Source organism: Chrysemys picta, chromosome 12 (genome assembly GCF_011386835.1).
Source record: "Chrysemys picta bellii isolate R12L10 chromosome 12, ASM1138683v2, whole genome shotgun sequence".
NCBI classification, from domain to species: domain Eukaryota; kingdom Metazoa; phylum Chordata; order Testudines; family Emydidae; genus Chrysemys; species Chrysemys picta.
In genome coordinates, this window is record NC_088802.1 from 31,720,419 (window position 1) to 31,790,749 (window position 70,331).

The window sequence follows — 70,331 nt, forward strand, 5'->3', positions numbered from 1 at the left end:
ACAGAACACAAAGACACTCCCTGTCCCAAAGAGCTCAGAAACTCGAAGTCCAAGACAACAGAAAAAGTCTACAGACCAATCAGCTAGGAAACAAAGAGACAGCACTGGGCAGCACGCTGAGCAGTTGGCACAGGACACCAGTCTCCTGACTGTCGTCAGGTTTTTGCATGCATCCGAAGAAGTGGGTATTCACCCACGAAAGCTCATGCTCCTATACGTCTGTTAGTCTATAAGGTGCCACAGGACTCTTTGCAGCTTTTACAGGTTTTTGTAGGCATTGCATGACAAAGGATCAGCTGTGCAAGTAGGGTGGCACGGTATGGTACACTGTACCAGTAAGATATTTATAGATGGTATGGCGTACCGGAAAGAGGAGCAGCAGAATGTGGGGCCACTGGGTGGCCCCATGCCAACAGCTCCTCCAGCCTAGCCGTACCGCCCCCAGCCCTTCCACACAGGGTCTCCTCCATCTGTACAGCAGCCCCGCCAGAGAACAGGGCTGGGGGCAGTACAGCTGCCAGAGAAGCTGCAGGCATGGGACCGCCCGGTGGCCCCATGTTCTGCTCCTTTCCCTGCTGCGGTTCCAGGTCTCTCCCTCCCCCTCCATGGATGCTCCTGGATGCACTGCCTTGGTGTTGGTTGCTGGGTCTGTCAGCAGGGGTTGGGCCCTGCCCCACTCTGGACATACCTGGGGCACAACACTAGAGGAGCAGCTGGTGAGCTCCCCCTTCCCAGGAGCAGTGGGACTCAGGCTTTGGGGTTCAGGCTCTGGCCGTGAGGCTTAAGGGTCCAGCCCTGGGCTTTGGCTGCACAGCGGCAGGCCCCAGGCTCCAGCTGCCTGGCTTCAGGCTCTGTCCCCCGGCCATGGGGCTTTGGGCTCTGGCCCCCACTGCCTCCCCCAGCCCCCCATCTAGGGCTTAATTTGTCTCCAAACTTGCCAGGGCTGAATAAGTCTGCTGTGAAAAGTGCTACTTGTATGTTTGTTAATATCACTTTTCACAACAGACTTACTGGCTGGCAATAAATAAATGACAATGATTTGCACTTGTATATGTGCATATTTATTTGTTTTTCCTAAAGCTAATTAAGTATTTTAGGAAAAAGTGTGAGAGCAGCCACCAGTAGGAGTTTGTGGCCACACTCTGAGGCCACACCTGCCCTTGAGCCTAGTGCTGATGCTCTAAATGTCAACACTAACTGCTTTTCTGCTGCTTGTTTAGCAGATGGGCTAGAGAAAGGAATGGAAGGGAAGCCCATGGGGGTGGAGGGGAATGGGGAAGGAAAAGGGAGGGGAGAGAAAGAAGGAGACACACAAAGACAAGGCAGAGAAGAGAAACAGAAAAAGGAGATTGGGGAAGGAGGAGGCACACAGGTCAGAAATAGCAGCAGTCCAAGGAGAAATATTCCCCTAATGGAAGATGGAGAACACAGAGTTCATCCTGGAGGCACTGGGCATGACCGAGATCACCCCACCTGCAGATCATGTTGCAGAGCCTTCACCAGCCTCAACAGCAGCAAACCCGCTACCAAAAGGAAGCAAAAAGTGGGGAGGAGCAGCTGTCGCTTTTGTTCCCTCTCCAACCCAGAGAAGAGCAGGGAACCATCCCAGCAACCCCAGGAGAGGAGGCAGAAATGCCACCCGCCTTGTGGACCCTCAATCTAGTTTGAGGGGTGCCTAGAAGATGCTAGATTGATAGCAATGATAAGGGACTTAAGCAGTAACCCAGGCAAACCCACTGATCTATGGGGGGAACCCACTGTACAGAGTGGTATTGGCCCTAAACTTGTATCTGGGCCATGGAGCAGAATTCAGCTCTCATTGCACCGTGACTTTAAGAGCCCGGCTCCACCCCCAGCTCGGTGCTCACCACAGTGCAGTCTGAGCACCCAAACGAGTCACGTGGGCCCGCCCCATGGCTCCATCCCTGTTTTTGCTTCCCCAGACTTTTCCCTGGCTCTTCTCCCAGAGCTGTGATGTGTGAGTGGGGCTGGCTGGCTGGCTATGGACATGGGCTGGCCAAGGTGCTGAGCATACCATGTGGCCCATGACCAGAATGGAAGCAACCCAGCTCTGCCCTATTTTGAGCTGCTGTGGGGCAGGTGCACATGCAGCATTTCCACCTGCTGGAGTTCTCAGTTCAAGAAAGCAGCTTGGAAGCTGGGAACTAGATGAAGGGAATGAAGCCTGAATTGCCCTGGTCTAAATCTAGGCAACGGTCTCCATACAGCCCTGCAAAAGCCAGCAACATGGTGGGGACTCTAGAAGGTGAAAATTCCAGGACAGAACGAAGTGCATGGCCAGGAGCAAGCGAACACGGGGAGCCCTGGGAAACAGGCAGCTCACGGTTGCTGCTCTGTCATGCTGCCAGCCTCAGCATCTTCACTCACAGGCATTGAAAGCCCCACTCCCCAGCAAGCTTTGGGACTCTCAGACAAGACTCTTTGGCAGCCCAGGAAGTAGCATGTACATTAGGGACAAAGGCAGCTCCCTCTCCCTGGATGTGAATGGTCTCAGAACCTCACCAGCCCCTCCCTCGAGAGACCACACACAGGATAGTGTGGTTAATCAGTCTGGAAAGGAGAGCCTTGCTGGGGCAGCAGTCAGGGGGAACATTAGGGCCTGAAGCACAATGGGAAGAAAGAATAGGTATGAAATAAGCTGTGTGTCAGAACCTGTCTCTGCATCAAACATCACCTGTATCAATGTCACCTGCAGCCCACTTCAGATTGCTTCTCCTGTCTTGTCCCGTGGAAACCCACTAGCAGTCTCCTGAGCTCTTTCGGCATGTGCCAGGACAAGACTGTATGGATACACAACTTTAAGGCAAACTGTGGGATAAGAGAGGAGAGAAACCTCAGGCTCTGCCTATTCTAGTGTTGGGAAGCAGTGGCAACAAGCTTATGGCAGCAGCTGCAGACAGGGTGACCTTGTGCCCTGAAACGTCCATAAGCAATAAAGCCCAGCACCTGCTGGGAATTAGAACTCATCAAAATACCAGCCATGCTCAGTACAATTAATGAGCTGGCCCTGGTTCCCCAGCTCTAGCGGAAGGGGTTGGAAGCACATCGAGCAGCGCTGGCCAGTTTGTTCACATGCAGATCACTCTCTCCCCTCATGCCCTGCTCAGTATAAGCCAAGGTTTTCTTCTTACACTTGTTAATTAACTAACTGTTCATCTTATAGGAAACAAAATGTTTTCTCCTGCACTCGGTGGACAGGAGATCAAATTGCTCCATAGAAGAGAAGGCTGACAAGCAGTGCAAATGAGACCATGGGTAATCAGAGAAAACAGAGCTTCAATTGGCAGCAGTTCTTTCCACTGTGCTGTTTATCAGTCATGCAGCAGCAAGTTTAGAACATAGACAACCTAGTACAGTCTGTTTGATCAAAAACGAGCTGACTTTTCCCCACAAATGTATTAGAGAAGTAACAGTGACACCTGAAAGTCCCTGGCAGGATTACTAGTACTGTCCATTCATTTTTCACTTGCTGAAGCACCCTCTATAAATTCATTGGCAAGAGTTTCGTAGTCAGAGCTGCTTTCTCTTACCATCTCATTGTATCTCGACATCAAGCTGTCACCAATCGATAAAGACTCCCTAGAGGGCACAAGGCAGATCATGATCACAGTGCAGAAAATTGGTGGCGCAGTGGGGCTAAGACAGGCTCCCAGCCTGCCCTGGCTCCGAGCTGCTCCAGGAAACGGCTGGCACGTCCCTGCAGACTTGGGGGGAAAGGGGGAAGTTGTCTCCGCGCGCTGTCCCCGCCTCGAACGCTGACTCCACAGCTCCCATTGGCTGGTCCTGGTCCCCCTGCCTAGGAGCTGATGTGCTGGTCGCTTTTGGGAGCCACCTGAGGCAAGCGCTGCCCGGCTGGAGCCCGCACCCCCCTCCTGCATCCCAACCCCCTGTGCCAGCCCAGTGAAAGTGAGTCAGGGTGGGGGAGAGCGAGTGATGGAGGGAGGGGGATGTAGTGAGCGGGGTGCAGGAAGAGGTGGGGTGGGGGTACAGCCTTTGGGGAAAGGGTGGAGTGGGGGGCACAGCCTGGGGCTGAGCAGGAGGGTTTGGGGGGGTCCCTGAAAAATTTTACATCGAAATGGGGGTCCTCAGGTTGCTAAAATTTGAGCACCGCTGTGCTAGAGGAATGGGTGCAGAGAAGTGGATTGGGAACTTCTTCAGTCCGTACATGAAGGCAGGGTTTGAATCCTTAACAAATCCTTAAAGAGCTTTTCTCCCCAGTGTTTCTCAGGCATTTGAGTTAAATAGGTGATAAAAAAAAGAAAGACTTAAACAGCCCAACTAAAAAATCCTTCCCTGAGTGCTCACGTCTCAGTTCCCTACCACTTGTGATGCCTTAATCCCACTTGTTCTCCTGTCATACATAGAGACCTCTAGGAAAGGCCGGGTAGACACGACCTGAATCTCTAATATAAAACACCAGGAGGAAAAAATTTTTAAATAAAAGACCTTCAGCCCCTTCTTGATTCACCTCTCCTATCCTCTCTCTCTCTCTCACATATACTCACCCCCCCCCAAAGGCACTAACTATTTGTCCCCTAGGCAGAGCACTAGCTTCGGGGGACTTTAACAACTAACTTGAGGGAGGCTGACAACCTACCTGGTAACCTTACCAATGCAGTCTCCACCACCACAGGACCAGTAGTCCCCACTAACTGTTATTAGTCAGGAAGTAAGGGATGCGTTTGGAGCTTGCAGGGCAAAGCTCCCACAGAGCATCCTGAGTTTCAGGGAATACAAACCATGAAAAGAAACTGGTGAAGACACTATTTTGAAATAGATTTGCTCCTGCTACTCACTCCGCTCCTCCTGCATCCAGAGCTCCATCTATGATCCCGCAATCACCTTCAAAGCAACTACTTCTGATGACAGGAGTTCAAGCAAGGCTTAAGCTGATACTTTCCTGCTAAAGGCCCTAGTAAGAAAAATGGAAGTACAACAGAGGCCAAACAATTTCTGACTATAATGCTGAGAAATATCAGCAGGTTGCACTGGGTCCCTAATGGAGCAAAATGTTTAATGCCTACAATGTGTTCTACACTGTACAGAACACAAAAATAAGGACAGGCCCTGTCCCAAAGAGACTACAGTCTAAAGGACTATGACATGCAGAATGAGGACTTGAGGGTTTGGATTTTCTTTTAAATCTTTCTCATAATTATTTACAACCTCAGGGCTTGTGGGCAAAAAAACATTAAATGGGGGATAAGGGCTTTGAGAAACATCATAGTGGCACTTGCACCTTTAAGGAAGCTGTGTGGCATCCTTTAAAATGATATCTAGTCTGTTTTCGTGTTATGGTTACAGGCAGCAGGGAATGGAGAGTCCTCAACATAACGACAAGATTCTCAACAGAGCTAGTAAGGAATATTTCGACTTTTGGGGGAGGGGGGGACGAATGGGTTTCAATGAAACTTTCATTGAGGTTCTCAGGTCCAGCAAAAGAGATCCCAGAATAGCCAGATGGATAGGATATCTAGGCAGTAGGATAGCCAGCTTCAAGTCCCTGCTCTGTCCTAACCACTGGGCAATAGGGTCAGTCTTGCTCTGGGCCAGTGAATAATGTATACAAAGTGGAACAGCTTCACCAGGAGAGAGAGAGAGAGGCAGAATAGCCAGTAGTCAGAGCAGCCTTATTTGTCAGAGCAGGAACTTGAACTTGCTTCTCCTGTATCCCAGGTGAGCACCCTGACTACATAGAATCATAGAATCATAGAATATCAGAGTTGGAAGGGACCTCAAGAGGTCATCTAGTCCAACCCCCTGCTCAAAGCTGGGAATTGGTCCTGCTTTGAGCAGGGGGTTGGACTAGATGACCTCTTGAGGTCCCTTCCAACTCTGATATTCTATGATTCTATGATTCTATGTAGTCAGGGTGCTCACCTGGGATACAGGAGAAGCAAGTTCAAGTTCCTGCTCTGACAAATAAGGCTAGTCTGGAGTTGTTCTTTCTTTCTCCCACCCCTTTAAATAAAAACATTTAGAAGGTCTTGAATTCATCCCAAAGCAGAATGGAAAAATTTTTGAAATCTCAAATTTCCATTAAATAGAAAAACTGTTTCCTGCCCAGTTTGAATTATGAATAATAGTCTGGATTTGACAGTCAGTGTCTACAAACAGATCCTATGACAGATACAAGATTTAAACAGGAGACTTCCTTTGGAAATCACTTCTCCTGGAACATTACACATGACAGCCACTACTGGACTGCCACCATAAGGAATAACCCTCAACAGCTGAGAATGAAGGTTAAATTCTACCAAGACACAAACACACAGTGCAAACTGATCCAAGGAAATTCTTGGTGAGAACTTAAAACAGAAAAAAACTTCTTTAATCTATCCAGCATTTCAGAGGTAGGAAAGATATCTTAGTTCCACAAGAATCTTCTTACATTAGAATGCACCCCTTGACAAAGATCTGTTGAAGCACATTCCAACTAATACTCCTTTCTGACATGCAACTTGTTCTAAACAAAGTAACTGTTTCACTTCCCCAAACCCTCTGCAGGAAAGAGGGGCCTAAGATGCACTGCCATTTCCCAAAGCTTTGTAATGGCATGTCTATTTTCTAAGCTTAGTTTTCATCCAGTTATTCAGGTTTTTTGAAAGATGAAAAAAATACATATTAGACACAGCACTTCTTCGTGAATCAGAAAATTGGCCATCTACTCTTCGTCCTAGGACCAGTACAAGACTGCTCCTGATTGTACGTAAAATCATAGAAAGGTAGGGCTGGAAGAGACCTCAAGAAATCAAGTCTAGTCCCCTATGTTCAGGCAGGACCAAGTATACCTCTAGACCATCCCAGAGAGGTGTCTATAAAACCTGTTCTTAAAAACCTCCAATTATGATGTTAGGGTTTCCTCCCCATGCTAAACTCTGGGATACAGATGTGGGGACCCGCATGAAAGACCCCCTAAGCTTATAAGTACCAGCTCAGGTTAAAAACTTCCCCAAGGCGCAAATTCTTTCCTTGTCCTTGGATGGTATTGCTGCCACCACCAAGTGATTTAGACAAAGATTCAGGAAAAAGACCACTTGGAGTCCCTATTTCCCCAAAATATCCGTGCAAGCCGCTTCACCCCCTTTCCTGGGGAAGCTTGAGAATAATATACTAACCAGTAGGTTAACAAAGTGAGCACAGACCAAACCCTTTGGTTTTTAGGACACTAAAAATCAATCAGGTTTTTAAAAGAACTTTATTATAAAGAAAAAAGTAAAAGAATCACACCTGCAAAATCAGGATGGAAGGCAACTTTACAGGGTAATACAAGATTTAAAACACAGAGGAGTCCCCTCTGGACTCAACTTCACAGTTACAATAAACAGGAATAAAACTACCTCTTAGCATAGGGAAAATTCACAAGCTAAAACAAAAGATAATCTAATGCATTTCCTTGCCTTTGCTTACAATTTTTGTAATTTTAGATGCATCATTTCAGCTATCTTTTTAGGAGCTGGTTTACCTGCTTGATCTCTCTCTCTGACCTGAGAGGGAACAAAAAGAGAGCACAAACAAAACCTCCCCCCCCCCCAGATTTGAAAGTATCTTCTTTCCCCATTGGTCCTTCTGGTCAAGGGCCAACTAGATTAATTGAACTGATTAACCCTTACAGGTAAAGATTCAGTACATCTGGCCAGGAGGGATTTTATGTTACTGCATACATAAAGGTTGTTACTCTTCCCTTTATATTTATGAGAGATGGGAATTCCACAACCTCCCTAGGAAGCCTATTGCAGGGCTTAACTACCCATATAGTTAGAAAGTTTTTCCTAATATCTAACCTAAATCTCCCTTGCCAAAGATTAAGCCCATTACTTCTTGTCCTACCTTCAGTGGACATGGAGAACAATTGATCGCTGTCCTCATTAGAGCAGCCTTCAAGTATAGTGCTGTTATCAGGTCTCCCTTCAGTCTTCTTTTCACAACACTAAACATACCAAGTTTTTTTTAACCTTTCTTCATAGGTCAGTTTTTCTAAATCTTTAATAATTTTTGTTGCTGTCCTCTAGACTCTCACCAATTGGTCCACATCCTTCCTAAAGCGTGGTGCCCAGAACTGGACACAGTACTCCAGCTGAGGCCTCAGCAGTGCCAAGTAGAGTGAGACAATTACCTCCCATGTCTTACATACAACACTTCCGTTAATACTCCCCAGAATATTAGCTTTTTATTTTTTTTGCAACTGCATCACAGTTGGCTCATATTCAATTTGTGATCCACTATAATCACCAGATCCTTTTCAGAAGTACTACCAGCTAGTCAGTTATTTCCCATGTGATATTTGTGCATCTGATTTTTCCTTTCTAAGCATAATACTTTGTACTTGTCTTTATTGAATTTAATCTTGTTGATTCTAAACCAATTCTCCAGTGTGTCAAGGTGATTTTTCATTCTAAAGTGCCTGCAACCCCTTGCTGTCATCCACATATTTTATAAGCACATTCTCCACTCTATTATCCAAGTTATTAATGAAAATATTGACTAGTACTGGACCCAAGACTGACCCGTTAGACCTCACTAGATACGTCCTCCCACTCTGACAGAAACCATTGCTAGCTACTCTTTAAGTACAGCCTTTCAACCAGTTGCACACCCACTGTATAGTAATTTCATCTAGACTGCACTTCTCTAGTTTATGAGAATGTCATGTGGAACTGTGTCATATGTTACTAGAATCAAGATACATCATGTCTACTGCTTCTCCCTTTTCCACTAGGTCAGTAACCCTATCAAAAAAGAAAATCAGGTTGGTTTGGCATGATTTGTACTTGACAAATCCATGTTGGTCATTCCTCATAATCCTATCATCAGCTAAATAATTACAAATTAATAATTTCTTGCAGTATCTTTCCAGGTATTGAAGTTAGGCTTGGTAAAGTTTTTTTGTTGAAGATTAAAAAAAGATTTGTTGAACAAAAAAAAAAACCCTTAAAAAACAGCCTTCAACGAGAAACTGCAGAACTGGAATTAATGTGCAAACTTAACACCATCAAATTAGGCCTGAATAAAGACTGGGAGTGGCTGGGTCACTACAAAAAGTAATTTCCCCTCTATTGATATTCACCCCTTCTTGTCTACTGTTGGAAATAGGCCACATCTACCCTAATTGAATTGGCCTCGTTAGCACTGACCCCCCACACACACACTTGGTAAGGTAACTCCCATCTTTTCATGTGCTGTGTATTTATACCTGCCTCCTGTATTTTCCACTCCATGCATCTGAGGAAGTGGGTTATAGCCCACAAAAGCTTATGTCCAAATAAATTTGTTAGTCTCTAAGGTACCACAAGGATTCCTCATTGTTTTTTCTGATACAGACTAACATGGCTACCCCTCTGAAACCTGTCATCATGCAAGGACTGTATGAGGCCACCATTAAGGCCCTGTGGAGTGCTGAAGAGTGTTATTGACAACATTGTAGGGGATGTCAAAGTAGCAAGGAATACAGGAGACTCTTCCCTTAACTTCAGAGGGGTTGCCGTGTTAGTCTGGATCTGTAAAAGCAGCGAAGAGTCCTGTGGCACCTTATAGACTAACAGACGTATTGGAGCATGAGCTTTCGTGGGATGCAGCTGACGAAGTCGGTATTCACCCACGAAAGCTCATGCTTCAATATGTCTGTTAGTTTATAAGGTGCCACAGGACTCTTTGCCGCTTCCCTTAACTTCTGATTTAAGGCCTGAAGAATCTTTAATTGTCATTGATAAAGTTTTAGTTTGTGTTATTTTGCTAAGGATTGAAGCTCTCCTCAGAGCAGTTGGCTGGATCATACACAAATCTTGATAAGGCTTGGCAAATAGTTCTCAGGTTCTTTAAAACACAGTAACTGTACAAGACAGCTTTAGACTGCCACGCTGAGAAGCCTCTCTGCTGTGAATGTGCCAGTGACAAGGAACACATTGCCACTCTACTACCCATAAGGCTACACTGTGCACTTCTGACCAGGACTGTTCACATTCCCATTTAAATATGGATTTTAGCCTATTCAAGGCAACTGTCAAAGCACGGTGAGAAGTCGTTGCATTCTCTGTGCTCAGTGTGCTGCACTGGATATATGCAACACTCACACTGCTCCCTTTGAAGGTGGTATTCAGATTTGATAGCCGCTGTGAGGTCCACAAAAATCAACTGCATGCAACATAAGAGTCATTCCTTTATTTTACAATCAGAGCATTGCACACATTTTACCTGATCAATAGCCTTGGGCACATATACCAATCGCTGATCATTCCTCCACTCCATTATTCAGTGCTTCATAACTGTCAGACTAAAAAGCTGCAGGCGGCTGGTTACACCAGAAGAAAGTCCATCCCCAACTCATAACCTATTTCATTACTAGTAAGAGTAACACCATTCTACATTAGGACATTGGAAACCTTGCCTGGAAGTGATGCTGCATCCCTGGGCTTGAGCCCAAAGATACTCAGTCATTGTACAGGGCTCATCCCACAAGTGGAAGAGGATGTGCCTTGAGTGCTCTCCAGTAAGCCACAGGGTAGGAGTGCTATTAAGGCTCATTACTGTAGACAGAACATTACACGTGTCTGTACAAGAGCGAAAGGCACTGCAGGAAAGGGGTGGGGGGGAGAGAGAGCCCTTTGGGATGCCAAAGTCTCCGCAACTCACATCAGAGAACAGCCTTTCCTGCAGAGAGTAGTTCTCACTTATCTCTTCCCAAAAGTGAGCGCATAACTGATGTAGAGGTACCTTCACCAACAAAAATAGTTTTGTAAAAATTTTAAATTCTTTGCTCCCATGTTCCATAAGCGTCTCAAACGAGTTCCTTATTCTGCAGTATGGTTATTGCTGCCAAATACACCCAATGGGAAAGGTTATGTACAAATTTCTGATAAGCAGCTACATTTCACAGAAATAAACACAATGTACCTTTCTTATATGGAGAGGAAATATGTGAAATAAGGACACAGTCTTATAAGTTCAGTGCAGTTGAAAGCAAAGACATGTCAGTCCTATTGGAGCCTGCCTTACAGTTTGACTTTGCACCGTTCTTTGCAGATCTTGTATTTTAGCTGGGCTTATACTGTCTCATGTGTGCAGCAATAGAAGTGGCAATCTCAGAATTCTTCTTGTTCTGGCCATAGTAGTCCACAAAGCCTCCATCTGGCCCAATGAGGTACATGATAATTGTGTGATCCACCTGTAAGACAGCAGAGAGCAAATTTGTGCTGCAGGTCCTGAGCGTCACTCAGAGGGCAGTAAGGGTTAGTGCCCTGATTAGCCTTTCAATCCGATTATCTCTGACTGGAGATTTACCAAGAAGAACAGACTCTAGTTACAGACTAGAAATGGGCCAAGCAGGAGGAAATTCGAGAACAAGCTGTAAACAGATAGGGTGAAGAAGCACTGCAAGTAGGAGAGCCTTGCAGGAGCTGTAGGCAGCTTCCCCCGTTCCAGTCTTCAAGCAGGGTAAGTACAGAGGACAAGATGGAATGAGAAAATGAGGCTTGACCTGTTTTCCCCCTAACTTTTCCCTCCTCCCAGCTCTTCTGATGCCCGGATTAAGAGAAGTTCTTCCTGCTCCTGCCGGCCTAACATCTCAGAGCTCAATGTTTGCGAGACCCTCTCACTCCTTGCTGTCCTACAACCCCGGCTCCTGCAGTGAGACAGGCACTCGGATCCAGACCTTCGCCTGATGTAAAAGAAAGGGATATGGTGTGGGGACGCTGCAATAAACCAAATTCACTCTCAGAGCAGATATTGCTCTCACTAACATTACTGAGAAAAGTGAGCTATGGAGAGAAGGCCTTGTGTGTACTGGGAAAGGCATAAGTACCCAGCTATGGGGCTCCCTCTGCTGGCTACACTGTGCTAGCATTCAAAGAAGCTTCAGCTGCCTTTCAAGCAGGGTGGAAAGGTTTAAATCAAGGCAATATAAAATGTTTTTTTTTTGTTGTTGTTTTTTAAAGTTCACTCATGTAAATCAGACTGAGATTTTACAAAAAAAGTCTTTTTAAAATATGTGCTATTGCAATTTAAAACTTAAATGTATAATTAACTCAGTTATAAATGTTTAAATAGCACTCTCCTGGTAGGGTCTCTTCTCTGAGCTTTACAAGATTGCTATGGGCAAAAGTAGAATTGAAAACTAAGGCCGTGATCCTGCAAACACTTACGAGGGTACCTAATTTGATTTACATGAACAACTCCACTGACTTCAGTGGGGCTACTCATGTGCTTGAAGTTAGACGTGCACATAAGTGTTAGCAGCATCACAGACAAATTGTATTTTTATTAAAAACTTCTCATAGCTGCATAAAATCTTTGAAACTTCAAAACAAAACTGCTTCAGTGTTAACAATGAAAAGTGTACGCAGTGTTGGAGCCATGTTAATTGCAGGATATTAGAGACAGAAGGTGTGTGATGCAGTATCTTTTATTGGACCAACTTCTGTTGGTGGAAGTTGCAAGCTTCTGAGCTTCACTGAGCTCTTTGAGTCTGGGGAAGGAAGAAGAGTATCTGAGCTACACACAAGTTGGGACAGATTGTTAAGCAGGAGGCCACGTAACTTGAAATGAAGTGGATAATTGGGGGTTAGGCTGTTATGCATGAAGGGTTTGAAGTGTGGGTGAAACCAGCCAATCATTACACTCTAGAATGAACTTACACAAAAAAAAGCTATAAGACAAAACCACCACATCACCCATGGGCAGACACTTTTCACAAAGTGATTACTCCATATTGGATCTTTCAGTACCTTCAAAAGATGAGCCTGGGAACTTAAATTCATGACAATTCCATGGGACAACTTCCTTAGCCCTCTCTATCCCAACAATCTGCAATCCACTCTATTGAAAACGGAAGCCACTGACCCTTTGCAAAGGGCAGCAGCTCAGGGGAGCATCAACCCATTTTCTTCCGATCACCGATCTGCAAGCACACTATCATGAGAGCTTCCTGGGTTTGCAATGGAGAGCAAACTGATCAAGCTTTTTGCAAAACAAGCTGCTTCAAACTACCTGTAACTTGCAAGGCAGGCAGTAAAGTTTTCCCAGTCCTGGGGCTAGAGCAGCCACATTTGAGCAGGGTCGTGGGGAGAGAATGGTGCTTCTAGGGACTCGTATATGGTTACTTTGACTTGGGTCTGCACGCTGCAGTGTGGACTCCAGAGCCATAGGTTCGAGCATGGGTTAGAAAACAATCTTCAGGTAGGGTTAAAAAAAATGTAGATGCTCAAGTCCAGGGTTTCCTAACACAGGTCAGCTGACTCAATTTCTACTAACCCTGGGCTTACACTGCAGTGCAGACATCCCTCTGCTACCTTACAGACCTGAAGAAGAGCTCTTTAAAATTGCTCTCGCCCAGGTATCTAGCATATGTCCACACAGAATGTAAGCCTAGGCTTTAGCCTAAGCTCAAGCCTAATGCCCCTTGCGTCCACACACCAATTGTGTTAACCCAGGGCTCAAACCTGAGGTCCCAGGACTTTGCAGAACTGCAGGGTCCAAGCCAGTGTTAAGCTGGGATCTAGGGTCCGAGCCTTATTGCTTTTCTGTGTGCACACAGCCCCAGAAGTCTTCCAGATGTATCCCAGAGTTCCTTGGGGCAACTTCCTTAGTCCTCTCTATGCCCACAATCTGTGGTGCTGTCTATTGCACTCTATTGCAAACAGAAGCCACATCTCCTTTTGCAAACAGCTTGCACCCAGCAGCTCAGATCAGTGTTAACCCATTGTCTGCTGACCACCACCAGTCTGCACACACACTACCAGAGATCTTGCAGAGTTTTCAATGGAAACTGATCAAAACAAGCTTTTTGCAAAGAGAGCTGCTTCCTGGTGACAAGAGCAGAGCCAGATTTTGGTGCACACTGCCCGGGCACCCCTGCACATGCAGCCCCAGGGCAGGGAGGGGCAGAGAGCAGAAAGGGGACTAAGCAGCTGCCGTGCAGGGAGGGGGAGCAGCAGGGCTCCTGGCTCAGCATGGTGATAGAAGGGATGACCTCTAACACCTCAACTGCTCCTGCTCCCTGCAGGGCAGCCGCTTGGTCCCGCTCTGCTCTCTGTCTCTTGCTCCCGGGCCCTCCTGCCCTCACGTGGGCTGCGTGTTCAGAGAAGCCTAGCCAGTGTGCACTGTAAGGTGGTGAGTGGGAGCCAACCCCAAAACTTCCCCACAGCCTCCCAGGGATCCCTTATCCCTGCCTCCCGGGGGTACGGCTGGGGCAGGGATAAGCGATTCCTGGGGAGTGCTGGAGCACAGTACACCCCAAGTCCTGGGGATACCCTTCATAGCCAACTAACCAAAAACACTTTCATTGAACAGCCCATTTTAAAAATTAAAAGTTGCAAAGTTTCATTTTAATAGTTTGGCAGCCCTGGAGACTGATGTCCTAATTATCCTCAGAACAGGTGCACATGGGCATTTTCCTGCCAATGTGACTCAGCGTAGAGGGAGAGAGCCCAATTCTCAAATTAGATGGTAGAGTTCAGTATAAAGCTTTCTACTGACACAGCCACCAAAGGAACTAATTATGCAGTTTATGTACTCCTTATTGACCCAAGTCCCATCAACAGCACCGTCAGTTAGGAAAAAGGGTGGGCACTAATGTTTTCCCACTGTGCAACACATGCTCAAGTGCCGACCGGGGGGGGGGGGGGGGGGGGGTAGGAGGGGGCAGATGCTAAGCACTCTGGGTTAGGGTTACTTTGACTCAGGTCTGTGCACTGCAGTGTGGATTCCAGAGCCCTAGGTTTGAACACAGGCTGGAAAATCCTTAACCTAGGGTTAAAATGCAGTGTAGATGCTCAAGCCCAGGGTTCCCTGACACAGTTCAGCTGACTCAAGTCCCACTAACCCAGTGGTTCTTAAATTATGCATCAGGCACCCAAAGTGGGCTGCAACCCTGTTTTAATGGGGTCACTAGGGTTGGTGTCAGATTTGCTGGGGCCCAGGACCAAAGCCATCCCGGGGTCATGTAGTAGCTTTTGTTGTCAGAAGGGGGTTGCGGTGCAATGAGGTTTGAGAACCCCTGCATAGCCTTGCATTGCTGTGTAGACATACCCCTAGTGACTTCATCCTGGTCAGGTCTCGCGGCTACTACTCCCTCCTCCTCTTGGCTACTGACAACACTTCCTATTTCTTGAAATCCAGCTCTGCACTCGCACCATCTTCTCATGGTTTCCCTCCTACTTCTCTGATCACTCCTTCAGTATCTCATTCAGTGCATCCCCTCACCCCCAGTCATTGTACTTGGCCCACTCTTCTCTCACTGCCTCTTCATCAGGGGTGAGCAAACTTTTCGGCCTGGGGGCGACATCAAGGTCTGAAACTGGGCAGGAGGGATAGTTCAGTGGTTTGAGTATTGGCCTGCTAAACCCAGGGTTGTGAGTTCAATCCTTGAGGGGGCCACTTAGGGATCTGGGGCAAAATCAGTACTTGATCCTGCTAGTGAAGGCAGGGGGCTGGACCTTTCAAGGTCCCTTCCAGTTCTAGGAGATAAGATATCTCCATTAATTTATTTAGAATTTAAACTGTATGGAGGGCCGGGGTGTAGTGTATTAAATTGCTCCCCATAGGAATATGCTACTTATGGTATACTACTTACGGCTGCCAGTCCTGGTGCTCCATAAGTAGCACATTCCTATGGGGAGCAATTTAATGCACTACACCCGGCAGCTCTCACAGCTGCACTGCCCCGCACCAGCTCGCAGCCCCATCCCCCACAGCGCTGGCGGCACGGTGAGCTGAGGCTGCGGGGGAGGGGCCGGGGGCTAGCCTCCCCAGCCAGAGGCTCAAGGGCCGGGCAGGACAGTCCCACAGGCCAGATGTGGTCTGCGGGCAGTAGTTTGCCCACCTCTGCTCTACATGCTCTTATCTGCAAGCACAACCTTAAATCATCTACCTCTCGGTGGGGAAGCTCTCCGCCTCCTTTCAATCCCATATCTCAGTACAACTGAGGACAACACCACCTTCCTCCAAGTTACTCAGGCCTATAACCTGGGTGTCGTCTTTGACTTCTCTGTATTCAGGCCATCTCTAAAGCTTGCTTATTCTTCCCATACATCCCTTAGATCCACCCTTCTCCCTTTGCCAATATTGATGAAACTCATCCAAGCCCTTATTTAGTATCTTGACTACTATAATCTCCTCTTCTCTGGTCTTGACTACTGTAATCTCACATGCCTCAAATCCATTCAAAACACTTTTGCAAAACTCTTCTTCCTGGCTCATCACTTGAACTACCTCACCCCTTGCTGAGTCCAACATTGGTTCCCCATACTTCCACAAACACAAGAATTTTGTCTTCACCTCTAAGATCTTTCACAGTACTACCCTGCCCCACCTACCTAATTTAGTCACTTGTGGTGTTAATCCTCCCCTTCACAATGCCAACGATCCCAGGCTTTACTGTGCACCGATCCTTAAACAGCTCCACATTTTCTGCATGTGTAAATTGCAGCATGGGAGAAAGTCTCCTATTGACTGTAGACACTGATTTATCTTCCTTCAAATCCCACCTCCATCTACAAAACCCTGCCAGTTGATCATAGCTAGGCAGTGATGAGCTGACCATCCCTCTTCCTACTCCTTTAATTCCCAATTCCTGCCATTCCCCCTCACCCTACCTCCACTTCCACTTAAAAGCGAGACCAAAACAATACAACTTGGAATAAAATTCATGTAAATTCATAACCATGAGTTGTATGTTATTCCCCATGCCCACCGTTTGTGTGCCTCCTTTAGAACATGAGCTCACTGGAGCAGAAAATGCCTCTTTGGGTAAGTCTACACAGCAAAGAAAAAAACACAGCTGGCCCGTGCCAGCTGACTCAGATTCATGGGACTTAGGCTGCAGGGCTGTTTCACTGCTGTGCAGACTTCCAGGCTTGGGCTCTCTGAGACCCACCCACCCTGCAGGGTCCTAATCTACACAGCAATGAAATAGCCCTGCAGCCCAAGCCCTGCAAGCCTGAGTTGGCTGGCATGGGCCAGCCGTGGGTTTTTCTTTGCTGTGTATACATACCCATTATCTGTGTTTGTACCATATCCAGCATAATGGTGCCTTGGTCCCAGTTTAGGTCTTTGGGGTTAATTCCCCTAATGTAAAGATTTAGTAGTAGTGATAAATATAAATAGGCATTTGTTATGCAGGATCTTAGATTAGATTATCAGAATGATCTCTTCTGGCTTTAAAATCAGTGAATGAATCTGTGAATAATAGAGCACTCGGGCACAGGCCCTGCTTTTACTTACTATGTAGTCATTGTCTTCATCCTTGGGGCCGGAGCTGTAATACACACGATAGGCTCTGGACACCTGCTCAATCTGCTCTTTGGTACCAGTCAGTCCAATCAGTTTGGGAGAAAACTCTAAACAGAAATGCAACACATTAGCCATGCTAAGGTTCCTGCCACCCAGAACCAGCTTTGGTAGAGCCCAGCCATCATTTTAATCACAAAAGAAAGCAACGAGTACAGAACAGCTACACAGTGCAAGGAAGAGAAAGGCAAATGGTACCTTTAACGTATCTGGCAACGGCTTCTCCAGTGTCCCTCTCTGGGTCGATGGTAATGAAGAGTGGGGTCACATTTGGCAGAGATGGGATCTTGTCTGTCACCACAAAGATTAACAGTTAATATTGGTCTCAGCAGGCCCAATGCCACAGCTCATCTCCCACATAAGGAGGCTATAGCCAAACTCATAATACACCGTGAGTATAAGGGGCCCTTTTTGGCACAGACTGAAATGATGACCACTTTGGAATGATATTGGGCAGGTTAAATAACATCTAATGAACTTTTTTAAAGGCCAGGGAGCAAGTGCAATGAGATAAAATGGAGTTCTCCAAACCCTTGTGTCTGCCCTGGGGGTCCCTTCTCAGGTGGCGATCCTACCTCTATTTACCAGGGCTGATAGGCCAATTGAGGTGCAAGGAATGCAGATTATAACCAAGATCAGGCAGCTTGAGAAATAATAACCACTTCTCCCTGTTGAAAGGAGATGGTATTTTCCATTTCACCATCTATCCTGCTACCGCCTCCTTCCGAGGGAGCAATGCCACATCACTGAGACATGAGGGAAGGCTCCTCCTGCAGCAGTAGTACAAGTAGCAGCAAAAGCTACTTGCTGCTGCAACATTGCACATTCCTAGAGGGGAAAGGGTTATCTGCTTCTCCTTAACATATTAGGTTTGCTTCTGGAGAAGCTTACAGAACCCATCGTCAACAGAACCTACAACCCACCTGGCCCAGAGGCCATCTTTCAGCCATCCCCATTGTCACAACAGAGCTGGACTCACCTTTCTGCCCGCCTCCTTCCCTCACCCCTTTGACCAGAGCACATTAGTTTCTTTCCTGCTAGGAAAGGCTCCATCCTGCCAGTAGTTACTATCCATGCTTTTCCTCCTTTATTCAAGGTGCTGCTGGAGGGCCCAAATCTCCCTCCTCAAGAAGCAGATGTGGACCTCGCTCAGCCTGCCATCTACAATCACACCCTATCAAGTGGCTCAACTTCATTGGTGCTGGGAGTGCCACACAGGGGCAAGTAGCTAGGATTTTAAACATTCTGCTAGACTTCTTCTGTACCCAAGAAATATTAAAGACTGTAAAAAAGAGAGCATCCATCGCAGAACCTTTTTGTCTGAAAGGAAGTTTTGAGCATGCAGAGTATTGGAAATAATCCCTGTCCTGCAGAGCGAAAATCTTTGCCACAGGACCTTTCACCTATTGACAGTACCTCCTCTTAAATGAATGTTATTGGTAAAATTGTAACAGGAATATTTGTGAGAGTCATGAGAGTTCTATAGGGGCCACCTCACCCGAACAATGGGGGCTGCAGCACCATACAGGCATGTGTACAGCCAATTCAGGGGCTCCCGGATATTGCCCCATAAGATGTTGGGGTAAGTTACACTGATTGCTGCTTCCCCGGCATTTTTGCACGTGGATATAAGGTGTTTTTCAACAGAATGATAGGGATGAATGGGAAGATTTTTCTAATGTGGACAAAGCTCTATCTTGAGAGAGATCTGTTCTCCAGATTAGATCCAGCCTTTCTTTAATCAAGAAGCTGCTCTTGGTTAGCAGTCACTACTGTATTTCATTAACCAAGAAAACCCTCTTCTAGCAGGACAATACCACATCCCAAAGGGTAGTGCCAAGTACAAAAAACTATAGGAACCCAACACTGACTCAGAGCATGCCTTATATGAGGCTTCTCCCAAGATCAAAGCATGAGGCCCAGTTTGACCTTGTTTTCTATAACTTTGCATCTAATGTGAAGCAATGCAGAGACACAGCCTAAAAAGGCTGAAATTTTCACATACATCAAGGAGCTGGTCCCATTGCCATTTAGTAAGCTGGGAGAAGCACTGTAGTATTTCACTACATGAAGTACAGCCTATTTTAAGTAGAGTTAGGATTCTGACTGGATTCATTTACCAATTTCATCCACCGCTAGAATCATTTTCTCCAGTTCCTCTGGACAGATATCAGGGCAGTGCGTGAAGCCGAAGTAGATTAACACCCACTGGCCCAGGAAGTCCTTGTTGGTCTTGGGCTGTCCCTGGTGATCCACAAGTGAGAAAGGGCCTCCCAGCAATGGCTTCCCAAGAGCCCGCTTCTGCTCCTTCTCCAGCACTGAAACCAGACAGCAATGGGAGGTTACTACCAGCTGTGTCACACAGGAGAGGACAAAAGATCCCAGAAACCAAAGACAGTTTGAGTCATAAGGCTCTCAAAGGCAAATAGGTCTAGTAGGACAACAGTAATGTAACACCTTGAATTTCAAAGCCCACTGCAAAATATAAGCCCAACATGGACAAGACAACTTTACAGTAAACAGAACAGTTTTACATTGTGATATTTTCCATATAAACGATATCCTACTGTGCTCCAAAAGGAGCTTATCATCAAGATGGCACTGAAGCTCATATGCTGAAGTCAGGAAACATGAATTGAGATGGGATGCCTGCAGTTAAGATTCAGGCATCTTTTAGAGACTTAAGGGAGGAAGGGAAACTGCTGTGCTGCCATGGTCTAACTGAGTTTCAGTATCAAGACAAGAATTAGGTAAGTGTTCACTATAAAGAGAGCATTAAACAGTATGTGGTTAAAAAAAGCATACAGGGGTTAAAACCAGAATTGGGAATCTAAGCTCTTAAAAAGTCTTACACATACTTCCACATAACCTGGCGAAACAGACATACACACACTTTCATCCAGGAAGTTTTTGGAAAGTGTAGGGGACAATTTCCTGGTGCAAGTGCTGGAAGAACCAACTAGGGGCAGAGCTCTTCTAGACCTGCTGCTCACAAACCGGGAAGAATTAGTAGGGGAAACAAAAGTGGAGGGCAACCTGGGAGGCAGTGACCATGAGATGGTTGAGTTCAGGATTCTGACACAAGGAAGAAAGGAGAGCCGCAGAATACGGACCATGGACTTCAGAAAAGCAGACTTTGACTCCCTCAGGGAACTGATGGGCAGGATCCCCTGGGAGAACAACATGAGGGGGAAAGGAGTCCAGGAGAGCTGGCTGTATTTTAAAGAATCCTTATTGAGGCTGCAGGGAAAAAACATTCCGATGTGTAAAAAGAACAGTAAATATGGCAGGCGACCAGCTTGGCTTAACAGTGAAATCCTTGCTGATCTTAAACGCAAAAAGAAGCTTATAAGAAGTGGAAGATTGGACAAATGACCAGGGCGGAGTATAAAAATATTGCTCAGGCATGCAGGAGTGAAATCAGGAAGGCCAAATCACACTTGCAGTAGCAGCTAGCAAGAGATGTTAAGAGTAACAAGAAAGGTTTCTTCAGGTATGTTAGCAACAAGAAGTCAGTCAAGGAAAGTGTGGGCCCCTTACTGAATGAGGGAGGCAATCTAATGACAGGGGATGTGGAAAGAGCTAATGTACTCAATGCTTTTTTTGTCTCTGTCTTCACAAACAAGGTCAGCTCCCAGACTGCTGCACTGGGTGGCACAGTATGGGGAGGAGGTGATCAGCCCTCTGTGAAGAAAGTGGTTCGGGACTATTTAGAAAAACTGGACGAGCACAAGTCCATGGTTCCGGATGCGCTGCATCCGAGGGTGCTAAAGGAGTTGGCGGATGTGATTTCAAAGATAATAGCCAATGGCTCTGCAAACTCAGGGTGATCAGGTGAGGTCCCGGATGACTGGAAAGGAAAATGTAGTCCCCATCTTTAAAAAAGGGAAGGAGGAGGATCCGGGGAACTACAGGCCAGTCAGCCTCACATCAGTCCCTAGAAAAATCATGGAGCAGGTTCTCAAGGAATCAATTCTGAAGCACTTAGAGGAGAGGAAAGTGACCAGGAACAGTCAGCATGGATTCACCAAGGACAAGTCATGCCTGACTAACCTAATTGTCTTCTATGAGGAGATAACTGGGTCTGTGGATGAGGGGAAAGCAGTGGATGTGTTATTTCTTGACTTTAGCAAAGCTTTTGATATGGTCTCCCACAGTATTCTTGCCGCCAAGTTAAAGAAGTATGGGCTGGATGAATAGACTATAAGATGGATAGAAAACTGGCTAGATGGTCGGGCTCAACGGGTAGTGATCAATGGCTCCATGTCTAGTTGGCAGCCGGTATCAAGCGGAGTGCCCCAAGGGTCGGTCCTGGGGACGGTTTTGTTCAATATCTTCATTAATGATCTGGAAGATGGCATGGACTGCACTCTCAGCAAGTTTGCAGATGACACTAAACTGGGAGCAGTGGTGGATACGCTAGAGGGTAGGCATAGGATACAGAGGGACCTAGACAAATTAGAGGATTGGGCCAAAAGAAACCTGATGAGGGTCAATAAGGACAAGTGCAGAGTCCTGCACTTAGGACGGAAAAATCCCATTCACTGTTACAGTCTAGGGACCTAATGACTAGGAAGCAGTTCTGCAGAAAAGGACCTAGGGGTTATAGTGGACGAGAAGCTGGATATGAGTCAACAGTGTGCCCTAGTTGCCAAGAAGGCTAACGGCATTTTGGGCTGTATAAGTAGGGGCATTGGCAGCAAATCGAGGGACATGACCATTCCCCTCTATTTGACATTGGTGAGGCCTCATCTGGAGTACTGTGTCCACACTACAAGAAGGATGTGGAAAAATTGGAAGGAGTCCAGCGGAGGGCAACAAAAATTATTAGGGGGCTGGAGCACATGACTTATGAGGAGAGGCTGAGGGAACTGGGATTGTTTAGTCTGCAGAAGAGAAGAATGAGGGGGGATTTGATAGCTGCTTTCAATTACCTGAAAGGGGAGTCCAAAGAGGATGGATCTAGACTGTTCTCAGTGGTATCAGATAACAGAACAAGGAGTAACGGTCTCAAGTTGCAGTGGGGGAGATTTAGGTTGGATATTAGGAAAAAACTTTTTCACTAGGAGGGTGGTGAAGCACTGGAATGGGTTACCTAGGGAGGTGGTGGAATCTCCTTCCTTAAAAACCTCTAAGGTCAGGTTTGACAAAGCCCTGGCTGGGATGATTTAGTTGGGGAGTGGTCCTGCTTTGAGCAGGGGGTTGGGCTAGATGACCTCCTGAGGTCCCTTCCAAGCCTGATATTCTATGATTCTGGGCTTTTATACTCTAATCTTGTGTAATGCTTACATACCACAATAATAGGTGCAATATAACAACTTAAACTAGAAGTTTTAAAAGAGGACTTTAAAAGAGCAAAAAGAAATCAAAACAAATGTAGGAAAAGTAAAATACTGGATAAACTGAAAACAGATAATGGTATAAAATATGTATATATGCACACACAGGGTAAAAATACAAACTGACAATCAAAGAGCAAATGGAAAATAAAACTAAGTGGGTAAAATAGGCCAGAACAGAAAAAAGACAATGTGCCAAAAGTCTTGTGCTCCATCTCATTCCATGTATATTTAGACCAGAATCTCTTTTGGACAGGGAGCTATCATCCTGTGTCTTTGTGAGGTGTCTAGCACACTGATAGGCAGTCTGCTAAAATCAGCATATCAATCTCTCCTAGTTGTCACCCTTCAGAATAGCAGTACCACAGCTAACATGGCCACAAGATCTTTTTATCTGCACAGCTATAAAGGCTTGGAGGGAGAATTACAAAGGTTTTGGGGTGATGATGTAACATATACATACTTTCATCCTTTTTTTTCTTGAAGTATTTCATCCCTGCCAATAAAGCTCCACCAATCGCAAATGTGAGTGCCAAGGACTTCCAGGAAACTGGCTACTAGGAGAGAGATTCCATAAAAATTAAACTTCACCATCTTCAACTATTTTTTTGTAAAACATAGGAAAGTACTAAGTATGTATTTATGAAATAAAACTCAGCTCTTGCGATATGACAGAATACCTGTATCTAAGATCAACCACAATTCTGTTTGAAGAACCGATCCACAAAAACCAAACCCAGGTAGTTTTGTAAATACAACCACTGCACAGAGACTATCAACACAGGGGAGAAATTCCGGCTATGGCTGCCACAGAGGAACCCTCCCCACCCTGGCTTCCCCCTTGACCAGGAGAGCAGGGCAACTCTTGCTACACACAAGGAACATGAGGGAGTTTCAGGCCTTAGCCCGCAACCCCTCTTTGTTTAGATTAAGGACATGGCTATGGCCGCCATTGGGAACGTGGCCTCCTTACCCCGGGCTTCGAGGGGCCCGTCTTCGCTTTGTCTCCCTGAGGTGCAGTAGCCAGGTGGCGAGTCACCGCCAAGGAACCCGGGAGATCCCAGCATGATGAGCGGCGAGCAAGGCTGACAGCGAGCAGCTACAGAGAGAGAGATGAGATGACCAGGCGGTTAAGGCGCGAGGCTGCTCGGGGTCTGGGGGCGCGCAGGCGGGAGTCGGGCCCGGCCGGGAAGGGAGGGGGCGCAGGCACGGGACGGGCCCGGCCGTATTGGTGAACCGGGAAGTGGGCGGGCGCCGGGGCGCGGAGCAGTTGTGACATGGCTGGGCCCTGGACCTGCCCCTAGGCAATGTCGAGCCGGGTCAGGCTGCTCAGTGCAGGAAGCAGGACCCCGCCAGGCCCCAGGGGACGCGGCTCCCCGGACCGGAAGTTCCCCTCACCGGTCGCCTCCACCCGCCTCTATGTCCCGGAACGTGGAATCCCAGCGCCCAAACGAGGGAGACCCGCCGGGCCGCCGCCATCCTGCAACCGGCGTCACCGCCAACTAACCCCCCGCAGCTTCCGGCGTCACCGCCAACTAACCCCGCCCTCCGCGCAGCTTCCGGCGTCACCGCCAACTAACCCCGCCCTCCCCCGCGCAACTTCTGGGGTTACCTCAACTAACGCCGCTCTCCGCGTAGTTCCCGGCGTCCTTCAGTTTCCGTCAGCGGGCGCACAAGCAGCAGCCCGGCCGTGGGGCGTCAGGTGGGAGCGGTGACCGGCTGTAGGGTTGCCAATTCCTGGAGCTTTCATCACATGACAGCCTTCAATTACAGATTAATCTTTAGTTCCTGGCGACTCCAGGACAATCATGGTGGGCTGGCAACCCTAGACAACGGCCAAGCGTGGATGGAGCCAGGTTCGTAGTTTGCGGACTTGCTCGGTGGTGGGGGATATCCAAAGTAGGAATGGGGTCCGGGCGAGGGTTGTCGCCTCTCTAATGGCTCGTAACCTGTCCCCTGAGGTCCTGCCCGTCTCCTGCCTCTTCCTCTAAGGGCCCCCTCACGCACCGGATTGTCTCTACCTCCCTCCATGCCGCAGCTGGGCTCCCTCCGCTCTGGGGCTGGAAGGGGAGCTGCTGCAGTCTGACAAGGAGCTGCCCGCAGGTAGGAGGTGGCCCCAGCTGGGAAGAGCTGGGGTGAATGACCGGGCACCTCCCCTCTCCCTGCAGTAACTGGACTTTTGGTGTCCAGTCAGTACATCTGACTGGACGCTGTCAGGTTCCCTTTTTGGCCGGACTTTCCAGTTGAAAACCTTGCACCTGGCAAAACATTTCTCCTCAGGAAATGGGTTAGAACCAGAAACAATATCAGTTGAAGGGTGATGTCGCTGTTCCATATGATGATATCATGCCAGAGATTGTGGAAGTGACATCATAACATGGTGACTTGTGTTACCGTGACAACCCCAGACTCTCCTTTTTGGTCCAGACCAGATGACCACCCACACCTCTCATCAGGCCATGCTCTTTCCTAGAGATTGTCCCTGCCCCATGCAATACCTGGCACCAAGCCGATGTACAGCCTGTGGAGGATGAGGCTGGAACTGTGGTTCCAGAACTGTCTTGGAGAACTGGGCTCCATACCTGCCTCTGCCAGAAGCCCGCTCAACCAGTCAAACTAAACCCTCCACGGCTGGTCTCAGGCTGCATGATGCACCTTTCTAGATGTCTAGCTTCAACTGCTGCAGCCCTGGTTTATAGAAGGTCTGAGCACAGTACTGGGAAACTTGTGTGTTCAAAAATGATGAATTGGCCCTCAGAAAATCATGAAATTGGCTTAAAAATCATGATATTTTTAAAAATAAAAGTTGGATTATTTTTGCCTTCTGGTTTTCGAGCCTTTGGGATTTCCAGCTTCAAGCTTTTCTCGTCAGCCATGAGGACTAAACGTCTTTTAAAATCAGTTTAAACTAATCCAGGACCACACTCTTAATAAGCAGGGTTTATTTTTTAAGCTCAACCTTAACTCTGAATTTCTTGGGTTGGTAGTGCTTATTTTGGGGATAATTACATCATCCTTACAATGTTTTTACCCTTAAATTACTGATATGTACTCTCAACTCAAACTCTAGTTTAACATAGTTTTTAATCTGGGAATGTCACATATTGAAGGAATATTACATGACTATTACTGTACAAACGTGCAACCCCCTGCCCCCTTTGCCTTTTTCAAGAGTGGCAGGCTCCTAGTGCTTCTGCTTTTTTCTGAAGTGACAACTCATGCCAAAGAGTTCTGCAGGTCTCTAGCTGTATAAAAATGAATTTGGAGAGATTTCTCTGTTTCTTCTGGGTGTTGCAGCTGATTTTTTTTTTTTTTTTAAAGCACCCAGCTTTGTTTGAACTGAGTCTTTCTTCTCTCTTTTTTCCTGAATTAGATTTTGGGAGCCTGGTTGACAGTTATGGATGAAACTCCTACCTGGAGACGTGGATCCTTGACAGGGAATTCTGAGCTGTGCTTTTCCTTTGGAGTCATAGCAGATATTCAGTATGCTGATCTAGAGGATGGTTATAACTTCTGGGGGTCCCGGAGGAGATACTACAGACACAGCCTTCACCTTCTCCAGAGCGCAGTTGATGAGTGGAATAAGGAAGACAGTCAACTTGAGTTTGTGCTGCAGCTTGGGGATATTATTGATGGTTTTAATGCCCAACATAAAACATCAGAAAGTGCTCTGAGAAGAGTTATGAACAAGTTTAAAAAGCTTAGAATCCCAATCCATCACACATGGGGAAATCATGAATTGTACAACTTTACTAGAGACTATTTAACACAATCTGAACTTAACAGCAAGTCTTTAGAAGACCAGATCTTCCTTGGCTCTGCTGCCAGTGGCCAGGACTCTCCTGGAGCCACTGCTGAAGAACATTACTATGCTTATCATTTTAGCCCAGTTCCAAAATTTCGGTTCATTTTACTTGATGCTTATGATTTAAGTATCCTTGGGAGGGATAAATCCACCCAAAAATATCAGGATTCTTTGAAGCTGCTGAAGGAGAAAAACCCAAATGAGAATCTGAATAGTCCCACAGGTATTGCACTGCCTGAGAGAGGTTATCATGCATTCCCAAAATTCTGCTTCAAATAATATTCCTCTTCATAGTAGAACGACTTATAATTAATGTAAGATATGTTACTAGGTGGTAAATCAGTGTGAGCTTCGTTGACCTTGATCCTTTTTGCATAATATACACACAGAATTCCCACTCTTGGGCATCAACTTCTTAGTGCAAGAAAAGTCAGAACTTTCTTGGCTCTTAGATTTGTCCTGTGAGGTGCTGGCCATTATGCACAAGTCCCTTCTTTAAGTTCTATGCCAACTTTCTTAGCTGGGTTCTTATTGAAAAGAGTGCCACACATAAGCTGCACGCCAGATTTTTCCCCCCCCCCAGTGCTGTTCTGGTGCTTCCTAAGTCTTATTTTAGACACTTCCACATATCTTCTTCTGATCTCTGTCTTCTGTGGGGCTTATCAATACTAAAACACATGACCATGGAGGGGCTTTGGAGGCATGCCTTGACAAACCAACTGATGACTAATGTGGGGGCGGAACTATTCTGCTCAACATCAATGCCTTGTTTTGGTTACACTGTGAGACTTTGTCTAGGACAATGCAGAGGCTGCAAGCCTAACATGTTTCTTGGAATAACCCCATTTCTATACTTTAGAGTTGCTGTCTTCGAAGGCAGAATGAAATAATATAGATTTATATGGTTTACAAATCTGCATTCAAACAGTGCCTTGGGAGCACAGTTCACTGGTGAATTTGGCAGGTCAGGGCTGGGCTTTGTGGATACAGGGGTTTGGTGCCCCTTTGTACCTTTTAAAGTAGTTAGCCCTGCTTCTTCAACACTAGGCCAGTCTGTTCCAGGGAACTTTTTGGTGGGGAGTAGTGTAGATGGTCCTGCTTACAGGACCTAAACCAGACAGAGCTCAGGAGCTATCTGCCAGCTAGAATTCAGCAGCTCTATGTTGCCTGTTCTGAGGCTTCCTACATGCCAGATTTTGTGGCTACTGTACCCTGGGTGAAGATTTTTCTTTAGGCACTCAGGGACAAACACCTTTTCCAACACCAGATGCCTTAGCACTGTAGACCAGGGGTAGGCAACCAGTGGCACTCTCAGTGCCTGGGTCCTGGCCACTGGTCCGGGGGGCTCTGCATTTTAATTTAATTTTAAATGAAGCTTCTTAAACATTTTAAAAACCTTATTTACTTTACATACAACAATAGTTTAGTTATATATTATAGACTTACAGAAAGAGACCCTCTAAAAATGTTAAAATGTATTACTGGCACGCAAAATCTTAAATTAGAGTGAATAAATGAAGACTCGGCACACCACTTCTGAAAGGTTGACGACCCCTGCTGTAGACCACTAATATTCTGGGACCATTGCACTTTTCCCAAAGATCTAGCTCACTGATGTCAGCTCCAGCACCTCCAAGGAAATTCATCTTCTTTGAAGTGGGCTCATCCACTCGGCCCTGGAACAGGGACATTTCTATGAAGTGCCAACTTAAACAGCATCTACATTACTCAGGGAGTTGAAAAATTCACACCCATGAACACTGTAATTAAGCTGACCTATGGGAGTGGCCAAGCAACTGAACTACTTTTCAGCTGCATGCCCTCAATGCTCTGAGACCTTGATGGGGTTTTTAGTTCATAATGAACACAAATCCACATCTTTCAGCATTGTAAAGGTTTTGGAACTTCACAGCAGAGGCAAGGGCAGAAGTGCAGTTTAATGAACAGTCTGACAGAATTCCATACAACACTGTATGGCTTGATCCAGCAAGGAATACAGGAGCCCAGCACACGCATATGTGGAAGCTCTCTGATGGGTGGTTTCTTTCTCCTTGGTCTGGGTCCGTTAGCCATCCTTACGAAGGCACTCCTGAGTATGTTAAGACATCATTACCTTTTTTCTGTCAGGAAAACTTTGGGGTAAGAGTCCAATGTGACATATGCCATTGTACTCACCCCTGTGTTTAGGAGTCATTGTCTTTGGGTCACCAATACAGTTTCCAGAGCAAACTTTGACTGGGCAGTGTATGTTCAGTGCCATATGAATAAGCTGTTTCATTCAAATAACGCTCCAAGGACTAGAATTTCTATGATGAATGATAGAGGCAGAACTTTTTATCAGTAACTATTTTGTTGCGTTTTTCACCCGGAGAACCACTGACCTAGATGTTGATTTGGAACTGACAGTTGTTCTTAGACTGTCTCATTTCTTTCTAGACACGGAAATGTTTGAAGGTCATAGAGGTACTCTTTCAACTGATACTGCCTGACAATCGTGCAGCAAAAATCTTGGTACAAGCCTTGTGTGTTTTCAGTTTACAGACAGTTGCATAATTGTTCTTACATACATTTATTGAGCTTTTATTGCCTCAGCCTGCAACCAGTCTCCTGGAGTGACCCCTTTAGTGGGCCGGGCCCCAAGGACCAACAGTCCACAGGGGCAGGTCTGTGCCCTTCTAGGATGGGCCTTCAGCACCAGCTAACCCTGTCTCTCTACATGGGTCCCTGCAGCAAATCCAACCAAACCAGATCCTGCGGGAGGCTTGTACTGTCCCCTTCAGGACACAGGGCTCTCAGTGAGTTTACAGTGACACAGGCAGTCATTTCAACACAATTTATTAGTCACCTGGCTACAGAATCTAAAAGTCCTTTAGGTCAACGTAGAGAAATGAAAGTTAAGGCATAGCCCGTTCTGGTTACCCCAGAGCGCAGCCAAGCTGTTGTGAACCCCATGTTTAGGCTTTGTCTCTCCCTCTCAGGCCATGTCTACACTACAAAATTATGTCAACCTAACTTACGTCGGCAGACAGTCACTGCAGTTATTAAATCGCTTATGTGTGTGCACACGTCAGAGGTGTGTGTTCTCACCAGGAGTGCTTGTATCGATTGTATTATCAGTGGGGGGCATTTTGAGATAGGGCCTGAAAGCTAGTAACAGTTGATGTAAGCAATGCAGTGTCTACACTTACATTTTGTCAACCTAATTACATCGACCGCGACTACATTGCTCAGGGAGCTGATGTTATTAAATCGGTATAGAGAGGCATTATATCAGCGGGAGTCATGTTTACGTGAAGACGCTTCCACAGCTAGGCCGACACAAGGCAGCTTACTACATGTGTAGTGTAGACCAAGCCTCAGTCTGACCTCTTTAATCAGTTCCCACATGAGAGAGTACAGACTTCTTCCAGAAAGTAACCGTTTATTCCACATCTCTCCAGTCCTTTGTTCTCGAGCTGTGATCTTTGCTCAGCTGAGCAGCTTTCCAGCTGAGAGATGGGAAAATCCATCTTCCTCTGAGTCATTGGTTGCTAGGTGCCAGTATCCTGGAGATTGGGTTTTCCATTGATATGGGGTCTGCTTCAGCCAGTCCTTTTTAATGGCCCATTCAGGCTCAGACAGGTAGGCAACACACACACACACCTATGTCTCTTAACCTACTCTGAGAGCAAACTTAGTCCTTTTCCTCCTACTGGGTAGCCATGCAAACTGTAGGGGAAACTGAGGCACACATAGGGTTCATAAAAATATTTCAGAAAAGTCTCACTTTGTCACAACTTAACTTTAGCTTTGAAAGTGAACATGGGATCACTCTTAGCACTTCAGAGCCTACAGGTCAGCTATGGAGTATGCTCTGTCTTTGTAATGTTTCTTTCCTGATTGGGCCTTATTTTTCTTTGCTGTAACCTCCCACCATTCTTACTGCTACCTGCAGTATATTTATCAGTTTAGCATGAGACATCCTTGAGCTTTTTACTGTTCAAGAGTGGGAATCCTGTGTGTAATGCATCTTTAAAGATAGACAAATTACTTCTATAATTCTGCTTCTTTGACTATATCACACCAGATTCACCCTTACCTCCCCTGGGTTTGCAAGTCTGTTCTAAAAGGGTGTGCTGCTGTCATTTCGGTCCAGAAGATGGCCATTATCTTTTGAAAAATTCACACACATGCTTTTGTTTAGTTTTAATTTTAGAGGAGCCCTTGCTTCTGTCTTGTAGAGGGTACTAGATGATATGGTTGCCAGGCGTACAGTTTTCAACCGGAACGCCCGGTCGAGAAGAGACCAGGCCACTGACCGGGCTGCTAAAAGTCCAGTCAGCAGTGCAGCAGCGCTAAGGCGGGCTCCCCGCCTGCCGTGGTTCCGCACGGCTCCTGGAAATATCAGCATGTCCCCCCTTTGGCTCCTAGGTGTAGGGCAGACAGGGGGCTCCAGCGCTGCACCTGCCCCAAGCACTGGCTCCACAGCTCCCATTGGCCAGGAACTACGGCCAATGGGAGTTGTGGGGGTGGCGCCTGCAGATGGAGCAGCCTGCGGAGCCACCTGGCCGCACCTCCGCATAAGAGCCAGAGGGGGAACATGCCGCTGCTTCAGGGAGCTGCCTGGGGTAAGCACCGCCTGGAGCCTGCACCCTTCACCCCCTGCCCTAGCCCTGATCCCCCTTCTGCACCTCATTTCTGACCCCACCCTGGAACCCACACCCCCAGCCCAGGGCCCATACCCCCTCCCACACCCCAAACCCCTGCCTCAGCCCGGAGCCTCCTCCCATACTCTGAACCCTTCGGCTCCACCTCCCAGCCCAGAGCTCCCTCCTTCACCCCAAACCCCTCATTCCTGGCCCCATCCCAGAGCCCACACCCCAAGCCGGAGTCCTCACGCCCTCCCACATCCTAATCCCCTGAGCCAGCCTGGTGAAAATGAGCGAGTGAATGAGGGTGGGGGAATGGAGTGAGCGGGGGCGGGGCAAGGGTGTTCAGTTTTGTGCAAGTAGAAAGTTGGCAGCACTACTAGACGAAGCTGTGGCAGTTGGAATTCAACACAAGCAAGGGACTCGTGTCCAACTGCCAGCTCAGAAAACCACTCATGAAGTTCTGGACTGTGTTCTGCTAGGCTGCAGTGATGCAAGAGTGGGAATCCTGTATGCGTGGCATTGTCAAAGCAAAATTACTAGTAAATCACTTTCCCCCATTTACTCATGAAGACTGTGAATTTTTGGAGGCACAAGATACATAAGAGCCTGTCAAGGGAAAGGACGCTGCACAGATGTACATAGAAAACCAAAGCTGGTAGGGAAGCAGCTATTTGGGGGTGTGTGAGCTTGACCTTCTTTCTTCATTACAGGACTTGCTGAACCACAATTTGTAGAGTTCAATGGAGGATTTAGCCAAACACAGCTGGATTGGTTCAATGAGGTTCTTGCATTCTCTGACACTAATCAAGAGAAAGTCGTAGTTGTGGGTAAGTCAGCTTTTTTTGTGTGTGAATGCATGTGAATTGAGACATCTGTGAGGGAATAAACCCCAGTGATAAACTGATAGGATGCTGCACGTACTCCAGTGGGGTACTCCAATTTTTCCCACTCATAGGCTTTCCTACCAATATGTTATATTCTAGAATCATTCAGTTTCCCCTTCAAACATACATTTCATTTTTTCCACAACAGGAGGAGGAGACTGTGATAGACAGGAGCAAGAAACGGGGTTGCAGATTTGAGGGGGTCCTAGGTGGGGGGCAGTAGGCTACTGCGAGGTATTGGAAGTTGCTGTGTTAGGGGAGCAATGGTGCTGGCATTTGGGGGAAGGAACTATTAGAGACTTGGGCAAGGGAAAGATTTTGCATTAGAGGGTGTCTAGATCTCGGAACTCCTTGATCCAAGTGGCAGGGATTTTGTTCTTGGAGCCAAGTGCCCAGGGCGGTGAAAAGCACTGTGTACCAAAACATCTGAGCTGCTGTGGACCATGGAACAGCAGTAGCCACAGTGGGAGCTCTCTTCCTCTCCTCTCCCTGGGCTTTAGTTGACACCTCCACATAGCCATGCAGCTAGGCTGTATGCCAAGCCAGCTGCCCAGCCAGAACCAGGGCATGGCAACTGAGCTGGCTGCCCAGCAAAAACAGGTACGCTCACTGAGGATGCTTCATAACTGGAGCAAGGGCATGCCCCACCCTGAAGCTAGCAACCATTTTACATCTGGTAAAGAGTGATGAGAACATTTTACACTACATGAGCTTTGTGAACAGAAGTGTAAATCAGACTGTTTTTCCAGCAGTGAGTGCTGTAGGCACCTCAAGAGGCTGGCATTATCATGTTCAGGCTATGTCTACACTGCATCATTTACAGCAGTGAAGAGGCTCTACGGCTTAATAACTCCTGCCTCCAAGAGGTGGTCGCTGTGTTGGCGTGAGAAGCTCTCCCACCGACATAGTGCTGTCTACACTGGTGCTTAGGTCGGTATAACTTACCTCATTCAGAGGTTTGGATTATTCACAACCCTCAGCGATGTAAATTATACGAAAGTAATTTGTAGTGTAGACATAGCTTCAGTACACAGTTTTAGATTTGATGACCCAAGGCAGTGGTCTTGTGAGCATAACTCAGCTGGGATTCAGTACCTAGATACCTTCGAAATACCTGAGAGATAGAGAGCGTTCTCATTATTCCATATGACTGGACAACCTGTGTGCAAAACCTCAAATTTAAAGAAAAGTTCTATGGGTTTCACTGCACCCCAAGCCTCTAAGATTCCAGCATCTATAAGCAATTTCCAGATGGGGAGATCTTATAAAACACTCTTAACTGTGGTTGTTACCAATGATGTCTCTTACCATTATTCTTGTTTTTTTCCAACTGCAGGTCACATTCCAGTTCATCCAGGTTCTTCAGAGAGTGTTTGCCTTGCTTGGAATTATAAAGATGCCCTTTCTGTCATCCATTCTCATCAGTGTGTGGTGTGCTTTCTCGCAGGGCACCTCCATGATGGTGGTTATTATTTAGATTCTCATGGAGTCCACCATCTTACTTTGGAAGGGATTGTTGAAACTCCACCAGAGAGCCATGCCTTTGGAACGATATATGTCTATGATGATAAACTGGTATTAAAGGGAAGAGGTAGAATTCCAGACAAAGTAATGTATTACACAAAACATTAGGATAGTTGTAAATACAATTGTGCATGATCCAGACAATGCTCCAGAAATTAGTTAGTTTAATAAATAACAGCTGACCATTGCAGCCATGGTGTTTCTGTTTATAGAAAATCTGCACGATGATGCTTACAGCTTCAAGCCTGATAAATAGAGCCTCAGTGCTGCCCACCTTCTCCTCTCAGAGCTGGTATCTTAGAAGCTTTACTTCTTCAAGAAGCAAGAAACAAGATCTAGCTTCCTGCTATAGGGCACAGGAGGGACAGCCAACAACTCAACACAATCTGAAATAAATGCAAGTTGATTTGGACAACTTCTGCTTGAAACAGTTAAAAGTGAACAATTTGTTGTTATTGTGGCACAAAAGGCACAAGCAACATTAAAAGGTATGTGATCACACTAGCAAGGAGTTATTAGTGCATCTTTATTAGTCACACTGTGTTATGAAATGAAAATCTTATCCCTATCAGGTGTGATTCAGCTTCTTTTCAAACACTAACATTGATGATATTCTTCAGCCTGCCAGTAGTTTGCTTTCTGAAATCAGCAGAAGTTGTAGATACTCTGCACCTCTAAAAACCAGATTCCTTGGAATGTTTTTGTTTTTTTGTCTAGGGAGGGGATTTATGATTTTATAGATGAAATGCTCAGGGAGATTATCCCTGTATTGACTGGATATATGTCACCTCAGGAGAGGATGCAGAAATAAAATGTCTAGATGCCATAAATGACTACTTCTTGGATCTGATAGTCCTGTAAACCAAAAGGGGAGTGGCAAGTCTTGATTAAGTCCTAAGTGGAGCACAGGGTCTATATATATATATATAACTGATCCGCTGAGTAATAGCGGCCATAATGTAATTAAATATAACATCCTTGTAGGGGGAATATACAAAAGAAACCCACCACAGTAGCATCTAACTTCAAAAAGGGGAACTACACAGAAATGAGAAAGCTAGATAAACAGAAATTAAAAGGAATAGTCACAACAGTGAAATGCCTGCAAGACACCTTGACACTATTTAAAATAACTAATAGATGCTCAAACTAAATGTATACCCCCAAATAAAAAAATAAAACCATAAGATATGCCACCATGGCTCAACAGCAATGTAAAAGAGGCAGTTACAGGCAATAAGACATCCTTTAAAAATTGGAAGTGAAATCCTACTGAGGAAAATAGAAAGGAGCATAAACTCTGGCAAGTCTAGTGTAAGTGTAATTAGGCAGCCCAAAAAAGAATTTGAAGACCTTCTAGCAAAGGCAGTACATCAGATGCAGGAAGCCTGCCAAAAAATCAGTGGGGCCACTGGACAATCAAGGTGCTAAAGGAGCACTCAAGTAAGAGAAGGCCATTGAGGAGAATCTAAATTAATTCTTTGTATTAGTCTTCACTGCAGAGGAAGTGAGAGAGATTCCCACATGAGCCATTCTTTTTAGGTGACTAATCCCACATTGAGGTGTCAGTAGGGAAGGTTTTGGAATAAATTAAATTAAACTGTAATAAATTACCAGGGTCATGATATTACCCAAGAGTTCTGAAGGAACTCCAATATGAAATTGCAGAACTGCTACGGGGAAGGTAGTTTTTGAGTTGGGTGAAACCTGGGGGTATGCAAGACAAATTAGACTTCTGAAAGGGGTACAGTAATCTGGAAAGGTGGAGAGCTGCTGGCTTAAATTACAGTTGTGTCCAAAAGTCCTAATCAGGGTTTGGACAGCCTGTTGTTAGTTTCTGACAGTGTTGGTGGATTGTCTTGGAAATGTGTTAATTAAAATATCAGAGAACCAATATCTGCTTAGAGTATGAACACAGTTTTATTGAATAATTCTGTAGTTAGGAGGGTTTGCGTATCATTCATATGCTTAATTATTTTAAAAAATAAATTCATATAGTCCATGAGCATATTTTCAAAAAGTCAGTACAATAAGCTAAATATATTGGAGTGGAGGACTTTCAAAACAAAAATCAAAGTTATGCTTGTACTTTGAAACTGTTCATCTGACCATCCCATTAGGCAGGTGGTGTTTAGCATGATGATGGCAATTTCTTTGCTTGAAGTCCTGTGATATGAACAGAGCATGTGAGAAGTAAAGTAGGGTGGTATTTTAAACCAGTGGTTGTGGTAGATCAAGACTAATGGAGAGCTTAAATTACTTTTGATAGCTGGTATGGGTGAAAATATTAAGTTAATGTTTTGTTTAGTTTGAGTTAAAACCTGATTAAAAATAATTAGTGGTCAAAAGCACCCTTTTTCTTTTGTTATAAAGGCCACTATTAAGAGTACTGCTTGATGCTGCTAAGTAAAATAAGCTATTACTTTGATTTATTTTGTCTGTGATGCAGAATGCTTCTAGCAATTGGCTTATCTGGTGCACTGTTTCTTTATTCTGTCCCCACCCACCCTGTCTAAATTTGATGCAAGATCACATGTATCCCATGCCTTCAGAGCCTGCTTCTGTGCCATCTATTTACACCCGTACCAATTATAAAAATTGTTGAACAAGAGAATCTTTCACCATATGCTCATGACTGTGCTTTCTTCATATACCACTTTCACTCTCATGCTATCACTGATCAGAAACTGATGAAAGGTCATACAGTTCTCATGAGTTTTTTTTACTTTGCTTCTATTTGCTGTGTTGTGAAAGTGGTATGTACAGGAATAGTACAATGCTATTGTCTGCAGTGGTGGAGGGAAACTGAAGGTGGAAAGAAGAGGGTGAAGATTACTGGATGAACAGGTGGGAGAAGACAAAACTAAAGAGGGGGATGACCAGTGGTCTAGTGCAGTATTTCCCAAATGGTAGGTCTTGACCCGCCAGTGGGTCATGGGAAGATTCTAGATGGATTGCCACATTCAGGGCTGGATTAACCCATCACTGGGCCCTGGCCTGGGCAAACATACGCTATTCCTGGCCCACTGTGGGTGGGGGAGGTATGGGGCAGAGGGAGGACTGGAGAGCAAGCCCACCCTGCAGCAACAGTTCCTATTCTACGGGACTAAGCCCAGCTCCCTGCTCTGGTGATGTGACCAGGGGCATAGCATCACTTAAATTTGGCCTGGCCACTCTTGATTGATTGCTGTGACCCCATGCTCCACGTCGCGATGCCACTCAAATTTGGCCCAACTGGCGGAGGGGGAGCCTCCCATAACACCTCCCACAGGACAGGAGCTGCCACAGTGAAGTGAATGAGGAGCGGGGTCACTTTCCAACCCCTTCTTCTCAGGCCTTCCCTCTGCATTGTGCCTGGATTAGGGTTGCAGGGCTGGGGCAGAGAGGACATATGTGTAATGGTGGGTCATTTAATAAAAAAAAAAGACAAAATGGAATTGGTGGGTCGACTTAATAAAAAGTTTGGCAACCTCTAGTCTACCAGTAGTATATCTGGTTCTTGCTGAAGGACAACCTAAAAAGGTGTAATATTGACACTTGGGAGACATTTGCCCAGGATCGCTTAAAATGGAGTGAAGTCCTAGATGGTGGTCCCCTGCATTTTGAACTTGCTCACCGACAAGCTGAAGAGGACAAGAGGCGCAGGAGGAAGGAGACTGGTTTCCAGTCATGGTCAACAGCCTCCTGCTGAGCCTGAAAACATCTGCCCTCATTGTAATAGAACTTGTGGTTCAAGGATTGGCCTTATTAGCCACCTGAGGACCCATAACTCCCATGGAAGATGATCATACTCAGTAAAGAGTGATTGCCCATCATCATCTGGTCCTTTTCTCTCTGAGCCAGCTGTGGATGGAATACTCCTTTGGGAATGGGGGCTATGTCTTGCCTCCCCATCTAGTGACCTCCACCTTGCCCAGAGTAAAGTAGTAGCACAGTAATAGTTTTAACCTAGCTTTTTTTTTAAGTTTTGACACTTTGCTGAAATCCCAGCATGTATCATTCTGTGATGACATATTGAGAGAATATTTTCAGCAAACCATACAGTACCAGTAAGAAGTCAGAGCCTAGTCTTTCCCCACCCCCCTTCTTCTTTTAGAGAAAAAAAATAGCCATGTATGTGTTATGTGCCACTTAGAGCCTAACTAATGAAATTATTTAGCGTAAATTTAATTTTACATGGACTGTAAAGATAACACTTAAAATTCTGACACATTCTGTTGGCATATCATATGTTGGCATACGTTAAGGGCTCTTATAAAGGTGATGTTATAAACTGTTCTCCTGAATCTGATTGATTTAGGTAAGATATTTGGGGGGGAATTTTCTAACTATAAGGATAGTTAAGCAATGGAATAGATTTCCAAGGGAGGTTGTGAAATCCTCCTCATTAGAGGCTTTTAAGAACAGGTTAGATAAACATCTGTCAAAAATGGTCTAAGTAGACTTGGTCCTGCCTCAGTGCAGGGGCTTGGACTAGATGATCTCTCGAGGTCATGTCAAGCCCTACATTTCTAAAATTGTATAAGTGTGGTAATGTAACCTATCGCTTAAATTAGCCCCTCTACCAGATAACTGGAGGAAAGTTAATGCAATGTCAATTTTTAAGAAATGCTTCAGAGGTGATCCTGGCAATTACAGGCTGGTAAACTAACTTCAATGCCAGGCAAATTCGTTGAAATTATAGTAAAGAACAGAATTATCAGACACATAAATGAACAAACTATATTAGAGAAGAGTCAATATGGGTAAAGGGAAATTGTGCCTCACCAATCTATTAGCATTATTTGAGTGTATAAAGAGCATGAGGAAAGGGTGATCCAGTTCATGTAGTGTACTTGTACTTTCAGAAAGCCTTTGACAAGGTCTGTAGTGAGGCAGAGTGGCCTCCCTCCAGTACAGAGGGGGTTAATTCCCCCTGGTGGGTGCAGCTAACACCACCTCATTCACAGGAAAGGCAGGGGCATGGCAGGAAGTATAGGAGCAGGGTCCTGTAGCTAGTTGGGGATGGACCAGAGAAGGAGGCAGACGTCCCTCCCAGGGAGTTGAGCCCTCAGTCGAGCCTGTGACCGGCAGCAGAAAGAAAAGACAGACCACTACCCCAGGAGACAGGAGGAAGGGCTGCCTGACCACAAGTCTGAGAACCAGGTCAAAGTGGTGATGGAGCAGCGCCAGCAGGAAATAGCCCAGGGAAACAAGAAGTTGGTCTGGTTGTACTGCTGAGACGTGAGGCAACAGTCACATGTCTCGTCAGATGTTCGGCTGCGTGCGTGTGCTCTCTCTGCATGCTGCACTGACTCTAGCTAGATAGCCCGTGCAGCAGGCTCCGATCAAACTACCCAATAAGACCACCAGACTTGGTTTAATAGCGAAGGCGCCTGGCCAGGTTTATTACCGACAAAGCACAGTGCTAATGCCCCTGCTCAATGGTTACAGGTACACTAACACGTATGCCCATGACAATGGATGTAGCTGTCAGTGGCGGGACTTTCCACTGCCCCCTCAGCTGGATAAAGACACTTCCTCTGAGATACATCTTTATATACTGATACAAACAAGTTACGTATCACCCTTGACGTATCTGATGTATTAGGGTGCCACCCATTGCCTTGTACCTGTAGGTTTGATCAAAACAGCTCTATTCTTCATGCTGTCATCCTGACCTTATCCTTAAGCTGTGTCAGCATGTTCCTGTTATCTTTGGGGAATGTTTATCAGGGTGTTCTGGTACCACCCTTCTGGAATGTGCTTGTGTGAGTGTTTTGTGCCTAGCACCTCTTAGGAATATGTGTTTTTGCAATATCAGCCCTATGCTAGCTAAATTCTCTGAGCAGGGCCTTCCTCTTGCTCACAACTTAACTTTCTTTTATATCAGCAAGGTTTTGACTACTTTAGCGGAGGCCTCATATCAGGCCTCTGATACATGGGCTTATGTTTCAGGCCCTGTTCCTACTACAGCATGTTTCCCCACTGACCCCATGTAGGATTACCCATCACTTCTAGGGCTCTGGGCAGGGACTCAGTGGAGCAGGATGGGCCTGGCTCCCCTTGGCCCTGTATGTGGGGCTGGGTGCATGCTAACCTTTTGCCCGGAAGGCCGAAAATGCTGCCTGTTTGTTTGCTCAGCCCTCATCTTAGCAGGCCTGAGATATAGACTACCTGTTAACATACTGAACCTGCACCCTGCAGGTTGAACTGTCAATTGTGTGACTGCAAGCCAGGCTGCCGACCACTTCAACTGGCAGGTGTACCAATCCCCTAATGCTGCCACAGGGGGTGCCCTAACAGAAAGCTTACAAAGTCCCACACCAAAGGCTTTTAAGCAAAGTAAGCAGTTATGGGATAAGAGGGAAGGTCCTCTCATGGATCAGTAACTGGTTTAAAAGATAGGAATCAACAGGTAGGAATAAATGGTCAGTTTTCACAATGGAGGGAGGTAAATAGTGGGGTCCCCTGTTCTTTTGGGACCTGTTCTGTTCGATATATTCATCAATGATCTAGAAAAGGGAGGTAAACAGTGAGGTGGAAAAGTTTGCAGATAATACCAAACTACTCAAGAGTTAAATCCAAAGCAGACTGCAAAGAGTTAAAAAGGGATCGCAGAACCTGGTTACTGGGCAACAAAATGACAGATGAAATTCAATGTTGATAAATGCAAAGTAATGCACATTGGAAAACATAATCCCAACTATACATACAAAATGTTGGGGTCTAAATTAGCTGTTACCACTTAAAAAAGATTTTGCATTCATCGTGGACAGTTCTCTGAGCACACCTGCTCAATGTGCAGTGGCAGTCAAGAAAGCTAACAATGTTAGGAACCATTAGGAAAGAGAGAGATAATAAGACAAAATATGTCAGTCTAAATCCATGGTATGCCCACACCTTGAATACCGCATGTAGTTCTCAAAAAGAAGAACAGGAGTACTTGTGGCACCTTAGAGACTAACAAATTTATTAGAGCATAAGCTTTCGTGGACTACAGCCCACTTCTTCGGATGCATATAGAAGTGGGCTGTAGTCCACGAAAGCTTATGCTCTAATAAATTTGTTAGTCTCTAAGGTGCCACAAGTACTCCTGTTCTTCTTTTTGCGGATACAGACTAACACGGCTGTTACTCTGAAGCATGTAGTTCTGATCACGCTATCTCAAAAAAAAAAAATATATATATATATATATATATATATATATAAAAACAGAAAAGGTACAGAGAAGGGCAACAAAAATGACTGGGAGTATGGAACATTTTCCATACAAGGAGAGATTAAAAAGACTGGGACTGTTCAGTTTAGGAAAAAAACAACTAAGGGAGAATATGATAGAGATCTATAAAACCATGAATGGTGTGGAGAAAGTGAATAGAGATAATACAAGAACTAGGGGTCACCCAATGAAATTGATAGGCAGCAGGTTTAAAACAAACCTAAGTACATCTTCACATAATGCGCAGTCAAACTCTGGAACTTGTTGCCAGGGGAAGTTATGAAGGCCAAAGTATAACTGGATTAAAAAAGAATTAGATACGTTCCTGGAAGACAGGTCCATCAATGACTATTAGACAAGATGGTCAGGTATACAACCCCATGCTCTGGGTGTCCCTAAACCTCTGCCTGCCAGAAGCTGGGATTGGAAACGGGGTGGATCCTGTTCTGTTCATTCCCTCTGAAGCATCTGGCACCAGCCACTATCAGAAGACAAGATACTGGATTAGATGGACCCTTGCTCTGAGTCAGCATGGCCATTCTTATGGATTTAAGTAGTTAATGTTAAGCACCTTGTTTTGAACATTTTTGTCTTTGTGGACATGGGCACTGAAATAGGCATGCCAGAACAGAGGGGGCTAGAGGGCCATGGCCCCATCACTTTTAAAAGTGGGAGGGCTACACTCTCCCTCTTTACTGGCTGTAAGGGCAAGCAATGTGGGGAGGGAGAGGAGCAAGCAGGGGCAGGGCCTCAGAGGGGAAGGGGTGGTGGCAGGAACAATGCCACGGTTCAGGTACCAGTATGCCCTCCCCCACTTTTAGGGAGCTTCCACTGCTCCTGCACGGAAAGATCTCTGACCTTGTAAGGGAGCCTGCTATACTTGTGCCACTGTGAGATAACGGAAATCTTGGCAGGTGCCAGAGAAAGTGGAGGGACTACAAACCCATCCCCCTTGGTGCAATGCAGGATGCATGTTATTGCACCTGTCAAAGTCCCATTAGAGTTTCCTCAACACTACTGGGAAAGAGGAAAATGGGTCAGATTCTCATCAGATTCTTATCCTGCTGTAAAACTGGAATAAATCTGGATCTTGCTCCATTTACTCCAGACTTACACTGGTGTATGCAAGATCAGAAGCTGGTCAATAAGCACGTTTACAAGTCTTAACAAAATTCTGAGCTAAGCCAGTGGTTCTTACAGTGGGTATGTCTATACTGCATTTAAAAACCCATGACTGACCCCTGTCAGCTGACTCAGGCCTATGGGGTGTTTAATTGTGGTGTAGACGTTCAGGCTCAGGCTGGAGCCTGATCCCTAGAACCTTCCCCCTCCCAGGGTCTGGAGCCCAGGCTTCAGCCCACACCCAACTGTCTACACTGCAATTAAACAGCCAGAGCTCAAGTCAGCTGACATAGGCCAGCTGCAGTATCTAACTGCAGCATAGATATACCCACTGAGCTATGCAGAGCTCCTTTTTCAATGAAGATGTGACAATTAGGGGATTGTGTCTATGTACAATTTATGAATTCCCATTTGATATTATAAACTCTCCATATAGATTATCAATCTATAAATGCCATTTTGATTGGGAGGCTACTCTGCCTTCTCTGCTGACCTTTTACCTCCATCTTGGACTGAAATTCCAAGGAGGAGTGACGCAGACTAACAATGGAGGGTCGTTAAACCTTGACTATTCTCTATGCACATGGAAGCACCATTGGAGGGATATCACAGTTGTCTGAGCCTGAATGGATCACTAAAAAGGACTGGCCAAGGCCAACTCCATGTCAGTGGAAAATCTGAGAAGCCCAGGCCAAACCCAGTCTCCAGCACATTGACAAACCTACAAACCAACAACCCAGAGGGAGATGGATTTCCCTGCCTCTCAGCAGTGAAACTGAGCGAAGACCCCAGCTCAAGATCAAATGACTGGAAGATGTGAGATGGGGGGATAAAGCGTTGGTTTCTGGAGGAAGGGATAGACACCTGGGAACTAAGAAGGTGAGAGAAAGTGCATGAGAGCTTGCACATGCGTTCACAACAGCTTGGCTGAGCTCTGGGGTAATTAGCATGAACTATGCTTGAACCTGTATTTCTCTGTGCTGACTAAGGATTTTCAGATTCTGTTGCCGGGTGACTAATAAATAGTACCTTGTTTTGCAAAGGCTGCCTGTGTTGCTGTAATACTCACTGACAGCCCTGCACCATGAAAGGGACAGTACAAGTCTCCCACATGAGTCTGACTGGGCTGGATTTGCTGCAGGGAGCCATGGAGAGACAGGGATTGCTGGTGCCAACAGCCCAGTCTTGGAACCTACAAAGCCTGTGGACTGCATGCACCCTTGGGGCCCAGCCCACTAAAGGAGTCACTCCCAGGAGACCTGTTACAGGCTGGGACACAGACCAGACCCTGTGACTCCACAATGACAAGGGCATAGAAGTGTTTTATTGTTTTTGTCTAAATCTGTACATTTCTTGGGGTATCTAAAGAGTATTTGTGTTAAACCTTTGCAAAGCCTGTGTGTTATGTGCATCAATTATCACATAGCCCTGGAGAGAGACACCGTAAACCAGACTGCCCACAAGTTTGGAGCACTGGGAAAAGGTTTGCTGAGGTTATCAGTGTGTATTGTGGGGTCAGAACCAGCCAGGATGTGGAGCTGGGTCAGCTGGACCACCAGCTCCACTTATCTAAAGGGGCAATAGGTAGAGTCTGGGCCCACTAAGCATGCCCGAGGGGCCAAAGACTCAGAGACAAACCTTGCTGGATCCTTCCGAGACCAAGGGAAGCTTAAGAGCACATGGTTCCCCATTAGGACCCAAACAGCAGCCTGGTGAGTATCCAGCAGGGGGAGCTGTACCAGAGCTGGGACAGAATGTCAGTCTTCAGGCAGTAACTTCCTGCTAAGTCTAGCCAAAACCAGGACCCTCTTAGGGCTTCATGACCAACTAAAAAGTATTTCTCCCCCCTCCCCCAACCTCTGGGCAACTGACTTGTGTCCTCCTTTGTTGAGTGACTATTTACCGAAAATTAAACTATGCTCAAATTTGCAGACAACTCCAAAATTAAAGGAGGGGAGCAAATGCACAGGAAGACATATCCAAACGGCAAAGAGAGCTGCAAACAAGAGAAGAGACTGCCCCTCAAACAAAATATTTTGGATTAATGATCATTGTTTGCCATTATTTTTCACAGCTGAAAGTTTGTCAGTAGAGAGAGAGACCTGAAGTCTTCTCCAGAGAAACTCACAAAGAGTTGCCCTTTTTTTCAAAATAGCCATCATCTCCCGTTATTCTCAGTAGGACGGAGGGCAAACGTTGCCCTCAGTTAGGATGTCCTCTTTCAAAATGGTGACTGCCTCCCATTGTTCCCAGTGAGAATGAATCAAAACAGAGCTCAGGGAAGATGGTATGCAGGCTTTTGGGAGGCAGAGAGGAAGCTGTGAGGAGCAGTGGCAGTGCCATATTTCCTGAGGGCAGCTTCTGCTCTCAGTCCCATTGAAAACAACATGAGATGGCAACCATTTTAAAAGACAGTAGGACTTCATGGAATTTGGTAGAACATTTATCAGCACTGCTGAACATTCAATTATGAAGAACAGCAAAAAGTGACCAATACCCTTAAAATATTTCTCCAAATGTAGTCAACCTCCCTAAAAGCTCATGCACAAAAAGTCTGTTATTCCATTAACAACATCAATAGGGACAACAAAATATCTTCACATAAGATGCTAAATTTCTAAAAATACCCATTTAATTTTAACTCTAACAATTACTTGTAAATGTTAGAAAATTAATTCTATATTCAAATGGCAAATATTAAGCTTGAAGAGGACAGTCTATTTTTCATACACGGAGGCTGAATCCCTGCTTTTAGTACAAAACCAAACTTAACCTTAACTATGAAACTAGAATTGGTGCCTCCGTAATAGACAAAGCAGACAAAGGGCAGGAAGGGAAATCAAAGAACAGCTTGGTGTAATGACTTGGTTAAGGTCACACAGGAGGTCAGTGGTGGAGTTGGGAATAGAATGCAGGCCTCTGACTCCTAGGCTGGTGTCCTCGCCACTGGACCATAGTACCTGTCAATCCTTCCCATAGTCCCATGTCTTAGCTGGCCCATGAGTCAGTAACAAAGACCACAGACATACTTGACACCTTTAATACTTTGTGGAGAAGATTTCTAAATTTGTGATTCAGCTGAGAAGCAACTCCGCAGTTACCCAAAAACCTTGAATTCCGTGTCCACTTTCAGCCTAGGCATGATGGAGACTGAGCTATTCTCATTGACTAAACAGAGAGAATAGCTATCCCTGCTAGTTGTTTCAGATCTCTCAGCAGCCATGGATATCACTGTCCATAAGAGTATGGCTGCTCACCTGCAGGCTCTGAGGGAGGAGAGGATCATATTTGAATGCTTCTGTCCTTTCTAGGAGTTCCTAGCAGATGCTGCTGTACAATTGCTCATCCACACTAAGGGCACATATTTACTGGGATCTAGCTGCCCCTGTTCCTGTTCATTGTGGTACATTGTGGAGACGACAGTTATACAGGGGCTGTGGTATCATCATTACATGAAGGACACAGGTTGAAATCCACAGGTTGGTCCATGGAAAGAGGAGATGGCTGGATAATAATGATAACAAATCTCAAACTGCGCTGTTTGAGGCAGTAAAGTGCTCTTGGTCCATAGCTGCAGTTCCTGTTGGTCTGATACCAGTTTTCAACTGAGAACTGAAAGCTGAAGGCAAACAGCTGTTAGAATATTTATTGTGTGTGTTTGTTCCTTTCTGGTTAAATCACAGTTTTGCAGTGAGTTGGCCAGGATGATCGCATCTCTGAGTTCATGTAAATGTAAAGCCATGTTACAAAGGGGAAGAGAGAGAGAGAAATTGCAACCATCAGACGAATTCCACCCAAAGGATTTCTAGAAAGAACAAAAGACAATGGTGTTATTTCAGATCAAACCCAGCTAGCAACAGAGGGGCCTGGGCTTGGGGTGAGATTCCTCATCACACTGAGGAGCCTGGAGAAAAGCAGTGCTGATGAGCTGCAATCAGCGTGCCACAAAATCTCCCTGGCCGCTGCTGCTATAGGTGGCTTCTCTGAAGCTTTTGTGCCTGCTCCCAAACCCTGCCTTTACTGTGACCGGAGAACGGAGCAGGCAGCAGCACCTATCCAGGAGCCTGCCCACTTGTTCCCCTTCTCTGCTCCTTCCCAACCTGCACTGAAGAGCTGCTCAGCTGTCCCAAGTTCATGTGGCTACATCCCCCTCAACTTTTAGGGATGGACATCAAAGACTCCCTTCCTGCAGCAGCAGCACAGAACTAGACCTCTGTTCAGCAAGTAAGAATCCAGGCAGTGTCAGAGCAATGGAAGGAAGAAAGGCAGGGATTTCAACCCAGAGGCAGAAAGCAGCCAGATTTTCCTCGACTGATAGTTTGGGAGTACTACTTTTTTTCAGCTTACACATGCAGATTCCCCAGACTATATTTTCACTGGGCATGTACCAAAGTATAATTCTTAGTGACCTGGTGTAAATGAGGCAAACATACATGCTGCACCTCCACTGCTGCATCTTTACTGATGGGGGAAGTGACTACCACAAGGAACAAAGACTGAGTTAAGAGTATTTTTGTGTTTGTTTCTTTTTGAAATAAGGGTATATTTTAATCCTTAAAGTGAGGTCAAATGGCATGCCCTAACGGCAGGCATACTCTTTGCACCCTTTACTACGCTAGGTCTAGGCCTTCCTTGATTTGAGGAACTGCGCTGAGATTTTGTGGTGTGGATAGAGATCACCACATTTGTGCTGAGTCTGGATTTGATTTGATTTTAGCTCACCAGAAAAGCTTATGTAGTAACACACTGTGCCATTTAACTCTTCTCTAGACAAATAACAAAGCAGATGGATAGTCTCTATTGCTACTTTCCTTTAAACACTGGCTCCTAGCCTATTACAGAAACTATTTCCTTGCAGTGCATGGCACACAGGTACTGCTCTCTAGAGATAACATCTCTGTAGGGTTCCTGGATCTTTTCTCTTTAGTTCTAATGGAACAGCCCTTAGGCTAGGTCTACACTACCCGCCTGAATCGGTGGGTAGAAATCGATCTCTCGGGGATCGAATTATCGCGTCTCGTCGGGACGCGACAATCGATCCCCGAATCGACGCTCTTACTCCACCAGCGGAGGTGGGAGCCACGGAGGTCGATTTTGCCGCCGTCCTCACAGCGGGGTAAGTCAGCTCCGATAGGTTGAATTCAGCTACGCTATTCGTGCAGCTGAATTTGCGTATCTTAAATCGACACCCCCCCCCCCCCCCCCCCGTAGTGAAGACCTGCCCTTAGCTCTTAAGGCTTTCTGATGGATGAGAGCAGTATTAGTGGGACAGAGCACAAGACAGAGCCCCTACTGGGCATCACACACCACTCTTTTTAGAGCAGTGGTTCTCAACCAGGGATACATGTACACCTGGGGGTACACATAGGTCTGCCAGGGGGTACATCAACTCATCTAGATATTTGCCTAATTTTACCACAGGCTACATAAAAAGCACTAGCAAAGTCAGTACAAACTAAAATTTCATACAATGACTTGTTTATACTGCTCTATATACTAACTATACACTGAAATGTAAGTACAATATTTATATTTCAATGTATTTATTTTATAATTATATGATAAAAAGGAGAAAGTAATCAATTTTTCAGTACTAGTGTGCTGTGACACTTCTGTACTTTTTTGTCTGATTTTGTAAACAAGTAGTTTTTAAGTGAGGTGAAGCTTGGGGTACACAAGACAAATCAGGCTCCTGAAAGGGGTGCAGTAGTCTGGAAAGGTTGAGAGTCACTGCTCTAGAGTACAAATACTGCCCTTGAGGCGCTCAGAGAAGGAGCAGGAACTGCAGCATGTTGCAGACTGCTCTGGAGTCTAGCAATGCTCATTGAGTAGCTGTTCATTTTTCAACCCCATCTTAAAAGTCAGACCTGGTACAGTTTTTCCAAACACTGAGGTCTTTGCTTTGATGCTGGGTTAATGCCCAGCACAATTTTGTCATCTCCCTCCCAGGCTCTGTCTTCCTCTCCTCCTAAGACGACTGCAGGCTGCAGAGAATCTGCTTATGCTGATGGCACCGGAGTCGGCCCACTCCTCATTAGGGTCCTTTCTTACATACGTTATGCCCCATTACTAGTGTGCGGAGTGGGAGGTTGGCTGCACTGGGCCAGCTACCAAGCACTCTCCTTGCTCCACCAGGAACTCTCTCACTCAGCAGGGACTCAGAGTAGGTAACACAGGAATTGCTGCCTGCATCTGGCTGCTATGTGCATCCCACCTCAAGGAAACAATCAGACAGCACTCCACTCCAAGGATGTGAGCTGGCAACCTAAACAACAAAGGATATTCCTAGTAGGGTGACAGATAGCAAGTGTGAAAAATCAGGACGGAGGTGGAGGTTAATAGGCACCTGTATAAGACAAAGCCCCGAATATCGGGCCTGCCCCTATAAAATCGGGACATCTGGTCACCCTAATTCCCAGTGAAGGCTGCCATACAGCAAATGCCACTGTGTGGAGGTGCTGAAGCACATGCTGAGGTCCAGCAAAGAGGCTCTGCGCAATGGGATAGGCAAATCAAATTATAGTCACATTAAAAGGAAAAAACATTTATACAACAGTAAGGTAACACAATTGAAATAAAGTTAAGGGATACAGAAGTGAAGGTTTCCATAGCAATGACACCTACCTCAGCATAAAGCACTAATCACTGTGCTATCTAGCTACCAACTCAACCCTACTGCATTTTATTAGAAACGTTTAACAAAAAACATATTAAACAAGAAAACACACTGAGTGAGAGGGGGACAGACAAAATGGCACGTGCACTTCAACCAAGTTACTGTTCAGGTTTCTACAGCAACTTTTGCAAAGGGTTTACAATTTAAAGTCAAAAAATGCATTTACATGGTCTTTTGCAGTTAATTCCCTACACTTGTTTTTGTTTTGTTCATTTGTTTTTTTAAACAGAAAACAACAAATGGACATTTCTCAGTTACATGGCCAGAGGCCATGTTATCTCTAGTACAGGGATGGGCAAAATACGGCCTGTGGGCCGGATCCAGCCAGTCTAACATTTCTGTCTGGCCTCCTCTGCCCCCTCGCAATCTCTAAGTCCGGGCCGCTAAAAGTCCCACGGCACAGCGGGGCGCTCAGCCAGGCTGCCTGCCTGCCGTAACTCCATGCTGCTGCCAGAAATGCCCAGCTGCTGCTGGCAAGTCTCTGCGTGCCCCTGGCGGAGGGGGCTGGGGGAGAAAAGGAGGTGGCTCTGCGCGCTGCCCCCGCCCTGTCCTCACAACTCCCAGGAGCTGTGGGGGCAGTGCTTGCAGGTGCAGGGAGCACATGGAGACCCGCTGCCCCCTTCCCTCCAAGGGGTGCGCAGAGACGTGCCAGCAGCAGCCAGCCACAGCAGGCAGGCAGCCTGCCTAAGCCCTGCTGCGCCACTTGTGGTAAGCGCCTCCCAGCCAGAATCTTCACCTCGGACTCTCACCCTCCCCACCACCACCACCCCAACCCCAGGTCAGAACCCCCTCCTGCACCCAAACTCCCGCACAGACCCTGCTGCCCCTCCTGCACCCCAATCCCCTGCCCCACCTCAGAGCCCCCTCCTGCACCAAACTCCCTCCCAGAGCGCACACCTCTCACCCTCTCCTGCACCCCAACTCTCTGCACCAGCCCGGAGCTCTCTCCTGCACTCAGACCTTGCACCTCCTCCGTTAATATAGTAGCAATGTGCGGCCCAGGACGACTTACCAAAATTCGTGGAACGGCCCCCTTACGTAACGTATTGCCCACCCCTGCTCTAGTACCTATCAAAATCTTTCCCAAACTGCACACTTATATAGGGAGCAGGAACCAATAAGCCACAGGCTGACAAGTGCCCTGTAGCTGCTGGGCAAAGCTGTGCATGGCTACAGTTGTGGTCCAAGGCGCATTTTAAGTGTGTACCTGGAGAGCAGCATTTTCATGTGCTAATTGAAATAAAGTTTATATGAAATTTATATAATTAAACTGTCAAAATGCTGTACAAATAATCAAAACAGTATTTTTCCAACCTATCAGGGGTACACGCTCCTCGACAAGGTATTTGACATTTCAAGAGCCCAGTACTGAAGAGTCTTGCTCACATGAGTCCTCTCTACTCAGAAGCAGTCACATGGTCACATAAGACTTATAGAATTATTATTATTCATTTATTTTTGAATTGCCTATTTGGAAAAACTGGTGGTCAGAATGGGGGGGGAATTGATCTTCATATAACAACAGCTGAACAACATTTGCTCATTTTCAAAACAAAACAAAAAAAATCACCTTGGGAATTAAAAAAAACCTCAGACCATTTTGGCTTAAGTTCACTTATCAAAAAGTTCTGAGATCATGTAAACAATGTTCTAATGGAAACACTTTTGCCGCCTTGGTTTTTGCAGTTACTGCCTGCACCCACTATAACACTATGCTACCTGTATACAAGACATACAGTCTCTTTTTATGAAGAAACATCCCCATCTTCAGATTCTGCAAGAGGAGCACAAGGTTTCCTTCAAGTTGTCCGAAGGACAAGGCTTGCCTCGCCCTTCTTCCCTTTTGCTTTACGCTGCTTATGACCAGCAGACCTTGTCCTTCCAGAAACCCAAATGAACATAGTGCTGTGCCAAAGTCTGAGCAGGATTTAGACAATAATATGCAGCAAGGCAGCACACAGCCAAAATCACCTATGGATAGGAAATGGCTAGCTGTAGTATATACCTTTTTACTATCACTAACCAGGAATATACAAATAGCTTAAAGACTTACTTTGCTGAATTGCGGCAAAGATTCATCCATATTGTAATAATCACCAGACCAAACAACTCTCTATACAAAATAAATAAATAAATGGGAAAAAAATCAGAATACAATGTGCACAAGTATTTGCTTACACAAGGGACAAATTCTCTGCAGAGAAGGGTAGGCATGCAAGCTTCCCCTAAGGGGAAGTAGATTTACTATTAAAGCAGGATCTGAGCTAACAGAAATCTGAATGAAATTCCTACCCCTCACTCCACATGCACACAACCAATTTACAGAATCTGCAGAGATTTCTGCTTCTGTTTTCTATTAGACTCCTTTTAATTCTAAATAGAATGATATGATAGCTGAATATGTACAAACTCACACCACGGCCATTGAACCAAAATTTTTACAGAAATACAGATAAACCTGTAAACTACACCTCAGGGTGTCCATTTAAACAGCAACATAAGACACCATCACTTTTAACTTGTACACAAGCAAGCACCTTGCTTAGTCAAACACACAAAGGAATATCTGAGTCTCTGCCTAGTGGGAGTTTGCCTCCTTCACTTTCAACCCCCTTTCCCCCAGGCTTGACAGCAGTGGGGATTGTGCCATCAAGTCTCCAACAGCTTGACAGTATTCCAGCCCAGACAAGCAAGTACATGGTACCATCCAAACAAAATTCAGGGGATACAAATTGATTTTTATTTATTTATTTTTTTAACGTTTTCTATTTTATTTAAATTATAATATTTTTTTCTTATTAAAAATAAACCAGTTTAAAATGAAATCTGAATTTAATACAAAATACGCTAAGGCCTAAACTACTTATATCTTTGAACATTTAAATAAACAATAAATATACTGAATCCATGAGCCTCTATGAATTAAAGGCTTCTTTTCTATATAGAGAAAGATGTTTTGCCCCGAGTCTAACTTTTGAGGTCAAGCTTTATAAATATGGCACAATAGTTCAGCCTAAGTGATTTAGGAGACTCTCTCACTTTCAAGAGACTTAGGTGAGAGGAGGAATTTAAGCTCCAGTCACTTTTCAAATATGCTTGTGTAAAACTTTCCCGGGCTGACCTGAAATAATCCATTTAATTCACGGATCACAGTTAATCCCTTTGTTTAATAAATCGTTTAGTTGTGAATGTGAAGCATGTTTTGATATGGGAAGTTTATTTATCCAAAACATTTAGGTTTGTTTTAATAAAAAATACATTTTATATGCTGTTGTATGTGTTTAATTAAATTCCTGTTACCATCCTAATGAAGTTAACTTTTTGCTCATGATTTGTTTAACTATCTAGTAAATAAGCAATATATCATTTGCCCTTTTCTGACATAATAAAATGTATGGTTAATAAGAATTTGAAAATATTAAGCTATATAATTGTTTACATAAATGTATATAGTTATAGTGCACCCTCTCAGGTAGCAAAGAGATGTACCAAATCTAGTGTAAAGGCTCTATTTAGTTGTAAATCAACACATAATGGTTATATCAACCAATGAAAGTGCACCTTTCTTCAGAAAATAACTGAAGTGCAAATGGAAAAGTTTATCAAAACTGATGATTTAAATCACTTTATTTACATCAATCCACCCTGAACACAATAATGAAAACTTACCCAATTCCCGCCTCTAAAGCTCTGGAGTCAGAACACAGGGGACTTCCAAGGTGCACAGTGCCAGTCTTGCGAGTTTTGAAAGCCAGAACCGACCCCTACCCCATCCCCATCTGTGACTGACCAAAGCAAAGAGAACAGGGGATTCAGCCAAGCTGCAACCTGTGCTCACTGGCCCCTTCGTCAACGGTTTGTCCAACATACTGCTGGACTAGCAACGCCCAGGCTGAGTTCCTTACTAGCCTGACTCCCTTCTTTAGAGGGCCAACTCACTCACTACAGCAACCAAAAACTGAAGCTTGGTCTGCCTGGGAGTGAGCTGCCAGAAGGACAATCTGCTTCATGCATGGGCTGTATGGATTAGGACAGAACAGATGCATTACTCACCTTCCTTCCTCTTCATGCAAGATGTTACTTTTTGCATAAGCGAACAAAGAGCACCCCAAGGCAATGGTCCCAACTAAACAAGCAGCAGAATGCAGATCCGACAGGCTCCTCCAGACAACATTATCTGGGGAAGAACAGACTGGAGCTACTAAATGTGTATGAACATACTACATGAAGTACATCCCAAGTCTTCCAGACTGTAAAGAAGCTGTGTGAAAATGGACCCTTCCACAAGCACTAGGAAGGAGGGATGCAGGAGCATCTGCTGCAATACTAGGCAGGACTTGCTCTTTTATATATCCAGGTGTTTGGAATGGTGAAGGAATTCTGGTCTAGAAATACTGTTGACAAATGCAAGCTCTGGGTGGATTTCAGATTCTGAGTTCCTGGGAAACATCTCCTTGGCAGCTCCACAGCTATGAAGACCATCACAGATCCTCCCTAGGAAACAGAAACATGCTCCACTGTTCAATGGCTTCAGAAAAGGCCATGGAGAATTACAAACTGAAGCCTCCACATAGCAAGGAGCATGACTTCCTGACACCCTATGCCCACTATCAGGCTCTTGGCAGTGACATCCGGGTGCTCCCCAAAATTCTAGGGCATGAGCTGTCCCTGTCTCAAGCAAGGAAAATATTCCAGGAAAGATTAGAAGGGGCCCGGACACAGGCTCTTGTGGCTTACAGGTCCATACCGGAAGGCTATGGGAGGCCGAGGTAAGTGAATAACAAATGGTTCTCTGGCTGACCTCTATAATAACAAGTCAATAAATGGAAAACCAAAAGGCTTAACAAACAAAATCTCTTCAGGGCTGAACCCTCATTACAGGCTCCCAGTATAGAAGAGAGCTGTGTATGACTTTTTTTACTTTGCAATACGTCTACATAGAAGGCTGATGGTTCTGTTGAACTGGCTGCAGCTCAGGGCCTTTCACAGCCCTTATGTGAAATGCTTCTTACTGATTTGGCAATATCAAGATAAAAATAATTAGGAAAAACAAATGTCCTTAAAATGTACAAGTATGCTGAAAAGAAACTTTAGGCTATCTAAACCCAAAGAATCTGGAAAAATTATTTCCCTTTCCAACACTCCTGTTTGTTTACATTTGGCATTTATCTCAGTTTGGGCCCTGAAAATAGACTTTCAATTTCATTTTCAGGCTCACACGCACTAGCAAAATGCTGCAATGTTGAGGTTGCAAATGCTGCAGAGCAAGGTTTATTTATGAGCAGTGACTGTTACACTTTTATTTAACAAAGCCAGCATTTTAGGAAGCAGAGTTGATGCAGCATGTTACAGAAGAGACACTGTGCCCTCTCATGGAGACTTTACTTTGTTTTTGTCGGGATTTTCCTTAATTCAAAATAATACTCATTCAGCGTATAGGGTTGTCATTTAGCATACAGAAAACAATTTTTCAAAATTCTTTCCAATGAGAGAAAAAAAATCAAGGAAACACTGCTAGTGATCTTAGATTGTATAAATCTTACTTTTATTTTCTGGGCCAAATTTGGCCTTACAGGGTCCCTGTAAATACAGCCGCACCAGTCTCAGCCAGCAGATAACATTCCCCAGTGACTATACAATCTTAGAACTCCTACCATGCCATATTATAACCACTAAGAATACAACACTGCTGTATGTGCACCTTGTGTGGTAATCACAGTATTTGGTAATTATACTTTTATCTCTTCAGAACACTGTACAGACATTAACCCTCAGCCCTCCTAGGAGACAGGTAAGAATGATGCCAATTTTACAGCTGGGGAAAGAGAGAGAAGTTCAGTGACTTGCCAATAGGAGTGGCAGAGCCAAAGACTAAAACATGGAAGTTTCTGTCTCCCAATCTCATGCTCAGCCCAATAGATCATCATTCTGTACTAGAACCAGACTGTTGCAGCATGGGTGCAGTAATAAGAATGTGTCGGAGCAAGGAATTTATGCAGAGACAATAGACTAAATACATTTCCAGGACGTCCACCTACAAACAGGAAAGCAGTCACCATCACTCCTGCGAACGGGCACCTCACTACCTGCAGTTGTGGACAGCTGAGCACACTTCCATGCAGCCCTGAGTTTGCATCCTACCACGACAAAAAATTAAAACCAATCTCTTTGGGGTGAAGATCTGACCAGCGAGTCCATTTAGAATGCCAATATCATACCTGTAATTGATGGATTAAGGCCAACAAGCAGTGTAAGGACAGCAGGTACAACGTAGACCACCTGTTAGTGAGACATTGCAAGTCCACTCTGTAGCATGAGAAGGCAGAGCACAGAGAAACAGCCACATCCCATCCAAATCATTTACACAATGCAGCAGAGCGGGTGATCTGGAGCGATTACAATATAGAGAGGTTATGTGGAGCCCCGAGGTACTCAGGTCAGGAGGTATGAGCCCCAGGGAAGTAGGAGAAGAGATAGTTGGTGCCTGCCCTAGACAAAGATGGCCGGGGGTGGGGGTAAGCAAAGTGGAATAAAAAACCCTGGAAGTACCATGCAGTTAATGAAACTTGAGTAACCTGTCCACCGCCTCCCCACACCCAGGGCACTATTCAGAAGGAAGATGATGGTCCCAAAAGGTGTCATTTTAAAAATCTGCTTATTTTATCAAGGATGAGGATTTAAAGCTCATCCAAAGCAGGCTTCAGGTTTACCTGCTCCAGGCAGAATTACAGAACCCAATCAGATGGTTTGAAGTCACCCACATGTTGTGAACTTGTGCGCCACAGGTCAGGCCGAAGCTAGAAGAGCCATTGTAAACCTTTCAGAAGGGGGTTGTAACAGAAAAGAGGGCAGAAGTTCAACAAAGGAGCGAATTTAGGATTCTCTCCTATAAAATGCTCCAGATTCTTCAGCAGCTAGGAAAGTCTGTAGTCATACTCACTATCCACAGTCCTGCATCAGGGTCATTTATCTGGAATAACAAAGAGGTCGGAATGAGCACTCAGACAAGATCTTACAGGCTTTCACCTAGTGTCAGGATTCTCAAACCTGTATTTGTCCTCCCAGTTCGATCAAGAATAAAAAGTACTTTATTAAAAGGATCCTCCTGGTTCAGATTTCTCTTATTTTGGAGAGGAGAGTTGGTTAGAGCCAGCATGTGTGCATAGGCACCCTGCACTGCTCTTATCATCATCTGGATGCACGTAATAGAGAATCCAAAGATCAAAATGTTGTTGTGCAGGGGAAGCACATTTTCCCCAACTATGCCAACTGTCACCAGTTTAAACAGAATTATGGGTGACAGTTTCTTCTTGATAACACCTAAGAATAAAAGCAGGGGGCAGCTTTCAATGCTAACACTAGGGCAAAACTGCCAATCTGAGCCAGCTGGAGTTTGGACTCAGTCAAGGAAGATTGTACTTTGGATTCAGTACTATCTTGCAAATAAAGAGACCTGGGCTCTGTTCCCAACTGTACTTGGTGGGTGACGGTTCCCTTGAGCAAGTCACTTCCCCTCTCTGTGCCTCAATTGCTCCATCTGTAAAACACATCACCTCTTCAGAGACTTTTAATTTTCCATAATATTATATTTTGGTCAAAGATTTTCTAGATTTGCCTAAGGAAACTCTCCCCTGAGAGTCATACTTTCTCAGGTCCCTCTGGCTTGGAGGCCCAGTCATCACAAATGCCACAGTGCACACACACTTTTTTCTTGTGCCAAAGTGGCACAATGGAGTTCAATTACAGCTCAGGATTTATTTAACTTACCCATTAAAAAAAAAAAAAAAAAAAAAAGACTGATGGCAAATAAAACATTTACCAAACAGTCAATAAAATGTCAGGACAATCAGGAGCAAGCACTTTCCAAAGTACCCAACCAGGTCTAGGACAATGATTAGCAAAACTGTATGTTTTTCATGTGTGAAAGTCTGAGCAATTTAAAATGACATTTTACTTTTTTTGGGGGGGGGGGCTGTTTGGTGTTCTGTAATGTAATTTAAATGAAAATCCCGGATTATAACTGGAATGCAGGGTATTAGTTACCAAGTGTTTGTAACTTAACTTTCATGTGTTTAGGAACTGCTGAATAGTTATTGTGACTTTTCTCTACATTATAGTTTAAATAAATTACCAAAACAATTGAAAGTAGTGTAATTATATTGCATTGTTTTGACAAAATGTGCAGAATTCTGCAGAATTTTTAATTTTTTGGTGCAAAATTTTTAATTTTTAGTGCAGAATCCCTCCAGGAGTAAATCCTGCCACGTATCTCTACCCTCCATACGTGGAGTCATTGGCACATTAAGGATGCTCCACGGTTCTACTGCCTGGTGAACTGGGAAAGCCAACTCGATGTCACAGGGGAGCTGTACATGGCAGTCATGAGGATGGGTTAAACCATTTCTGTTGTACTGGGAGAAGTGGGATGGAGAAGAGCCGGGCTTTGACAAACCACCTATGGTATCCAGCAAACCCAGCTCCTCTCCAGCATGCTTCTCCACGTCTCACATCAGCTGGAGGTTGAGTAGGATGGGTGGAGATAGGGCAGCAGGCTGACTCTGTGGTTGTGCATAGCCCTGTTACCTAGCCCAGCTCCTCAGCTTTAATACACAATCTGATGCAAAATGTAGGTCCAGTTTGCCATAGAGTCCATGGAGCCTTGCTTATGGCTTGGCTGAGGTATAGCGAAGTAACTTATCTATTTTGTCCACCCTGGGCAATCTGATTTAATGTCCGTCTAGATTGAACCTGCATTATGTACACACAGGCTATGGTGGTGGATTCCAGTCACTGAAGAACTGTATTTCCTCCTTTTCAATTTCCTTGTCTATTTCAAGTCCCATTTTATGCTGTAATAACAGTAGGTTTCTCCAGCATTAAATTATTTTTCTTTATGTAATATTTATTAATTACCAATTTTCCTATGTTCCCTCTTCAGTCCTGCACATAGCCAGGTTTGATAAAATACTGTCCTCTTTCCTTCTGATTTTATCACTGGAATATACATAAATTTCCTCTCATCTGACTTTCCTCGTATGAATTGCTCCACCTAATTAAAGGGAATGACAATCCCAAAGAGAACTGCTCCCCTATAAAACTACACTTCCACTAAACCCCTTGAGGGGCCCAGGAAGCCCCACTCCACCATGAACAGCCCCACACTGACAGTGTATGATGGCAGGGTTAAGCCATGACAAAGGTTCTCTCTTATGACAGATGAAAGCTACATCACTTCTTGATGACATTCCTCACAACATCTGGCCACAATGGGCTGCAGCAACTAACTACATAGCCAAAACCACAGGACCTCTGACTACATGCAGTATTCCACAGAACAGAACATCACAGGGAAGTTTACACACTGGCCTGTTACACAAGCACAGGAGCAAGCGTCTCTATGAGCCATTTCCACACCAAACTCCATGAACAATAACCTGCAAATGAAAACACCAGTCTTGTGAGCTGGCACGGGGACCAGATTATCATTAAGGATGTCAAACAATTACAAAAATTAATTGCAATTAGCAATTATTCATGAGCCTAAAAAAAAAATCAGTTTTTAATCACACTGTTAAACGATAACAGAATAACATTTATTTATTTTTGGATGTTTTCTACATTTTCAAATATATACTAATTTCAATTACAACACAGAATACAAAGTATACAGTTCTCACTTTATATTATTATATCAAATTACAAATATTTGCACTGTAAAAAGATAAAAAGAAATAGTATATTTCAATTCACTTCATGCAAGCAGGGCCGGCTCTAGGCACCAGTAAAACAAGCTGGTGCTTGGGGCGGCACATTTTTAGGGGCGGCACTCTGGCGCAGGCCATGCCGCCCCTAAAAATGTGCCCCGGCCGCCCTAACTCACCTCCGCTGCTACCGCTCGCGCACCGCTGCTTGCCCTCCCTCCCAGGCTCTCAAACCCGGGAGGGAGGGGGAGATCCCGAGCAGCCACGGCGCGCGAAACAGCTGATTCGCACGCCGCGGCCGCTTGGGATCTCCCCCTCCCTCCCGGGTTTGAGAGCCTGGGAGGAGGGGGATCAGCGGCGCACGAATCAGCTGTTTCGCGTGCCACGGTCGCTCGGTATCTCCCATGGGAGGGAGGGAGGGGGAGACCCCGAGTGGCCACGGCGCACGCGCTGCTTCTCCTTCTCCCTCTCCCTCCCTCCTAGGCTTGAGAGCCTGGGGGGAGGAGACAGGGCCGGGGATTTGGGGAAGGGGCGGAGTTGAGGCGGGGCCGGAGGTGGGGTAAGAAAAAAACGGAGGGGGGGGGCAAAATTGTTTTTGCTTGGGGCGGCAAAAATCCTAGAGCCGGCCCTGCATGCAAGTACTGTAGTGTGATCTCTTTATTGTGAAAGTGCAACTTACAAATGTAGAATTATTATTTTATTTTTGTGTATTCAACCCCCTCCCCCAAACCCCTTTCCCCATTCACCCCCAGCCTGACAGACCCCATCCCCATTCACCCTCCTCCCCCAGCCCCTTTCCCCATTCACCCCCCAGCCTGACTGACCCCATCCCCATTCACCCTCCTCCCCCAGCCCCTTTCCCCATTCACCCCCAAACTGACAGACCCCGTCCCCATTCACCCTCCTCCCTCCATTCGCCCTCGGCCCGGCCTCACCTGAACGGCGGCCGCCAGCCCGAAGAAGGCAGCCATGAGCAGGTTGCAGAGTCTCCATAGACGGCCCGGCCCGGAGCAGCTCCCCGCCATGGTGCAGGCCGCGCCGAGCTCCACCTCGCCTAGGCGGGCCCGGCTCGGAACCGGGGCTAACGGGACGGGACGGAGCTCGTCCTGCTCCTGGTCCGGGGGAGTGTAACGGGGCGGGGCTCGGGCCTGGGCCTGGGCCTGGTCAGGGAGAGTATAAAGGGGGCGGGGCTCGATCCCCGGGTGTGGGTAACGGGGTGGACGCGGTTCCTTGGGGTGGAGGACAGTAAGGGGGCGGCCTCAGTCCCATGAGGGCATGTAGTGGGGGGTAGGGTATTCTCCCCCCCCCCAAAAAAGACTCAGGACGTAGCAAGCTGAGGGCGGAGTCGCAAAAGCCAAGGACCAGGTTCCAAGGAGCCTGTGATCAGCCGCATCGAAAGCAGCAGAGGGGTCTGGGCAGACCAGAGCCCCTGTGATACCGTCAGGAAAAAAGCCATTAGAAAGTTTGGCCAGGTCAGTTACACGGGAGTGGAGGGATCCAGGATGGAGCTGGAGGAGAGAAATCCAGGCGTTGGTTGCAAACTGTGTCTGAGTTTAAAAGTGAAAAGAAGAAGGGGGGGATGGAGCTGGATTCTTCTTTGGGAAGAAGAACCAGTGCAGAGAGCAGTATATCAGGTGGCTGGCACGTTCCCAGTGACCCCTGCTGTTGCTGCTTTCCAAACCAGCTGGAGCTTTCTCAGTGCATGGGGCTTCATTCTGAAATACAGAGAACTACAGTAGCTGCCTATAGACATTACAGAAGAATGGATCACTGTGGAGAGAGCCGAGTGTGATGGGAGTGGATGTGAGCTTCTGGCCAGCTGAAGCCTTTCACACACTCCGCACAGAGGAAGTGGACGATCAGCTCTGTGCTGGCTCTTCCTTTCTCCTACAGCAGGGGTTCTCAAACTGGAGGTTGGGACCCCTCTGGGGGTTGCGAGGTTATTACATGAGGGGTCGTGAGCTGTCAGCCTCCACCCTAAACTCTGCTTTACCTCCAGCATTTATAATGGTGTTAAATATACAAAAAAAGTTTTTTTTAATTTATAATGGGGGGTCACACTCAGAGGCTTGCTATGTGAAAGGGGTCACCAGTACAAAAGTTTGAGAACCACTATCCTACAGCTTCTTTGCTGAACTACAGGGCTGTCTCCTAGGGTGGGGGAGGGGTGTAAAATGAGCAAGCTCAGAACTGCTGCGGGTCTGCACTGTGCACCGGAGAACACTGGATGGCAATGTTGTGCAGTCCTGTCAGGCACAGCCTTAGAGCAGCAGCAGTAGCTCTCATGCAATACAAAGTGACCCTCCAGTGGGACACAACAACCACGCAGCACAGCCAAGGTTATCAGGAAGAGCAAGGCTTCCCTCCACCCTGGGAAAGGAAAGTAGAGGGAGCAGTACCTGAACATCAAATTTCTGCCCTTCCCTGTTATTCTCTGACATTTACCTTTCAGGGGTATTGAGAGGCATAATGTATTAAATATTCAATAACATACACTGATATCTTTGCATGCAAGATGCTATACACAATACAAGGGCAAAGTATAGTGGCTTGTTTTGTTTAGCAAATCACAGAAAGACTAGTCCTTAATGTAGGTGCAATTATTGTACTTTCACAGTAATATAGTCAAATTTAGGCATGTAGGGTGTAGGTTCTTTAAGATGTGAATTGTGACAATGGTGTGTGTGACAGGGTGCAAACAAAAGAAGAAAACAGCATGTACTAAAGGACTTTTTAACATAGGAGGGAAAGGCATAACAAGAGCCAATGGTTGAAAGTTAAAGCCAGACAAATTCAAATTAGAAATAAGGCACACATTTCTAACTCTGAGCATGATCAACCATTGGAGAAAACCACCACAGGAAGTTGTGTATGCTCCATCCCTTGAAGTCTTCAGATCAAGAGCAGATGCATTTCTGGAAGGTATGCCTTAGCTAAACAAGTTATTGGGATCCTTACAGAGTAACTGGGTGAAATTCTACAGCCTCTGTTATACAGGTCGGACTAGATGTTGCCTTTTGGCCTTCAGTGGAAATGCTGTAAACATGAAGCATCAGACTTGGTGTCACTGCAAATAGAAAGCCTCTTTATAACTGGGGAAACATTGACTCAGATGTTGGGATGTGTAGCTGCCAGTCAAGTGAGAGTAATTCCCCTTTCCAATGACAAAGTCAGCTGACAAATTCCTGAGTTGTCTGCAGGTGTTCATAAACATCTGTTTAGAAGAGTCCAGTATAACTATTACTTCTGCAGTTTCATCCAGCTGTACTGAGCTGTCTTCAGCTCAACTTATAATATTTGTCCAGTATGAGCAGAAAAGATTGAACCATCCTCAAGGACTTCCTGTTTTGCTGCCCATGGATAGGACATTGTACAGAGGGAAAAAAATCTTTGAAGCTTTCCAACAATCAGTTTTGAAGGTGTGGTAGATTGGCATAACTACATTGACACTTATACTGATGACTAGAGCCCTGCGCGGATACAAAATGCATATCCGCCTCTGCTCCTTGATCCACAAACATGGTCCACAGATATAAAGTGAATATCTGCAGATTTGCAGGGCTCTACTGATGATGCTTAAGCTATGCTAGGAAAACAACATGACTTTTATGACTAACCAGTTGGATACACGGTTCAAAGTGTAGGCTGAGGAGCTTGCCGAACCGTTAATGTTGATTTTCAATAAGTCTTGGAACACTGGGGAAGTCCCTGAAGACTGGAAAAAAGTTAATTGACAATATTTTAAAAGGGTAAATGGGATGACCCAGCTAATTGTAGGGCTGTCGGTCTGACACAGATCAAGGCAAGATAATGGAGAGCCTGATAGAGGACTCAATTAAAGGAGGTAATATGCCAGTCTGCATTGTGTCATGGGTCATAGGGTCTGGTGTATGCCCCAGACTGTAACCAGTCTCCTGGGAGTGAACCCTTTAGAGGGCCAGGCCCCAAGGAACCCCACAGTTCCACAGAGGCAGGCCCCTGGACTCCAAGACTGAGCCTTCAGCATTAGTGTTCCCTGTCTGTCTCCGTGGCTCCCTGCAGCACCAGACTCCTGCAGGAGGCTTGTACTGCCCCCTTCAGAGTGTAGGGCTCTCAGTGAATAATGCAGAAGATACCCAGCCCTGTCTCCAAGACTCTGGTGTCCCAAGGTCTGTTGAGGCAGCAATTCCAGGTGCTCCCCCATCCTGGCAGGCCCCTCTGGAGCTGTGTCTCAGCCGCAGGGCTGTGTGTATGGAAGGAGCTGTCTCCCCTGTTGGGATTAACCCATTGTCCTCCCTCCCCTCAACAGAGTCCTGCTGGGATGACATTCCCCAAAAGGATGTCAAAGCTGATATCCCAGAGAACCCCAACTACTAGCCAATCTGATCCTTCCTGGGTTTGCACAGAGATCTGAGCCATGGGTAAGGCAAATGGCTCTACATTTGTAACCTCATCCCAGGTTACACAGCCCTTCAGCATTCGATGGGGCTATACCACACATGATTTGACAAGGGTTCTCTCTGCCCCAGAATCTTTCCACCCCATGAATATTTTCCCATTAACTACCACCTTTCACTTTCACTGAGGATCAGACAGATCTGAGCCCAGGAGAGTATATCAGGACATGTATACCAGTGCCTGGAGTGGGAGCCCATCTGCCGCCACCCCTCTACCCCCCTGGCTGTGTAACTGATTTCCTCCAAATGTTCAGTCACATAGTTTGTTCTCTGCACCTGAGATACTGGCTGCCTTCTTCTAGGCTGGACAGAGGAAGAGTTAGCTGCTCTGTCCTGGGCAAACCTTATTTCATCAAGCTTTGGGCATCCTGCCCACTTATGCCTGGTTTTCCTACAAATGTTGCACCTCCGGTCCTTGCAATCCCTTGGGGATGGTCTATCCACATTGGCCATCCCCCCCTAGGTTCATTTTACCTAAATCCCCATTTGGGTCTGCTTCATAGTGCCCCCTTGTTGCGGCCTCAACTGAGGTCACTCTCCTTTGGGTCTCTTTTAGTGGCCAGACCTACTGTCCACACACTGACCCACCAATCAGCCCGTGCTACGTGAGTCCTTAGGTGATTATTCCAGTAGCCACATTTTAAGCTCAAGAGGACATAGGCCTTCCCTAACCTTATCAGATCATACAATGATTCCAGGGTAGTGACACCAGCCTCTTTACCCCACTTGTGGGGGTACTCATGTATCCCGCTGCCAACCTCCATATACGTTGCCCCTTGTTCTTTTGCACACCCTGAAACCTTTTCTTATAAGCCTCAGGTGTTAACTGAAATTTACACAAAAAGGCTCCTTTGAACTGTTCATAGGTCCCAGTCTCAGTCCCATCCAGTTGATTATACACCTCAATGGTTCTGGAACTCAACAAGGGAGTGAGTCTACACGGCCAGTCTGCAGGGGGAATTTGGTTCAGCTCAAGCCTTTTCCAAGGTGGCGAGGCAGGCATCTGTATCTCCCTGTTAGTATATATATGTTTGTCAGCCTGAGATAGAATTTTGGGTTTGACTTTTTGATACTCATATCTTATACTAATATATGTGAACAAAGGGATCCTTACTAATATGTGTAGTCAAAGACAATGTGTATGTTGCTTCTGCCTAGCATGGGTTTGTTACAGATAAGAACAGTTAAAGTGTAACTGGGCATGGTGGGAGTATAATATACAGGCGCACACTTTGCCTCAACTCCTATCTCAAGGCAAGGTCAAGCAACCAGTCGGGAGGGGCAAGGGAGGGGGAGTAGGCATAAGAAACACTAAAAGCCAAAGAAAAAACCTGGCCTTGGCCAGAACACAACCTCACTCCTTACCCCTCCCATGGGATACAAAAGAGGTGGGACGAAGACCCTAGACTCACGACCCTCCAAAACGGAACATGACTATGAGTTGTAAGGGGCGGGACCGAGGGTGTGCATTGTAGGTATATTCGGGCCTGCTAAGAAGGAGCGGGTGGGAATGGGGAACAGGCAAGGCTCTGCAGTGTCAGAGCTGGGAAGGGGGACATGAGGTAAACGCTCTGCAGTGTCAGGGAACGGAACACTGGGAAACAGGCTGCCGGCCTGTAGAGCTATGAATATGCTTGCTTGGAACTAACCCCAATAAACATTGCATTGCCTACATTTCGGACTTCTGGTCTTCTGCTTTCTGTCTGTGTGACAAGTACCAGGGGAGGAAGTGAAGGGAAAGCCCTCTCACACTCCTGGAATGGGGCCAACAATTTATCATCTATGCCCCCTGCAGAGTGGGGACTTTCTCCACATAATATTCCTGGTGTATTCAGACAACCTAGCAAAATATTCCTGGTGTATTCAGGAACCATCCTCTGTCTGGCTGTCACAGTCACAGGGTCCGATCTATGCCCCAGCCTGTAACCAGTCGCCTGGGAGTGACCCCTTTAGTGTGCCAGCCCCAAGAGCCCACACAGTTCCACAGGGGCAGAACCATGAGTGACACTATGTCCCATATCCTTCATAAAGATATTATGATATGACTATAGCATAAGATCTGTTTTATGCAAGATGGGTCATGTAAGATATCATTGGAAAGGTTATGATTTACTGAATGTGATTATCCTATTTGTATGCTTGTATCATTTCTGTATCTGAGGTTAGGAATATTGACTGTATCAATTGCAAAAGTGTTTGCACCTGGGGAACATGCACTAGACAAAATGCAATCAGTCTGGCTGGTTAGTTAATAAACCATAGGGAGAACAATAGGGCTTTGCAGATGCTAATCTCCCACCTTCCTGAGAAGCTTCCTGGGATGCTTCTTTGACGCTGCAGAGTCATGTGATTTTGTCACCTGGTACTGGACACCATCTTGGACTGCTGGTATTTTTCCACTAGTAGGGAGTGGGGGGTCAAACTGGGAAGCAAAGGATTCCCACCATATGTAAATCATATTTAAGGCTGGCTGTAATAATAAGTAACCCTGTGCTGAGTGGGAACAGGCAGCAAGCAACTCATGGAAATGCTGCTACCCAGAGCACAGAGGCACCTCAAGCAATTGCCACTTATCACACATGGTTTGTAAAAATAGCCACTGCACAGCCTGGCAAGATGCACATAAAGTCTGTCAGAATTAATGGGAAAGAGCTCCCTGGATGGGGAGATACTGGTGCAGAAATGTCTGTGGTCAGGAGAGACCTTGTTCAGGAGAAAGACATACTACCAGAACAGATGGCAGAGCTTTTGTTAGTAGGAGGTCACAAAATCCTTGTGCCTTTGGCTAAAGTGCACATGGATACTGAGAATTTGCAAGCTGAATTAACTGCTGAATTAATTGCTGCTGTTCCCCATAACCCAACACATATATTATTGGGGGACAACTTTTTCAATGTGGCTCAGGCTGTCCAGGGGTCTGTAAGGAACAAGGAGGAATCTTGTGCTGAAGCCCCAGAGGGAAAGAGTAAAGTCACGGAAACTGCTGAGGAAATGGGAGAGTGTCTCTTTAATCCTCTGTAGCAGTGGAAAACAGTCTGCTGCCAGGGGTGGGTGTGGTTGAGACTAGCTCTTACAGCTAAAGACAGGTTTTTCTCCAGGGAGGAAGGAAATGTTTTGCTTATCTGTGAGAAAACTGTCCAGGTTGCAGTTGAGCAAGGGATAGACCTTGCTCTAGAATGCATAGGAAGATGTATCCTAGAGGGAAGCGCCGAGGAGGGTGGTGGAGTTCTACAGACCGCTGCAGTGGGTAAGGGTTCCATGGGCTCTGTAACTGAAGGCAAATCCAATTCAAAGAGGGAGGCGGGTACAGTGCTTACTACCGAAAGGTCTGCTCTGGCTGTTAGCTGTGAGCCCACAGCTGAATGGGATAAATCCCATTCTAGAGAGCACAGAGGTGTGTGCCTTAGAGGGGGACTCAGAGAAAGAGGTTAAGAAGGGATGTGAGGGAGTACAGGAATATTTCCTTACTGATTACGTGGGAGGGTTTGCCCAGGAGAGATTAGCCGGAGGGAAATGTGTAACTGACCTCCCGGAGGGGAGCAGTCATACAACTGACCTCTTGGGAACAGAGAGAGGTACCCCAATCCAGTTCCCGTTTTTGCAAAATGTTGTTCCTGATGTATTTGTAAAAATTAACTCTGTCTCTTTAAGGCAGGATGAAGGTCTTTCTAATGACTCAGTGAAAATGCTAATGACCCACCTGTCAAAGGGGAGGAGCCATCCATTTCATGGGCAGGTAAACTCCTCCAACAGCTAAGCATAGGTCACTGAGTAATGGGAGTAAGAATCACAAAGAAACCCCAGGAAGGAGGGGGTGGGTGGGTTCTTTGCATGGGCTTAGCTCTGGAGATGAAATGCAACTCCACAGTGGGAGGGCCAGTAACATGCAAGGTCTCCTTACACCCTTTCCTCCCTAAAGACATACATGAACTAAGAACCTTTACTAAAGGGAAAACCTGTATCTAAACACATACTATGATACAGGAAGGGGTTGGAAAATACAATAAATGCTGAACAAACTGGACTGCCTAAACAGAAGGTGTGGTATGATAATCATACTTGGAAGTGCCTCCCTGTCATGAATTTGCTGATACTATTATGTCTCTTCATACGCAATCTATGGGGTGAGACAAAGAATTTGGTACCGATGGTAAATCCCTTAAAAATGTGTAACATGCATGATTTTTGGAAAAATTTTGTACATGCTAGGAGTGGTAACAAGGAAGTCCTATAAGAATACTGCTTCTCAGCTAGTACCTGTAAACAGGCTTAGAGCTTGGCACAGCAGAAAAGCATAACAAATCTAGGCTGCTGTGTGGAAGGGGAAATTGAGGCACACCGCCTCATGGCATAGGTGGCTAAGTGCCAAGACACCTACACTCTAAAATATATTAATATCTACATTGTGTTAACAATGCTGTACACTAAAAGGCTTTCAGGTAACTTGGAAAAAGGAACCCTGAGTTGGTCTACACAGTAAAGAAAAACCCATGGCTGACCTGTGCCCAGCTGACTCAGGCTTGTGGGGCCCGGGCTAAGGGGCTGTTTCATTGCTATTTAGACATCTGGGCATGGGCTGGAGCCTGAGCTCTGGGACCCTCCTACCCCACAGGGTCCTAGAGGCCAAGCTCCAGCCCAAGCCCCGAAGTGCAGTGAAACTACGGTTATCATATTTCAGATTCCTAAAAAGGGGATATTGGGGCAGGGGGAGCAGGGACTTTGACTCTTATTTAAAAAATCTATGGGATGGAGGGTGGACTACCAAAAAAGAGGCCATGTTCAGAAAACCTGGACATATGGTAACTCTAAGTGAAACAGCCCCGCAGCCTGAGCCTCAGTCGGCTGGCACAGGCCAGCTGTGAGTTTTAATTTGCTGTGTAGACATACCCTAAGACTCGAGGACTGGGCTGTTGGCACCAAAAATTACTCTCTCCCTCCGTGGCTTCCTGCAGGAAACCAGCCCAGCCAGATTCCAGCGGGCAGCTTGTACTGCTCCCTTCAGTGTGCAGGGTTCTCACACACAGTGGCACAGGCAGCCTTTGCAAAACAAGGTAACCTTTATTCATCACCTGGTTATAGACTCTGCAAGTCCCTAGGTCAGCATAGAGCCATGAAGGTTAAAGCATAGTCCATGCTGGTTACCGCAGACAATCTGCAGTGTACCCCATGTTCAGGCTCTGTCTCTCTCTTTATCTGTTCTTCTATGGGCTGGTCTACACTAGTAATTTATATTGGCATACCTACGTCTCAGGGGTGCGAAAAATCCACAAAACAGAGAGCATAGGCGCCGAGTTTCTAATCTGCTGGGGGTGCTCCCACCTGGCTCTGCTCAGGCCCCACCCCCACCCCCACTCCACCCCTTCCCCGAATGCCCCACTCCTGCCCTATTTCTTCCCACCCCTGCTATGCCCATGCCCTGCCTCTTCCCACCCAGTTCCACCCCTCCCCCAGTGAACTGCGTCCTCGCTTCCCCCCGCCCCAGTGCCTCCTGATGCCACGAAACAGCTGATCTGCGCCAGGTAGGAGGCACTGGGAGGGAAGGGAAGGCGCTGATCCTTGGGGCTGCAGGTGGGCAGGAGGCGCTGGGAGGAGGGAGAAGCGTTGATGGGGGGCTGCTGGTGGGTGCTAAGCACCCACCATTTTTTCCCCCCCCGTGTGCTCCAGCCCCAGAGCACACATAGAGTCAGCGCTTATGACTGAGAGATATAACTATGCCAACCTAAACCCCATTGTAGACAGTGCTTGGTTGACAGAACAATTCTTTCATTGACCTAGCTACCACCTCTCGGGGAGGTGGATTGCCTACATTGATGGGAGAACCCTTCCCACGGTGTAAGTAATGTCTATGCTGAAGCGCTTCTCTTAGGCCTGGTCTACACTATGGAGTTAGGTCTACGTAAGGCAGCTTACATCAACCTAACTCTGTAAGCGTCTAAACTAAAATGTTGCTCCCGCCCATGTAACTCGCCCACTACACTGACTTAATAACTCCATCTGCATGAGAGACATAGAGTCAATGTTGATGTAGTTAGGTCAACACAGTGTCGGTGTGTTGCTTACATTGATTGTTGCTGCCTTTCAGAAGCCGTCCCAAAATGCCACACACTGACAGTTAAAATTGGTGCAAGCGCTCCTGATGAGGACGTGCACTGCTGACACAAGGAGTGCAGGGTGAAAATGCAAACGCGATTTAATAACTGCGGTGGGTGTACATCAACGTAACCAAGGTTGACGTAATTTTGTAGTGTAGACATACCCTTAGCATTTTAAGTGTAGACATATACTACAGCGGCATAGCTGCACTGCTGCAGCTATGCTGCTGTAGCGCTTCAGTGTAGACACTACCTATCCTGATGGGAGGGCTTCTTCTGTCGGGCCTGGTCTAAACTACAGAGTTAGGAGTGACGTATGGCAGCTTACATTGACCTTACTCAGTGAACGTCTCCACCAAATTGTCATTCCTACTACACTGACTTAATAACCCCACCTCCGCGAGACGCATAACTCTTAGGCCAATGTACTTAGGTCGATGCAATGTCAGTGTGGACACTGTTATTTACATCAAATTTAGTGGCCTCCAAGAGGTGTCTCACAATGTCCCACTTTGATCATTTGGGTCAGCATTGTGAACTCCACTGCCCGGCGGTGGCTAGGAACACAGTTATATATCCCTCTCTTCTAAATCCCTGCAAATTTTTGAAATTTCATTTTCCGTTTGTTCAGCGTGGAGAGATTACCTAGCAACTGCCCAGCTGACCATCCCGGCTACACACTGCAGACGTGCTCCTGCCTGGAGTACACAGGAGGTGGTGGATCTCCCAGTTGAGGGGGGGGGGTGTGTGCAAGGCGGTGTAGGCACAGTTCTGATCCAGCCATACCATAGAAACATCAATATCTAGGAGCAGATCGCTGGGGGCATGGGGGAGAAGGGCTACAAAAGGGATCCACAGGAAAGCCAAGGGGCTGTGGCAAGCGTACCAGAAGGCAAGGGAGGCTAAGAGTTGCTCTGGTGCAGAGATGCCGACATGCTGCTTTTACGAAAAGCTGCAAGCCATCCTTGGCAGAGACCCCATCACCACCCCCAAGAATCCTGTGGATACGTCAGAGGAATCAGAGTCACAGGCCTCTGAAGTGAACAGTGAGCAGCAGGCGTTGGACGAGGAGGCGGGGGAGTATGGGGGACAGGCAACCAGGGGAACCAGTGGCACAGTGAGCCAGGACCTGTTTGTGACTCCAGAGTAGTTAAGCCAGTCCCTACAGTGCAGCATGGGTGAGTCTGATGCAGGGAAAGGAACCTCTGGTAAGTAGTCAGTTTGCATTGGTATTGCAGGGACACAGCTGTTCATTTACACTTTGGGGTTTTTTTAATCACGCTAGAAGAGGTAGTAAAATAACCAAGAGAGGTAGAGTTGCTGTCTGCTTCTCATTCCCCTGTACAGTTAGGCAAAGGGGGCCCTGCAGAACAGTTTATGTGCACCAGGATGTCCTGTGAATCCTCCATAGAGATGTCAAGTATACTTTCCTGGAAGTATTCTGCAATCCTCTCCCAAAGGTTACTAGGGAGGGCTGCCTTATTTCTTCTGCCATGATAGGACACTTTTCCATGCCACTCAGCAATTACTTCAGCAGGCACCATTGCAGCACACAGCCTAGCAGGGTATGGATCTGGTCTGCAATTGGACGCACGTAGGAGCTGTTCCCTTTCAACCTC

At 46.0% G+C, this 70,331-nt stretch overlaps 3 protein-coding genes and 2 long non-coding RNA genes across 10 annotated transcripts in view; 2 read left to right on the top strand and 3 right to left on the bottom strand.

Moving 5' to 3' along the window:
* Positions 1-10,164: 10,164 nt before the first annotated feature.
* LOC101937497 (protein SCO1 homolog, mitochondrial) lies at positions 10,165-24,170 on the bottom strand. The gene is made up of 7 exons (XM_005305113.5): positions 24,039-24,170; positions 23,614-23,739; positions 23,104-23,194; positions 19,422-19,619; positions 17,500-17,592; positions 17,236-17,351; positions 10,165-11,182 (listed from the first exon to the last, which is right to left on the bottom strand). The coding sequence occupies exons 1-7, from the start codon at positions 24,117-24,119 to the stop codon at positions 11,051-11,053; spliced, it is 837 nt and encodes a 278-aa protein (XP_005305170.1). The 5' UTR covers positions 24,120-24,170; the 3' UTR covers positions 10,165-11,050.
* A 91-nt stretch (positions 24,171-24,261) lies between these two features.
* ADPRM (ADP-ribose/CDP-alcohol diphosphatase, manganese dependent) lies at positions 24,262-36,108 on the top strand. The gene is made up of 4 exons (XM_005305118.4): positions 24,262-24,496; positions 26,014-26,668; positions 31,787-31,903; positions 33,297-36,108. Exons 2-4 carry the CDS (start codon positions 26,038-26,040, stop codon positions 33,590-33,592), a joined length of 1,044 nt encoding a protein of 347 aa, XP_005305175.1. The 5' UTR covers positions 24,262-24,496; positions 26,014-26,037; the 3' UTR covers positions 33,593-36,108.
* Positions 31,621-33,404, bottom strand: LOC135974764 (uncharacterized). The gene is made up of 2 exons (XR_010591848.1): positions 33,269-33,404; positions 31,621-33,074 (listed from the first exon to the last, which is right to left on the bottom strand). It is a non-coding gene; the product is annotated as an uncharacterized LOC135974764 (long non-coding RNA).
* Positions 36,109-44,831: 8,723 nt separating the features above from the next.
* On the bottom strand, positions 44,832-59,406 carry TMEM220 (transmembrane protein 220). 6 transcript variants are annotated; one of them, XR_010591846.1, is made up of 7 exons: positions 59,120-59,352; positions 55,424-55,453; positions 55,194-55,300; positions 54,702-54,762; positions 52,537-52,977; positions 50,537-50,596; positions 44,832-45,612 (listed from the first exon to the last, which is right to left on the bottom strand). XR_010591846.1 is itself a non-coding variant. In XM_005305116.4 (6 exons), exons 1-6 carry the CDS (start codon positions 59,207-59,209, stop codon positions 45,480-45,482), a joined length of 498 nt encoding a protein of 165 aa, XP_005305173.1. In that variant the 5' UTR covers positions 59,210-59,352; the 3' UTR covers positions 44,832-45,479. The 6 variants fall into 6 exon arrangements, 5 of the variants coding, with proteins under 5 accessions (XP_005305173.1, XP_065419378.1, XP_042697185.1 ...); XM_005305116.4 differs by lacking the exon at positions 55,194-55,300 and having other exon boundaries at positions 52,537-52,660; XM_065563306.1 differs by lacking the exon at positions 52,537-52,977 and having other exon boundaries at positions 45,264-45,612; positions 59,120-59,406.
* Positions 59,407-65,672: 6,266 nt separating this feature from the next.
* Positions 65,673-70,331, top strand: part of LOC135974765 (uncharacterized) — a 6,339-nt gene continuing 1,680 nt past the window's right edge. The window contains exons 1-2 of the long non-coding RNA XR_010591849.1: positions 65,673-65,867; positions 66,272-66,356. This is a non-coding gene — a long non-coding RNA (uncharacterized LOC135974765). The remainder of the gene's footprint in view (positions 65,868-66,271; positions 66,357-70,331) is intronic.

Coding starts and splice junctions, on each gene's coding strand:
- LOC101937497 (XM_005305113.5), bottom strand. CDS start 24,119: ATGGCGGCGGCCCGGCGGGTCTCCCTCGTTTGGGCGCTGGGATTCCAC. Junction 23,195..23,613: donor CGGGCCCCTCGAAGCCCGGG/GTAAGGAGGCCA, acceptor CTCTCCTAGTAG/CCAGTTTCCTGGAAGTCCTT. Junction 17,593..19,421: donor TCTAGCGGTGGATGAAATTG/GTAAATGAATCC, acceptor TTGTGGTGACAG/ACAAGATCCCATCTCTGCCA.
- ADPRM (XM_005305118.4), top strand. CDS start 26,038: ATGGATGAAACTCCTACCTGGAGACGTGGATCCTTGACAGGGAATTCT. Junction 26,669..31,786: donor GAATCTGAATAGTCCCACAG/GTATTGCACTGC, acceptor TCTTCATTACAG/GACTTGCTGAACCACAATTT. Junction 31,904..33,296: donor AGAGAAAGTCGTAGTTGTGG/GTAAGTCAGCTT, acceptor TTCCAACTGCAG/GTCACATTCCAGTTCATCCA.
- TMEM220 (XM_065563306.1), bottom strand. CDS start 59,209: ATGGCGGGGAGCTGCTCCGGGCCGGGCCGTCTATGGAGACTCTGCAAC. Junction 54,763..55,193: donor TGTAATTCTGCCTGGAGCAG/GTAAACCTGAAG, acceptor TCTCACTAACAG/GTGGTCTACGTTGTACCTGC. Junction 50,597..54,701: donor CCTTAATCCATCAATTACAG/GTATGATATTGG, acceptor TATTTTGTATAG/AGAGTTGTTTGGTCTGGTGA.